At 42.9% G+C, this 72,089-nt stretch overlaps 1 protein-coding gene across 1 annotated transcript; it reads right to left on the bottom strand.

Moving 5' to 3' along the window:
* Positions 1–19,781: 19,781 nt before the first annotated feature.
* BEND4 (BEN domain containing 4) lies at positions 19,782–47,361 on the bottom strand. Its single transcript, XM_060147305.1, has 5 exons — positions 46,878–47,361; positions 39,117–39,683; positions 28,490–28,581; positions 23,822–24,062; positions 19,782–19,999 (listed from the first exon to the last, which is right to left on the bottom strand). Exons 1-5 carry the CDS (start codon positions 47,359–47,361, stop codon positions 19,782–19,784), a joined length of 1,602 nt encoding a protein of 533 aa, XP_060003288.1.
* Between the last annotated feature and the right edge of the window lie 24,728 nt (positions 47,362–72,089).

Here is a 72,089-nt window from a genome sequence, read left to right as displayed (position 1 = left end):
CTCGTGCCTCAAAACAGTTAAAACAGTAACCTCCAAGATCACTGATCACAGATCACCGTAACAAATATAATAATAATGAAAACGTCTGAGATACGCAAGAATTACCAAAATGACACAGACACAAAGCGAGTGGATGCTATTGGAACAATGGTGCTGATAGACTTGCTCGGTGCAGGGTTGCCACAAACCCTCAATCTGTAAGAAACGCAATATCTGTGAAGGCAATAAAGCAAAGCACAATAAAACAAGGTATGCCTGTTCTAACCCATTTAATCCTTACAAAGAGCCAGTGAAGAGGGAATTATTACTCATTTTTTTTGCAGATGAGGAAACTGAGATACAGTAGTTACATGTGTCTGAGGACACTCAGCTGATAAGGGGCAGAGTCGGGATTTGAACTCACATAGTCTGGTTCTCTACAAGTCACTGCTAAGCAGAAGAGCCCAAGAAAGCTAACGCTGTATAGAAAGTGGAGACAAAATTTTCATTTTGGTATAAAATGAGAAAATGAATTAATATTCAGTAGACAGAATAACTAGCTGGATCTAACTTGAACTGCCTGGAACGAGGGAGTTGGTGGGGTCGGGTGGCGGGTGGGACACTGACATTGTGTGGAAGCTGAGGAATTGTGTGTCACCTCGAGATTTATTTTCAAGCATTACTTAAAGGCCACCTTAGAGACATATCCAGAAAACGGTATTTAGTTCACTTGCCAGTCATTGATTTGAACCATGCAGGAAAGAAATTTAGGGAAAGTTACAGAAATTAGCATTAACCAAAAATTTTTTAAAAATTTTAAACTTATATTTGAATAGACAAAACATATGACCCAAAATTAAGAATGTTCAAACAGATATATAGGGTGGCAGAAAAACAGAAACATAGGTCAATGGAACAAGATAGAAAGCCCAGAGATAAATCCACGCACCTACGGTCAACTAATCTATGACAAAGGAGGCAAGGATATACAATGGAGAAAAGACAGTCTCTTCAATAAGTGGTGCTGGGAAAACTGAACAGCTACATGTAAAAGAATGAAATTAGAACACTCCCTAACACCATACACAAAAATAAACTCAAAGTGGATTAGAGACCTAAATGTAAGACCAGACACCATAAAACTCTTAGAGGAAAACATAGGAAGAGCACTCTTTGACATAAATCACAGCAAGATCGTTTTTGATCCACCTCCTAGAGTAATGGAAATAAAAGCAAAAATAAACAAATGGGACCTAATGAAACTTAAAAGCTATTGCACAGCAAAGGAAACCATAAACAAGACGAAAAGACAACCCTCGAAATGGGAGAAAATATTTGCAAACGAATCAACGGACAAAGGATTAATCTCCAAAATACATAAACAGCTCATGCAGCTCAATATTAAAAAAAACAAACAACCCAATCCAAAAATGGGCAGAAGACCTAAATAGACATTTCTCCAAAGAAGACATACAGATGGCCAAGAAGCACATGAAATCTGCTCGACATCACTAATTATTAGAGAAATGCAAATCAAAACTACCATGAGGTATCACCTCACACCAGTTAGAATGGACATCATCAGAAAATCTACAAGCAACAAATGCTGGAGAGGGTGTGGAGAAAAGGGAACCCTCTTGTACTATTGGTGGGAATGTAAATTGACACAGCCACTCTGGAGAACAGTATGGAGGTTCCTTAAAAAACTAAAAATAGAATTACCATATGACCCAGCAATCCCACTACTGGGCATATACCCAGAGAAAACCATAATTCAAAAAGACACATGCACCCCAATGTTCATTGCAGCACTATTTACAATAGCCAGGTCATGGAAACAACCTAAATACCCATCAACAGACGAATGGATAAAGAAGAAGTGGTCCATATATACAATGGAATATTACTCAGCCATAAAAGGAAAGAAATTGGGTCATTTGTTGAGACGTGGATGGATCTAGAGACTGTCGTACAGAGTGAAGTAAGTCAGAAAGAGATAAACAAATATCGTAAATTAACGCATATATGTGGAACCTAGAAAAATGGTACAGATGAACCAGTTTGCAGGACAGAAATTGAGACACAGATGTAGAGAACAAATATATGGACACCAAGGTGGGAAAGAAGCAGGGAGTGGTGGTGGTGTGATGAATTGGGAGATTGGGATTGACATGTATACACTGATGTGTGTAAAATGGATGACTAATAAGAAACTGCTGTATAAAAAAATAAAATTAAAAAAAACCTGGGCTTCCCTGGTGGCTCAGTGGTTGAGAGTCCGCCTGCCGATGCAGGGGATGCGGGTTCGTGCCCCGGTCCGGGAAGATCCCACATGCCGCAGAGCGGCTAGGCCCGTGAGCCATGGCCGCTGAGGCTGCGCGTCCAGAGCCTGTGCTCCGCAGTGGGAGAGGCCACAGCAGTGAGAGGCCCGCGTACCGCAAAAAAAAACAAACAAAAAAAAAACAAAAAAACCCAAAACCCAAATATATAGGGAATATTCTCTTTCTCAACTCTGACCCCTAGCTACCCATTCTTTTCCCAGAGGCAGCTAGTGTTACAGTCTTGTGACGTATCCTTATTGATACTTGATGTATATATGCACACACACACATATATACAAGTTTATAGTATATATTTCCTCTTCTACACAGATGGTAAAATACTTACACGTTAATGAATCTTATAATTTAAAAAGTACACAGCCAATGGGACTTCCCTGGTGGTCCAGTGGTTAAGACTCTGCACTCCCAATGCAGGGGGCCTGGGTTCCATCCCTGGTCGGGGAACTAGATTCTGAGTGCCGAAACTAAGAGCCTGCATGTGGCAATGAAGATCCCAAGTGCCACAACTAAGACCCAGTGCAGCCAAATAAATAAATAAATATTTTTTTAAAAGTTAAAATCATGTGATAAAGAAAAAAAGTATGCAGCCAGGGGCTTCCCTGGTGGTGCAGTGGTTGAGAGTCCGCCTGCCGATGCAGGGGACACGGGTTCGTGCCCTGGCACGGGAAGGTCCCATATGCCACAGAGCGGCTGGGTCTGTAAGCCAGGGACGCTGAGCCTTCGCATAAGTTTAAAAAAAAGTATGCTGCCAATTTTCAAAGTTTTGTGTTCACTGAAAATTATTGTATCGAGGATGTAACACAATATAGTGCTGTGCTTTACCATATGGTGGCCATTTGTGACTATTTACGTTTAAATTAATTAAATAAAATAAAAAATTCAGTTCCCCAGTTGCATTAGCCACATTTTCATGTGTTCAATAGCTATGTGTGGTTACTGGCTACCATGTTGTACAATGCAGATATAGACCATTTCCATTATCACAGAAGGTTCTTTCAGACAGTACTAAAGATGTATTGATATATAATTAGTTATTGGGCTATAACTTAAGGCTACCAACTAGTTAGCATTACTCTGAACAAGTAAATTTCTCATCTTCAAAATAGTTTGAACTTCATCTCTCATTCAAATGCACAGTCAACATTCTGAACATGAGGGAAGAAAACCCTAAAAAAGTGTCCCTCACCACCCTCTATAAAATAGCAAACCCTATCCATTTCTCTCCATTTCCTATACAATATAGGAATAAAATATACAACCCCTTAGCAAGAACTACCGGCTCTACCTCCAGAATATATTTGGAATCCATTTCTCCTCATCTCAGTTATTATCTTAATGTTAGCCATCATCATATCGTGCTTGAATTTTCAAAATAGCCTCTTAAGTGATTTCCCCCTAATAGCTCACACATTCTATTTCAACACAGCAGCTTGTGATTTTTTTGAAAACATGTCAGATCATGTCCCTTCTCTTCTCAAAGCCCTCCCTGTGGTTTCTCATCTCACACAGAGTAACATCATCTGTTCTGAGGAAGCTTACAAGTTCTCCATGACGAGTTTCTCCACTATCTCTTGGACCCCATTTTCTACTATTCTCTTCCTCACTGTTCCAGCCAGACCGGCCTCCTTTCTGCTCTTCATACATCCTAAGCATGCTATCAACCCAGAGCCTCTGTACTGTCTGAAATACTCTTCCCGCCACCTACCTGCACAGCATGCTGCTTTGCTTCTTCAAATGTCTGTTGAAATGACACCGTATCAGTGAGCTCTTTCCTCACCACCCTTTATAAAATAGCAAACCCTCTCCATTTCTCTCCTTACCCCCTAATATTTCATTACTTTGTTTTTGACTATAGCATTTATTACCTGCATACTATAATTTTATTCTTGTTTATTATCTATCTCCACTAGAATGTAACATCCATTAGAGCTGGATCTCCAGAAACTAGAATGGCATCTGACACATAGTAGGCATTCAGTAAATATATGTTGATAAGTGAATATTTATGTATGATGCTGTCTCTAGAAGTATAAAGATAAAAAAGATTTAGACTTGGGATTTCCCTGGCGGTCCAGTGGTGAGGACTCCGTGCTTTCACTGCCAAGGGCGTGAGTTCGATCCCTGGCTGTGGAACTAAGATCCTGCACACCACATGGCAGGGTCAATAAAAAAAAGACATAGACACTCACAGTCTAGTTAATTGACAAAGAAGAAGCCCATACAAATAATTGCAATACAGTGTAATAATGTGCTTATCCAAAAACAGTTAAGTGGAGTAATATTAATCTTCATCAAAAGTAGGTTTGTGAGATAGGTCATGCTGATATGTTGCTCATGGGAGTGTGAAATGGGGCCTCCTCTCTGGAGGGTACTTTTCTAGCAGGTATCAAGAGTGGAAAATGTTCACACCTTTTGACCCAGTCATTTCACTTGTAGGAATGCAATCTAAGGAAATGGCATTGCTCTAGTATAAAAAAATTTGAAAAAAATTAGGTAAATAGTTAAACAAAGTATGGCGTATTTGTAAGATAGACAGACCATAATGCAGTCTTTGGAATCATTTTTGGCAGAATACTTAATAAGATGACAAAATGCTTATGATAGAGAAAAACCTAAGAATAAGCACCTATCACTTTAAGTTGTTACTGTTAAAGGTTGGGATTGGGATGGGAGACGTCCTTTACTTTTCATTATTAATACAAAAATATTTTATGATCAAGAATTAGTTTTGCCAACTTTAGAAATGCTTGACTAATTTTTTAGTGGAAAAATAAAAATAGGACCCTAGTATATTAAGAATAATTTCAATTTTATGTACATAGAAAGAGGCCTAAAAGGAAATACACACACTAAATAGTAACAATGCTCATACATGATTTTTTTTTTTTTTTGTCATTTAGAGATTTCCTATGATGAACTTGTCTTTTAAAATTTGTTTTTAATTTTTGGCTGTGTTGGGTCTTTGTTGCTGTGCGCAGGCTTTCTCTAGTTGCGGCGAGTGGGGGCTACTCTTCGTTGTGGTGCGCGGGCTTCTCATTGCGGTGGCTTCTCTTGTTGCGGAGCACGGGCTCTAAGGCGCGCGGGCTCAGTAGTTGTGGTGCACGGGCTTCATTACTCAGTGGCATGTGGAATCTTCCCGGACCAGGGTTCGAACCCGTGTCTCCTGCATTGGCAGGCGGATTCTTAACCACTGCGCCACCAGGGAAGCCCTGTAAGTTTGGGTTTTGTTTTTTAGATTCCACATATAAATGATATCATATATCATATTTGCCTTTCTCTTACTTATTTCGCTGTGCATAACACCCTCCAGGTCCATCCATGTTGCTGCAAATGGCAAGATTTCCTTCTTTATGACAGAATAACATTCCATTGTGTGTGTATATACATACATACATATATATTATATATACACATTTTTTTATTGAGGTAACATCATTATGTAAGTTTCATGTGTACATTATATTTCTACAACACGCTCACCACCAAAAATTTATTTTCCACCTCTCACCAAACAGTTGATCCCCTTTACCGATTTCACCCTCCACACCCTTCTTCTCTGGTGGCCACTATTGTGTTCTCTGCATCTATGTGTTTGTTTTTGTTTGGTTTGTATACCACATTTTCTTTATCCATTTATCCACTGATGAACGCTTAGGTTGTTTCCATATCTGGGCTATTGTAAATAATGATGCAATGAGCATCATTTGTGTTTTTGTTTTCTTCAAATAAATACCCAGAAGTGGAATTGCAGGATCATATGATAGGTCTACTTCTAATTTTTGAGGAACCTCCATACTGTTTTCCACAGTGGCTGCACCAATTTACATGCCCACCAGCAGTGCACAAGGGTTCCTTCTTCTCCACACCCTCACCAATGCCTATTATTTCTTACCTTTTTGACAATACCCATTCTAACAGGTGTGAGGTAGCATCTCATGGTTTTGAGTTGCATTTCCCTGATGATTAGTGATGTTGAGCACTTTTTCATGTTCCCTGTTGACCATTTGTATGTCTTCTTTGGAAAAATGTCTATTTAGATCCTCTGCTCATTTTTTATCAAGATTTTTTTCTTTTGCTACTGAATTGTATGTGTTCTTTATATATATTCTGGATATTAACCCCTCATCAGATACGTGATTTGCAAATATTTCTCCCATTTGGTAGGTTGCCTTGCCATTTTGTTCATGGTTTCCTTTGTTATGCAGAAGACTTTTAGTTCGATGTAGTCTCACTTGCTTATTTTTGCTTTTGTTGTCTTTGCTTTTGGTGTCAAATCCAAAACAATCATTCATTGCCAAGACTGAAGTCAAGGAGCTTACTGCCTATGTTTTCTTCTAGGAGATTTATGGTTTACTTACTTAATTTTTTGAAATTCGTCTGTGGTCCACTACATTCAGCTGAATTCCTCTTGGAGATTTACATTCCTAAAACTTAACTGTAGAATTAATTTTCTCCTTAATAAAGATAGTCATCACTGACTACTCTATCAGAAAAGAGTTTCCTTATCTTCATTAGTTATTTTCATTGGCATTGTAAATTCTGTTGCCTCTTCACAGGATCAGCTAGAGCTGTGTTTCTCAAATTTTAACCTGTATACAAATCATCTGGGAATCTTGTTAAAATGCAGATTTTTTGATTCCGTAGGTATCAATTAATTCTAAAGTAATTAATGCTAAAGCTGCTGGCCCACGGACCACACTTTGACTATCAAAGGCTAAGATTATTTTCAGATGTTGTATATTAAGCCTGCTGGTACAGTAATATCTCATCTTTTACAATAAACGTATCTCTAAAGACATTTGATAGTTACTGTGGTTGTAAAATTGAAACACTTTTTAAAGAGAGATCACTATGAATTCTCATAAAGAATGCATTCTTACATAATTAATTATTGGGAGTAAATCCTGAATTGTATCCAAAGTATGATCATAAAATAATGTCAACAGTATTTTTAATAAACATTAAAGCTCAACTATGTGTTCCTTTAAAAATAATCCCTTGTGTAAGCTATTGCCTTAGTCTAACAATGCTGCCATCTTTAGGATATGTTTGGAACACCTGCTTGGGAGCTAACTATAGTATTTGTAACTCATTTGTAAAAATAGGCCTGATGAAGTGATGGATATCTTCATCTTTTGAGGATAAATGGAATGTTTTGGGAAGCAGTCAAAGCTAGCTGGATCCAAGACTGATGAACGTGGTGGATGGGTTAAAAGTAAGGAACACTGTAATGAAATCTATTTTGTGTTTGCAGTTTATCATTTCATTCTGTAGGAGGAGCCCTAGAAACAACATGAATATTGTTTTAATGAGTTCATGTCCTTTCGAGGCAATTACTAATTTGAAGAATAATACTTACCTGAGCATATAAATTCTGGTTTCTTTGTTAAAGAAATCAGTCTCATTATCAGAGTTTCAAAATACGTGAGGCAAAACTGATAGAACTGAGAGAGAAATAGATAAATCCACACAACGCCCCTCTCACAATAAAAGTAGACTGGAAAATCAGTAAGCATACAGAAGATGTGAACGACACTATCAACTAACTTGACCTATTTGATATTTATAGTACATTCCATCCCAAAACAGAAATGAACATTCTTTTGAAGGTCACTTGGAATATTTACCAATAAAGACCATGTGCTTCGCCATAAAACATGTGTCAATAAAGTTAAAAGGATTTAAATCATACAAAGTATGTGCTTTGACCAAAATGGAATTGAGTTTAAAAACCCATAAAATGTAGAATTAAAATATATGACAGCAATAGCGCAAAGGAAGTGCATTGTTGTAAGTTTCTTACACTGTTAATGAAGTGGTATGTCTTTATTTCAAGGCGGCCCGCGATGTTAAAGATGTATATTGTTAAGTCATGGAGCAACCGCTAAAACACACGCGCGCGCATGGACACACACACACACACACACACACACACACACACACACACACACAGAGGTATAGCTAATAAGCCAACAGTGGAGATAAAATGGAAACATAATAAATAATAAATCCAAAACAAGTCAAGTAACAAAGAAAAGATGAGTCAAATAGAAAACAAATAGCAAGATGTTAGCTTCAATTCTTATGTTAACTCAAAGAGGTAGCTATTTTACAGATAAGGAAACTGAGACCCGGAGAGATTTAAGTAATGTATGTATTGGGGCTGGGATTTCAATTCAGGTCCCCTGTCTTCCAAGGTCTCTGTACTCTATCTAATGCCAAGGTACTGTAGTAGTGTGTGTGTGTATGCATTCTAGCTACCTGTGTGTAGAATAATTTTGAGAACTAAACCCCTATGTCTTCTAAGAGCTGTGAATATGATTGACATTTACATTTCCGCATGCCTGTATAACTAAAATAAATTCTTGCTTTTCAAATTACAGTGAAGCTATATAGAATTATTTCTTGAGGGTTTTCCCATCTGTCTTCACTCTCCATCACAGGTCAGGATGTGCATAGATTCTCTGCAGTTGAGGGAGTGGGATGAAATGGTGCCGGCGCTGCCACAGTGAGGACAACCTAAGTCATTTCCCACAAACCTCTTCAAATCTTTTAAAAGCTTCTTGCTGTGTTCATTATCTATGTATATACACATACATGAGCACAGTACACTAACATGTTAAAATATTTTGACACTCCATACAATATGCCAGGTTCTGTGGTAGGCAAAAGATATAAAAAGGTGAAAGAATTAATTATGTCCCCTGATATCATAGAGTTAAAAGTCTCATGAGGCATACAAACTTTATACAAAGAATCATACAAATATATATAATACTGTCATAAGTGCTATGAGAGCAGCAGGATACCATGATAGTTTAACAGGATGACCTATTTGCAGGTCCTCAATGGAAAAAGTCATTTTCTTTTTTTTTTTAAACATCTTTATTGGAGTATAATTGCTTTACAGTCATTTTCTTCTTATACAAACATATTAAAGACTTTGAAACTATTGCAAAGCCACCAAGCTAGAAGTTGACTATAAGTCAGGTAAGTTAGTAATAAAACAATTCTTTCAACTTTAGCATGCTTGGAGCCACGTGATATATTTCTAACAGAGTCTCTTCAGTATGAAGGGCTGTCACCGGCAATTATTTTGAAAGTTATTCATCCTTTTCTTTCCAATTTGCGAAAAGAATGATTTTTTAAAAAATATTTGGCTGTGCTGGGTCTTAGTTGCGGCATGCGAACTCCTAGTTGCAGCATGTGGGATCTTAGTTCCCCGACCAGGGATTGAACCCGGGCCCCCGAGAGTGAAAGCCTGGAATTCTAACCACTGTAGTCCATAACATTTTTGTTAGATGAGAATAAAGATACACATCTTAAAGCTGTATTTCAAAACCACGTTTTAACCTCATTTATTAAAATTTGACAATGCGTAAGTACAAGGTCCACAAGATATGCTATTTTGATGTAACTCATCCCACCTTATCTATCTATCATCTATCTATCTATCTATCTATCTCTCCATTCATTCATAGAAGCAAGCGTATTTCTTAAACATCAGGATCAATGAATACAGAGGACTACTGACAGGCATGGAGACTGTGTCTCTACGGATCTTTAGGACTGAATCAGAACCAAGACTCACCTGGGACCCAGAAACTGCACCAATATTAATCTGGGAATTTTTTCAGGATTTTGAGCATCAGTCTTCTCGGGCCACATTGAGAAATGAATTATAGTTGGATCAGCCAAAGCTGCGTAGACTTAAGAAGTAGTTACTGTTTTATCAGCCTCATTGTTGCAACTCTTTCCCTCAGCCTTGCAAATCTTCAAAGATCAGTTTTATTGGAGTCCGTGAAACACGGGCTTCTCACCTGGAATGGGCCGCCTGGATCAGCACCTGGCCTTTAGCGCTTCACCACCACTAGCTCTGTGACCTTGGGCACATGTCTCTAAGCATCAGTTTACTCATCTGCAGAGTGGGGATAATATTAGAGTTTACCTCGTAGGCTGTAAGAAGATTCACTGCGATAATGATAGTAAAGCATCCAACTACTGACTTAAAAAATGTTAACTATTCAAATTATTAAAAATTAAAAGGTCATTATGTAAAGATGTCGACTCTCAAGATTTCAGTGAAGGGGAACCAAAGAGATCTTTGAACTGTCTTAACTCATCCCCACGATCAATTGTGATTCACTTCTTCCCTTTCCTTTGCCTCCGCCTTGCTCTACGTCCCAGGGGGCTGACCTGTGTGGACATCAAGGTGCTCTCCTGCCCTCTGGTTTCCAGTTGCTCGCAGCTAGAGGGGAGCATCGTGAGGAGACAGAAGTGAGTTGAGAAGTAAGGGTACTGATTCTCCTGGCTCCCTCCCTGCAGGCTCTGCAGAGTCTAACCATGTTTCCTCACGGGGAGATCACATTTCCTAGCAGGGAGCCCTCATTCCAGTACACCCACAGGCTCACCTCACCTCTTCAGGCCGATGACAGTGCCCTGCCAGTGCAAGGTCTGGACACGACACTCCTCATTGTAGTTTCAGGCTACCCTGCTCACACCTTTGGACTAAGTGTTTTTATCCAGCTCTTCTCAAATCAACCGTGCCATCTGTTTCCTGACACACCGGTTGAAACATCACGTGTGTATCACTAGGATGGTGTCTATGTGAGGCCTGAGCAACGGCTTTAAGGGGAGAGGGGAAAAAGGAAAAGAGAAAATAGAATGATTCAACCAGGATTTGGGAGCACACCAAATTATGTATGAATAATTCTTTCCCTGAATTGGCATGTACTTTGGCTGATATGGTCAAATTGAACTATTTTGGTATGATAGAGACAGACTCAGTGACCTTTATTTTCTCTCATTCTATGCCTGATTCAGCTTTGTAAATACAGCTTTATTGGAGGAACAAGTTGCCTACTGGAACTTGGGATTTTCTCATAATTCATAATAGGTCTTGGTCATTTTTCTCCAACTATTCAGCCGCTGGCTGTATTTATTTGGTTCTTGGGACACGGTACCTGATACAGGGCCGAGCACATGAGGCTCTCAGTAAATATATTGCATGAATGTGTAATCAACTTTAAAGGGTTCAGCCATGTTGTAGTATGTATTAGTATTTCATTCCTTTTTTATGACTGAACAACTCTCCACTGTGTGGATATACCACGTTTTGTTTGTCCATTCATCAATTAACGGACATTTGGATTGATTCCACTTTTTGGTATCACAGGGCTCCTGTGAACATTTGTGTACAAGTTTTTGTGTAGACATGTCTCCAATTCTCTGGGGTATATACCCATGAGTGGAATTGCTGGGTCAAAGGATAACCTATATTTAACTTTTTAAGGAGTTGCCAAACTGTTTTTCAAAGTGACTGCACCATTTTACATTCCTTCCAGCAATGTATGAAGGTTTCAGTCTGTCCATATCCTAGCTAGTATTTGTTACTGTGTATCTTTTTCATTGGTATTTCACTGTGGTTTAATTTGCATCTCCCTAATAACTGGTGATGTTGAGCATCTTTTCATGTGCCTATTGGCCATTTGTATCTTCCTTGGAGAATGTATATTCAGAACCCTCGCCCACTTTTAATTAGGTTATTTGTGTTTATTGTTGAATTGTAAGAGATCTATATACTCTGGCTACAAGTTTCTTATCAGATATATAATCTGCAAATATTTTCTCCCATTCTGTGGGTTATCTTTTTGTTCTTCATGTTGTTCTTGGAAGCACAAAAGTTTTTCATTTTGAAGTACAATTTATCTTTTCTTTTTGCTGTCACTTATGCTTTCCGGTGTCATATTGAAAAAAACATGGCTTAAACCCAAGAAGATTCACTCCTGTGTTTTCTTCTAAGAGTTTTATAATTTTAGCTCTTCCATTTAGGTCTATGATCTATTTTCAATTATTTTTTGCACATGGTATAAAAGTAGGGGTCCAATTTCATTCTTTTGGATGTGGATATCCTGTTGTCTCAGGATCATTTGTTGAAATGACTATTCTTTCCCCAATGAATTATCTTGGCACCCTTGTTAAAAATCAACTGACTGCAAATGTAAGGATTTTTGTTGGCTATCTGGATTCCTTGCATTTCCATCAGAACTTTAGGATAAGCTTGTCAATTTCTGCAGAGAAGTCACCTGAGATTTGGATAGAAATTGCAATGGACCAGTAGATCAATTTGGGGAGTATTGCCATCTTAACAATATCGATTCTTCCACTCCATTATCATGGGATGTCTTCCCGCTATTTAGATCTTTTTTTTTTATTTTTATTTTTTTATTTAGATCTTTTAAAATTTCTTCCAATAATGTGTTGTAGTTTGCAGTGTACAAGTCTGGCATTTGTTTTTTAAAATTTATTCCTAAGTATTTTGTTCTTTCTGATGTTACTGAAAATAAAACTGTTTTCTAAGTTTCATTTTCAGAGTGTTTATTGTTAGTGTATAGAAATACAGTTGATTTTCCTATATCGATCTTGTATCCTGCAACCTTGCTGAATTTGTTCCTAATACTTTTTTGATCTGTAGCTTTTACTCTGTGTGACCTGCTACAAAATATTAAAAAACTGAAGTTACTTAATAATCCTCTTTTAATGCTTTAGAATAATAAAATAATTCAAATTTCATTTTAATTGATATCCCAATTCAAACTCAAATTTTTTTTTTTCAAACTCAAATTATTTGGACTAAATTATTATTTTTTCATCCAAAACTACTGTTCAGAACATTGCATCTTGTAGTGCAAAAATAAAACATCTCTTTTCCCTAAAATGAAAAATGTGTTTTGTCTTAGTTTTTACTTATGAATGACACTTATTCAGTTTCGCTGTTCAGTAATGGTTGATACATCAGATTTATATTTTACGTAATAACTAAAAGTGGGAAGCCACCACTATGCCACCTTATTTAGCCATAGCTACTTTGCTTTTGTAGTCAGGTCACTGTTCAAAAACCATAAACAAGCAGCGTCTGTTTACTGTTAAAGGTCAAGAGTAGCAGCTGTGGGGTTCCTCCTCTCCCTGATAGAATGGAACTATAGAAGCATGTATGTTTAAAATGTGAATGTACAAAGTACTGTACAGAAATCTTGGATTACATGTCCCTGGATCATCATTGGTTGTCCCATTCATTCACTAGATCAAGTGAATTTTTGGATGAGTTCTGGTTGGTTCCCTGACATAACCATCTTTTCTGTTTAAAAACAAACAAACAAACAAACCAGAAAAGCGTCTGGTTGAATTGGAGAAAGATGCAAAAAGCAAGTTAAAACACTTAACAGAGACTTGACATTTATTGTGCAATTTCATCTCCAACAGAACATGTGGCATTCTAGAGGTATATGAGGTAATAAAATCAATACTCCAGTTAGAACACCTGAAATAATTGGCTCTAGTAACAAATGTTTCTTATAATTAAAAATATTGAATGTTTAGAAAACTCTTATAACATTTTAAGTTCCTAAAAGAAAAGTGCCTAACACTTAAAAAACAACTTACTCTTCTATATAAATTGTTCACAAAAAATCTTGCTATTCTATATTACACTACGCATTTATAGTTTTATTAACATACCTCTGGTGGGTTTTAACTCTACACAGTACAATCAAATAGAAATTATTCATAGAGAATCAACAAGACTTCAACAATAAAAATATTAGGATCAATGGATTTGTCACAGTTTCTCCACAAGTGTTCATCATAGAAAATAGAGTAAAGGCAAGTTGGCCCCAGTGTTAGGCTGCTACATGAAGTTCCAGAGAGGAGAGACACACAGGGCAATGCTTAAATGGGGCAGGGTCGGACTAGACCAGTGACCTTGAAGGTTTCAGGACCCCTCTCATGGACTGGCATGCCCTATTCCTTAGAAGCCAGGCCCTGGTGGCCACGGCAAGCTCTTGAACTTAAACACAGCCAGAGATGTTAAAGCCACAACTACAGGAAAGAGCAGATTATTGTATTTTCCTACAAAAACTTCACGACAGTTCTCACAGTGACATCATAGATTGAAACCCTCCCTTCCAAACCAGACTCATCAATTCTAAGGCTATGAATACAACAAATGTGAAAAGTGAATGGACATTGGCTCTGATGTCCAGTGCCATTTCTACCATCTAGCCGTTCCCAAAGACCATCACGTCACCGAGTTCAAAGTTTTGCTTTTATATCCCTGCGTTTTTGTACTGGGAACCTATGACAGAAATGTGAACAAATTTTAATTTATTCACTACTTCAATTAAACAACAAATCCATTCCAAAGTGTTTAAGGGGTTTGAGAACCTTAACTACTAGGGAAAACTGAACTAGTCATTCTGCTTACTAAACCCAAAGATTTCCTCTTATTAGCTGAGTACCTTGGGCAGTGTCCTTATCAATAAAATGGGGTGGTAACAATAACACCCTAGAAGGTGGTTGTGAGGATTAAAATGAGAGGATGCATTAAAGTGCTTACCAAAGTACCTGGCGCACAAGGGCTCAATGTATATAAGCTATAGCTATTGTTATTGTTGGTGGTTTCGAATGGGCCTAAACAGTTTTCCAATGTGCACAAGACCCATCAGGCTACTTGTAGTGGGGCAATTATTCTGAGAATGAACAGGCTTTTGAATAAGTCATCTTAGCAGATGAATTTTCACTGTAATTTGGGGAACTGTGATTCAGTGAAAACCTAGCCTGTATATTAGCCAGCTATGGATGGTCACGAGGAAATTTAATCTGGTTATTTTTACCACAAAGATTTGGTAATTTAGTGCTTTCAAGAGCCAAGCTTACCGAGCTGGTCATTAGATGAGTGAAGTCCAGACCTCTCAATGTTTCTTGCAATTGAACACACTGTGGAGGGTAAAAGTGGTCTCTAACGTGTAAACATATCCGTTATAGTTTTGAATTTTAATTAGGAGGCAAGTTTTGGTGAGTTATTATTTTTGCACTCCATGCTGTCTGGTATCAATTCTTCACTCTCCTCTAAATAATAACACAAATAGAAGTGATGCCACTGGCTCATAAAATGTAAGTAACTGCGGAGGGCCATCAACTGGGTGACATTTTTCTACATTATTCAAGTGAAGTGGTTATTTTTATCCAGTACTTACACGACTGAAAGAAGCCATCACTATGTTTACAAAAATATATCATAATGATACATACTGCTGTTTAGACACATTTACACTAGAGTTCTGACTCAAGCATCCTATTTGACATGTTTTGCCAAGCAGTTTTGGCAAGTGTCACCACATTAAACACGCACCAGCAAGGCTTGCACCATATGTGCAAAATCACTTCCTATTACATTTCTAAAAACTGGTATATAAGAGCTGTCAAAAATTACAAACAGCTGTACTGTGAAATGAGAAAAGTTTAAATCTTTTTTAAAACGAAGTTATCCAAGAATGAGACTTTTTAAAATGATAGAAATCGAAGAAAAACTAAGGAGGTAGTCAGTGGGTATCAGGTTTAGGTTCTAGAGTACACACTGAATGACAGAATTCGCATGAGGGCAACGTACGTTTGCTTTCCGGAAAACAGTGCATGCTTCATCCTACTTCATGCTCCATCCGTTTTCTGATAGCAACAGGAGGTCAAGCCATTAAAGGTGGCGGGAAAATGTAGACATCACGAACTTGTAGATTCCCAAGTTTGTATTATTGTCTAGATTTTTGGAAAACATCTGATATTACAAGAATATACTGGACTTAACCATTCTTTCGATATCTGACACACGGAGGAGCTGGATCAAATAAGATATTGAGTAATTTATATCGCCTTATAATCCTGGTGAACAATTCTCTCGGGTCAATGTGTTTATGACTGATGAAGGGCTAAGGAAGATCCAGGATATAAAATGACCCACTTGCCCTACAGCTATGAAGTAGCCACATGTATAACATATCTTCCAATTCCCCTACCAAAGGAGATGATGTCTATTTCCAGCAAATGCTCTAATACTATCCTCTCCGTTCCTAGTGAAGCCTTATGAAACATAAATGGTGACAGTAGCCTCAGTGCTCTGGTGGAAATTCTCAACCAAGAGAGTGGAGCCTGGGTTCAGGGCTGAATATTTTCAATTGACAGTTTTTCTCCAAATCATTTAATACTGAGGTTAAACCATGAGATTGTGAATGGTGGACCTTCAAAAGAGACCGTGAGAAGTGGGAGCTTAGTAACTGCTCGCAGAATATGACGCAACCCCCCACCCCAACTCCCGGTTCCTGGCCTACATCCCCCAAACAGATCACTGAAGGGTTATGCTGGGCCAAGCGGAACTGCACTTGGCGTTCCATTCACTGGGAAAGCAGGCATGCTCTTTGTGATATGACTTTAATTTGGGAAATCTCAGGACACATCAAGACACTGTCACTGAGAGTAGGTATGGTTCCCTTGATAGATGGGATTATGAACCATGCCCAGTCACTGACAAAATACCAAATTTGGTCTGTGGTGTCAGGCCAGACCTATGACCTTTTCTCTCACCAATGAGGTGGAGCAAAGCTGCATCCTGAGCTGTTTTAATTCAATCTATGTTATTCCAATGCTAAAATGACTCAGGGAAGCTGCTAAAAGCTGACATGAGTATGAATGTCTCCTCAAGAGAGCAATTTGTCCAACTGCCAGACAAAGATGTAGAAGATCAAATCAAGAAAATATACAGGTCTCCAGGTCTCCAAAGAGATCAACGGAAAGGCTGACAGAGCAGTGACAGCATCCAATCTTCTCACTGGTGAGCTTTTAACCTTGCTACAGAGGCTGCGATGGCCTTACCAAAAAAATAAGTGAACGATCCTTGCAAACCCTGATGTGAAAATCAGGTGACCATGCAGGCAACCACCACAAGCCAGGTAATACACCAGCCTTAAAGGGGAAGTGCAAATAGCAGCATGTGACATGGACTAAGGAGAGGACAAAGCAGAACAGCTGAGCAGATACTGTGTCACAGCCCCAGGGCCACTGGTGCCCGGGTCAGGCGGTGGGTTCGGCTAAAGGAACACAGCAACGACATCAACGGTGAAGAGTGGAATGGAACGTCTGACTGGGGACAGGGGATCGTAGGTCCTAGGCCCAGGAGAGGCGTTAGAACTGGCCGTGTGATGCTAAGTCAGTCATCTTTCTGGGCCTGGATCGCTCATGTGCATAAGAGATGACCAGTGTGCAGCTCTGAACATTTTAGAATTTGTGAAGTATTGGAAAACAGCTGATAGAGAGATAATTCACCTGAAAATAGGGGTGGGAGGGAGAGACCAGGGGTACCTTCGAGCAAAGGCTGGTGCGACCACGGGCCTTGAGGGGCAGAGCCTCCTGACCCCAGGAGCCTTCTCAGGGGATGATAACAGGAGTGGAGCAAGCACTTGTCTTAAGGATGCCAACCTGTAAGGCTATGGAGACTGAATGCAGAAATGCTCCATCACCACCTTCCGTGAAGATCAGCCCAACACTCGGCTCCATGATGACGCGTAGATGTGAACATGTGTGGAATTCGCAAGCTTTCAGGGAAGCGATAAGAATTGGAAGTTCTTTTGTTTTTTTTTTTTAAGGCAGTGGTCAAATATTGCTGCTATAGAACAAAAAAGGACAGTGAACTCAGCAGTAAGGATAACTAAAGTCCAATGCAAAGAAAGGAAAAGTAAGATGGAAAGACAGGTGAGATTATGGTGGTATCTTTCTCCTGGCAAAGATTTCACGTCACCAAAGATTCTTATAAGATATTGACTTCTAGACCTTGAAAACGCCTCAGGGAGTATCTTTCTTCCTCGGATAGCCAAAGATACTAGTCTCATCGTTCCCAGAAGCACTGCATTTGCCCTTATCTTTTCCTTTACCTGCAAATTTTAGCTAAGTTGCTCCAAAACAGGATTGAAATATTAGTTCTCCCCATACCATTTAACAGATCTGACAAATGACCATCTCTATAAACAAACTTTTCAGTGGGCGAAACTAATAATCGTAACAAAAGCTAAACAAGGACCTATTGCTAGGGTCATGCACAGAGTTGATGCTAATTATAGAAGATAAAGGGTAATTTATTATTTTACTTTGTCAAAAGGTGGCAAAAAACTCTCTTTATGCATGGATGCTCATAAACTTGAAATGAATTTCCAACCCATTCTCAAAACCCTTAGTCATGTTTGTAGATGACATTAGCAGCCTTCACTAACAGCTGCCCATTTAGCCCTCGACTCTAGAAAGAATGCAGACATCTGCATTAGGCTGATAAAGGAAGCCTCCCCTCCCACCCAAACCCGAAGCACTCAGAAAGATTCTAGCATCTCTAGAGCATCTGCGGATAAGAAATGGTTCCAAAGACATTACTACTAACTTCGCAGATGATGCTCAACATATTAAACCGGGGAAAGTGGGTGGGAGTGGTCACCGCTAACTCAGCCAGAGCCAGTAGTTCAGGGGGATACTGGCGGGAAGGAGGCACACAGCAGTTGGGATGAAACATTTCCATCGGTGACAACAAGAAACAAGATTTATGCAAATTCTGAAGATCAACTCAGCACAAAAAGACCCTCAAATTTCTGAGAAATTACAGACAAGCCCATTGCATAGTTGTCAGAATGGCCTTGAAGCTGTGTGTATACAATTCCAGAACATCTGGTCAATTCAGTGAATCCCATCAGTCCCATCACTTTGTCTGGTCCTCAGTGCACCAAACAACTAGCTGACTGAGATGCTCATTGTTCAACCCAGCGCTTTGGCATCGTGTCAACAAAGCCCGATTTAAGGCTATGGAAACTGTGAACTTACAAAATCGAGCATCTGAAAATGGTTTTGAATCTTTGGATGTTTCTTGACTGATACGGTGAAAACTATTACTGTTTGTTAACTTCAGAGATCATATAGTGCCTTCCTGATCAACACAGGAGAAATTCTTTTGTGTGGTAAAAATAACAGCTGACTTCCAATTAATCACTGTCTATAGGTGGCTTCTGATCTCTGGTTTCTTTTTAGTAACAGGCTCTGTCAATGTTAGACACAGCATGCAATGTCACCTATCCTATGTCTTTGCCGAGAAGTATAAATTCAAGTCTTTGGAAAACATAAAGACAACTTATTTGAATTAAATAAAGAGAATGCTTGTTCCTTGTCCCTTAGGATAACGCCATGTCTCTACCTTCCCCCATGGGCAGGGACACTAACCCAATCTCTGTGGGGACCAGCTCTGCTCAGGAAACAGAGCTTACTTGAAGATTTCGGACAGGTGACCAGGAGCTCACCTCTCTTTTTTCACCCTCACCGTCTAACTAGTCATCATTTAAAATCAATTGTCATTTTTTCTTTGTATAATGTCATACTCTGGAAATCTCTGTAGGCTCCATAGACTTCCCAAACAACCCTAAAATGGGTTTGTACTAGGAACTGTGGCAGTTGGTCAAGAGTTAAGGTTTAGGATGTGTAAACCTTTAACTCCGTTAGGATGTGACAGAGTGACATGCTCTGGGTTCTAAAGTGATGGTAACAGAACATTCACAACTGGAACTCTTGAGAGGACCGGCTGCTAGTGTGGAAACATTCTGTCCGCTAATCACCAGACCCATCCTGGGAATTTTTACTGAAGACTTCATCCTGGGAAGCCTGGTGATCGATCCCTTCATAAAAGGAGCCTCCGTTGTGCAGGAAAGTCCCCACTGCCCGCCCCTGCCGAGCGTGACCCACAGCGTCACTGAACACTTTGTTTATCTGCTCCTCCGAGGGCATCCACCAGTCGGGGTTGGAGGTACAGTGCATCCTAATGAATTCTGTAGGAATACACACAACAGTAAAAAAAAAAGAGAGAGAGAAAAACAGCTGGTTTTTGCAGCGAATGATAGGAAGGCTGCTTAAACTTTAACAGAAGCTCTATAAGAAAAGCTTTATGGGACATCCGATGTAATGCCATGATGATGTCTCTTATTAGACCCAACTTACGCCATACACATTTTCTACTCAGGTGCAAAAGTAAAAATTACATAAGTGAGAGTGAATCCCTCTAAGGCACGATTGCTATGAAAGGTAAATTTGAGTTGCGAGGCGTGGTATGCACCATGCTTGGTAAAAAAAAAGTTAAGAGTACATTTCAAAACCCTGTTGTTAACATGCTCACATTTTTAGAACGTTAAGTATCTCCAGAAGCACAGCAAATATCATCAGATGGTATTCTTTAACCAGCTACTGATGTGTAGATTAAGTGCAAAAAAATAAAATCTCAATGAATAAGAAATTGCCTAAGTTTTGGTTCAGGTTTTCACATTCTTAAAATGTTACTACAGGCTATACTTTATTTCTCTAATTGTGATATCTATAAGTGTACTGACAAATATTTTTTAGATGACTTTTCCTCTAAATATTTAATATCACCAGAAAGCAATTAGCATGCCTGGAAGAAAGAATATACAAAAAGTAGCTCAGACTCCAATGAAACAAACTTGGCCTCCCTTGGGTTGAGCTCACATTAACCCTTCCTCTACTTTCTCAGGGAGTCAGGGGACATGTATAGTTCCTACACAGCTATTTTTTTTTTTTTTTTGCGGTACGCGGGCCCCTCACTGCTGTGGCCTCTCCCGTTGCGGAGGAGCACAGGCTCCGGACGCGCAGGCTCAGCGGCCATGGCTCACGGGCCCAGCCGCTCCGCGGCACGTGGGATCCTCCCGGACCGGGGCACGAACCCGTGTCCCCTGCATCCGCAGGCGGACTCCCAACCACTGCGCCACCAGGGAAGCCCCTACACAGCTATTTTAATATGGACATCTGTAAACTGAAATGGAAAAAGTTCGACTGAAATGAGCATTCTGGGAAAAGTTCTAAGTCAAACTGTGCTTTTTTTCACAGCTGACTGAAAGTTCAAGGTGACTGCCATTTACACACCATTTCTTCGCCAGCACTGCTCCCTCTACAAGACAATGGTTCTGGCTGTAGGACTGGATTTGTCTGAAATTTATTTGTAAAATCCCGACCCTATTTGCCCGTGGAAGCTGATGCTTTTAAGTACCTGGACCCGAAAAATCCCATGAACTGAACTGTGCCCATCTTGGCAGAGACGCAGGGGCATCCCCTTCAACTCCATGCCTGAGGTGAGAGACTCGTTCACCTCGCCTAAGTCCCAGCCCTAGCGGCCCTCCTGGGGGACACAACTGTGTTTATTCAGCTCCTCGCCCTGCAAAACTGTCAGGAACCAGATGGCCTATGCTGGGCTACAGGCTTAGGGAACACCGAAGGATGCTTTTCAAACCTAGGTCGTGGTCATTATAATGCTGAGCAGAGAGAAAGGAGGTGTTCTGGGACCATGAGTGCTCAAATATCTAGTCCTCTCCCTATTATTTTCCTTGCATTCACGGCTATTCATTATGTCCTCAAATCATCTCCAGCCAGGCTATCAACTCCAGAATCCAGGCATTCTGTTTTCTCTTCCTCTGTCTTCCTCAGGTTCCCTACCTCATGTGTTCAGGGAGTATGCAATAACTGTTTAAGCAGTTTCTCTCTCTCCAGATTCCCCACTCTCATATGAACACAGAGAAATGAAAGACTCCAAGTATCCACGAGAGGAAGTCAAGGCTAACTGCTGAGGATGCCGCAGCCCCGCCCCTCTAAGAACGTGCTGCTCTGTGACACCTCCCTCCCCCTCCCCCTCCTCAGTGCCCGCTGCTGCAACAGGACTTCCCCTAACGTTGTGTCAGACTACTACAGGCTAAAAGCAGAGCTCATTCTGTTACACGGATAGGAAGTGTCCTCACATCACTGACCCCCCCTTCCTTCCGGGGTCAAACCACCCTGGGGACAGGCCAGCCTAGAATTTGATTTCATTCCCCGAAGCACCCTGCTTTCCATCCCTGAAGTGTCCAACTGTCTGAGGCTTCCTTGGCCATTCTAATCTTGCTGACCACAAGGGTGTCCACCCTGGGAGTCAGCAAGCATAAACCTGCAGGAGGGGAATCCCATTTAGGTCACAGGAAGGCCCCAGGATTTCAGCCTTTGGGACAGACATAAATGCTCTAACCAGCCGCCCCGACACAATCAGCAGTTCCTATGCATTCTCCACCCATGGGCGGGTGGAAGCCTGTGCGTCCTGCCCAGCTCTCCCTGCTGGAGAGTGCACATTCTGGTCAGGCAGCCCGGGCTGCATCTGTGTCACAGTGGGTCCCGCAGCACTGACACTAGTGCTTTGAGACGTATATTAATCCCTCAGTTTCACTGACTTGCTTGTTAAAATATAAATTGTTTAACAAGGACTTCTGGAAAGGGATACCTTAGTGGGGCCCCTTATCCTGATTCCCTTGTAAGCCTCAGGGCAACTTCCAGAGTACTCGCGGAGCGGGCTCTCAGGACAGCCCCCAAGCTCACCACTGCCTCTGCTGCCTCCGTCTGCTCTGATGCTGGGGAATAAAGGAAACTATGGCTAGTTTGCTAAGACAGCCCCTGGAAATTTCCATTACCCAGTCACTCTGAGTAAGCAGAATTTTCAGACTGGCCAACAGGGGGTGCTCCAGCATACCTGTGCTGACTTAATGCTGGTGTTTTCATTCTAGGTGGTTTTCTCAAGTCTAGGCCACCAGCATCAATCACCTGGGGTGGTCGTGAGGTGCAGTAACGCGTGCCTCCCCTGTCTTCACGCCAGACCCGCTGAATCAGAAGTTCAGGGTGGGTCTGGGGATCTCCGCTACTAACAAATACTACACAGGCACCTTAGGCACGCTGACAGTCCCTGTGGGCAGGCCCAGAGGGGTGCAGGAGTGAGTGTCCCTTCTGATGACTAAGGCCTTATCAGTGATGAGGTTTTTCAGTGTGATTTCTTCACCAGGAAATATTTTGATCCCTGTCCAGAGTAAATCTTTATTGTCTTTCCAACCAATAAGATCACTCTTGAACTGTATAGGTGAACATCTGAGCTATTTGCAATGGATTTTTCAGGTGTGAATGCGCTTTTGTTGGCACTATAGTGTTTCCACTTGTCTGTGTTTATTTGCACCCACTGCATCAACCGTATACACCTCCTTACCCTCTGCCTGGCCTATCCGTAGTGTGGATCAGCTGCAAAGCAATCAGCTGTTAATGCTGAGGAAATGGTATTATCTGAGTAGTATTTTTTAAGACAGAAACTTTAAAAAAAACCGAACAGAATAAAATCTGAGTGGGCGAGAAATACTTTAAGCCTAAGGAAAATTGATTCTAAATAAATTTAAGGAGTTGGGCCAAGTATTCTTGAGAAGGTAGCTAGATTGGGGGAGGGCGTCATAGGCTGCAAATGAAATTGGGATAACTTTTGAGGTTCCTCGGCTTCCTTTCCTCTGTGCTTTCCCCAAGTGCTCCAGCTTTGCTGGAGGTCGACTTCCCGGGCGGCAAAGAAAATCTGAACTTAAAGCGTGAAACATGAAGTGCTATGCAGTGCTATGTGCCATTAAGTGCTAAAGCAAACGAAGAATTTTTAAAGGACTTCTTGATACCAAGGAGATGGGCCACATGAAGCCTATAACGTCTCAGCGGAAAGAAACCAAAATACAGTAAAGGCTGAACACTTGCACGGGGGAGCCACAGCCAATGCGGTGAAATGAGATCACAGATGGACACTGAGTGGAAGGATGCAGTACCTCGGAGGCATGTTACTTTAACTGGATCCAGAGGGCGTCTTTCAGGACCTGTCTCTCCTGACTGCACTGACCTTTTCCTTTTCCCAAGGCCGCATGAGTACTTAAGCTCATCGGTTGTGAAAACAAATCTGATGAGGTATCGAAGGAGCCGCCTCCCGTCTTTCTTTGAAGAATTTACAGCCTCGTCCCACTGTTTGCTCGTTATGTAGACAGGATAGTTGTTCAACAGCTGCTTGCTTCCCTGGAAAAGCGAAATATTTTCTCATTACCTACCTGGCCGGCCAGCCAGCCAGCAGCCCAGGCGATCTCCATTTCAAAGGCAAACATGCTTTTTAACCAAGTGGCTATACTGACAATGAACCAGGTACTGAAGAGCACAAGTAATTGCTCACACTCAGAACGGGGCACTTTTCAAATTACATTTGCATTTTCTATAACAAGAGCCAATGAGGTATAATGAACACCTTTGAAAGAGGAGCTATTTATAACTTGCATTTTAACAGGTAGGTTAAAATGTGTCAAGATCCAATGACAGGGAACACTATTTAAATATAACCTGTAACTTTCCTTTTCAATCTATTAAAATATGCAAAAATGACTTTGAAGAGTGTGATCAAACAGGTCTCTTCATCCTTTGGTTGGCGGTTAAGTACTTTTAGAAATGATGCTGGTGGGCTACTTCCATAAGGTATTTTTTTGTGTTTCATGCACCTAATATCTAATAGCCATTGTATTTCAGTGGAAACATTAAACAGTGAATTTTAAAGAGGGGGCATTGTGGAAACAAACAAAAATCACTAATAATAATGCAAAACAAGTTTTCTCAAATTATAGCTTCTGCAAATGCCACTATGTCAACTCAAAATTTTTCTTACTTTTCACCTTCATAATTTATGTCTGCTATAAAATTCCCAGGCTAAATAGTTGCACTGGGACTAATTACAGGAATTTCTGTAACATTTATAAGCCATGTTTAAGTCAATTGCACCTACACGACCATTATTTTAGCTCTGGTTGTCCATAAAATTCTACAGTCCAGGGCAAATTAATTAACCCATGATCTCAGCTTTAATGTACTTCTTCCCCAGTAATTAAGGTGTACAAAATAAAGAAGGGAAACTCACTCAGTTTTACAACTCTGCAAATTTACTACAGGTTATAAATTTGGCACTATTTGGAACTGATAGGTTTTAATTTAAAAAAGTGCTCTGTTCAGTTAAGCTCTGAGAAGGGCAAATGGTTTAGGAGCCAACAGGAAAGAAAGAGGCAGCAGGTATGGCCATGAAACTGTGACTGAATTATACCATGGAAACTCATCACCGCAGCATTCATACTCCCTTGAAATAGCAGGAGTGTGACTTTGTGTCCTTTTTAAGGGAAGCAGCTGAGGGAGGTGGTTTGTGGTTTGAATTTAGAGTCAGCCTGGGTTTGAACTAAATCTCGGTTCTGGGTTTTATTTGTTGTTTCTTGAGCAAATTACTTTAACTTGTTGGACCAAAGTTTCCCCATCTATAACACGGGAAGAACTAAATTATCATGGGTTTAAAATACGAGTACTTGGGAGCATAAACCAACCCTTGGCTCTGTGTACTACGTGTGATCAAAAGATGGGTAGGAGCCCAGAGGTTCTGAAGGGTCCTTCAGCCCAGGCTGCTGTTTCACAGCAGGAGGGGAGAGATGGAGGGACGACTGGAGCGATGGGCCGTGCCGATGGAGAAGTGAGGATGAGAGATGTAAAACCAAGGTGGTCAGGCAACCAATCCACTGAGCCAGGGTACGGGGGACTGAGGAGTGAAGATGATTCCCAGGTGCAACGGGGGTGTCCTCCACAAAGATAAGGAACAGAAGGTTATGGCTGGGGGGAGGAGGAGGCAGATAGCAAGGAAGAACAGTGCCTGACATATACTAGGTGCAGTGAACATCCATCGGGTGGGTGACTGATGCAGTAAATACTACCGCGGCTGGCATGGAGCAGACACTCAATACCAGTGGCTACAATGAAGAGTTCTTAATTTTCTTTTTTTTGCGGTATGCGGGCCTCCCACTGTTGTGGCCTCTCCCGTTGCAGAGCACAGGCTCCGGACGCGCAGCCTCAGCGGCCATGGCTCACAGGCCCAGCCGCTCTGCGGCATGTGGGATCTCCCCGGACCGGGGCACGAACCCGCGTCCCCTGAATCGGCAGGCGGACTCTCAACCACTGCGTCACCAGGGAAGCCCCGCTGTATGTTTTAAAAACAGCTTTCCCTCGGGTGTGTGAGCTCATCTGGCAAGCCAGAATGCCCGCGGCTGTTTGGCCAAGAAGGTTAAATCCTCTCCCAAAGTCTCACAAGTCAAAAGGCACAGCTGGGAACCCTGTCCCCAAATTCAGAGTTGCCCCTAAAACCAGAGCTGAGGCTATTTCAAGATGGGAGGTACTTGAGATGAGAGAGCTGGCAATCCAGGGAAGGTGCCCTCTCCAAGCTTGAAAGCATCCACTCCTGCAGAAGAACTCAACAGCCCTTTCAAAATGTAGAAATACCATTTGGAGGCCATTTTCAAGAAATAAAGAAAGGGAAGGAGGCAGAAAGGAAGGAAGGAAGGAGGAAGGAAGAAGGAGAAGGAGAGAAAGTCATTTATAGCCCCAAACAACTCACACTGCTCTGTGCTGTGGATGAGGTTACCCATGCTGTTTCAGCACAGCTAACAGAAATCAAATATGATTAAATAATACTACTGAGAAGATGCTCATTTGCCTGAAATGACAATAAAAATAATATAGTAATAACGATGATGATGGGTAATAAAGTTTTAAATAGTCCTATCTGGAGGAAATGTAGATATTTCCCTTATTTTTATATTTTTATAGAATTCTCTTCATATTAGCCACCAAAAGGGTATTGGTGACCTATACCAATTCTGACCTATTGTCAAGTCACTCTGAACAAACCAATTTGAATAGCACTTATTTAATGTCTACATAGAGTCATATCCAGATGGAAGATGGAGGTGTATATTAACTTTTAAGTAAGTTCTGATTTAGTCTCATGAACAATGTGCTCTCTGAGCACAGAGGAGTGTGGCAATCAGGAAGAGCTTCTGGAAGAAGTGGGCTTTTCAGATGTGCTTTTTGTATAATAGAAATGTCAAGTTAAAAAATGTGGACCCGGGACTTCCCTGGTGGCGCAGTGGGTAGGACTCCAAGCTCCCAATGCAGGGGGCCTGGGTTTGATCCCTGGTCAGGGAACTAGATCCCACATGCATGCTGCAGCTAAGGAGCCCAAAAGCTACAACTAAGGAGCCCACCTGCTGCAGCTAAGACCCGGCACAACCAAATAAAATAAATAAATTAAAAAAAAAAAAAAAGGAAAGAAAATGATTGGAAAGACTTCGGGTTTAAAAGAGGGGTCGGTTAAAAAAAAATAAAATGTGGACCCTATTTTAGGGAGCAAAGGATTTTAAGCATGTGACATTTATTTTGGATCTGTATTTTAGAAAAATAACTTTCCAGTGTGGAGCACGGAGAAGAAAGAATCTACCGCGACAGCCCAGGTGACATGTGACTGAGAATGAACTAGAGACAAGAGACTGTTCAACGTGACCGTCAGGAATGAGGAAGAGGAAGAGTCTGTGATGCCTCAAAAGTTTCTGCCCAGGGTTGGTGCTGCTTTTATTGAAGAGGAAACAGGAGTAACGATGGGTATTCAGAGGAGGCATGGTGAGTTCCACTGGTCAGGCAGTAGGACACAATGGTCTGGAGTCGAGTCCTGGGGATTGGGGTCTAGATCTAAATTTGGGACTCGTAAATCCACACATGGTTGATGTTCAGAGAGAGCGTAACTGAGCAGAGAAAGGTAGTGCAGAGATGAAAGGTCAAAGTCCAGAGAACGGTGGTTGGAAAACTCCTTAAAGCTTAATAAGAAACGGACGGGGAACCACAAGAGAGTCCTGACACAAAGGCCCAGAGAAAGGGAGCAGCTGGAGGAGGGGTGAGGCCCTGCGGATGACGAGGGCTGGAAAATGGGCCCCTGGACTGGACAACTGGGAGAGTAGCAGGCTGGGGGGGCTCTCGCAGACCATTCGCTGCGTCGTGGAGGTGGAGCCGGATTACGGAGGCAGGGGAGGGCAAAGGAGAACTGAGAGTGGAGCAATGAATATACACCAGTCTTTCAAGTGTTTAATCACGGAGAAGAATGAGGTCCCCATTCAGCAAATGCCTTCGATGACACGCACTGGGGATGCCAATGGGGACGAGACCTGGGCCCAACCTTCAAGGAGCGGGATGTGTCGTGGTGTAGGATGAAGGTGCCGATAGGATGCTTCGGGTGATGGAAGGAGAAAGAAAAGATAAGCACTGAGGGATGGAGGGAGAATCAAAGGAGGGCTGATTTTCAGGGTGGGAAGACTTGGAACAAACACTGGCTCCGCCTGAGGGAACGACAGGTGGGTTCTCTGTGCCAAAAGAATGGGGGGAGACTTGCCCGCAGGATTTAAACTATGTCTTTTTCTCCCCCTCAGAGTACAGAGTTGAATCTTCACGACGCATGATCTTTCTCCACAGGATATATACTCACCCATAAACCTCAGAGTCAAACATGTATTTTGCTAGCCAATCTGTTCTGGTATATATCTACATGGGTAAACTACCAGGGTGCTTCATCTTAAGGAAATTCCACACGGAATGAGACCTACCTCGGCCGGCTGGTCGGCTGGCTGTGGGATCACAAGCTGGTTGTAGTGCTGAAGCAACGTCTTCAGGTAGTCTAAAACCGTCTGGCAGGGCACTGGGTAGAAGAAATTGCAACAATTGCACATTAGCTATTTTGTGCTGGGAAAATAAAAAGCTTTAAGGTTTAAAAAGATTTTTGATGCAAACTTCTAAAAAAAAGACTCATTTTCTAAAGGAAATAGAATCTTCTCTCATTTGACATCTGTAGTTATTTCAGTTTGTAAATATAGAACAGATGCTATGGTTCGGGGAGAATTTTTAGGCTCCGCACAGCTCACTGAAAACTTTTAAGTCAAACCTACTCTAAGATGAATTTGGGTTAATAATAATGATATCACACTGAACAACTCACAGAAGAGACGTGTCTTCTTTGACTCAAGTTGGAACATTAGCACCCGACGGTACTTTTTAAAATTAAAGTACTGAAAACTAATGTTTCACTGGTTTTGGATCAATGATATAATGTTCATTTGTAGTGCCATTCGTTCCTAGTTCTTCAGTAAAGCAGTAAGCCATGCACTTTAGACCTGCTTCCTGACACAGACACATGTAGTTTTTCTGGTAAGTGTCTCACTCCTCCCCTCTCCAGAAACTCACCTGATCTGGTCCAATTCAGATTCGGTTATTATGTATTTCATTAACTGTTGCACTATATTTTGTGAGGCACAGTCTTACAGAATCACTGAATAATCACAATAAAACAGAACAGATGTTAACCCAACATAGAGTCTGACTTTTTTTTGTACCATTGCATAAATAATTCTTATATTTTAAGATTTATATTAGAGCCCTTTCCAGAGTATTAACTGATTGCTTTTAAAGGTCTTGGTAACTTAGTAAATAACCTAACGGATACGAATTATTGCCATCATCTGTCTTGGCTGTGTGTTTTCTTAAGATGTTTTTGTCACATTGAAGAAAATAATAAATATTTAACCTAAACCCTCATTTTAAAGTATCACCACTGAGCCTTCTTCACTTCATTTTTCTCAGCACTTTTTTGAGAGCAAACTGAAATTATCTTTATCTCCTGCTAACAGCTCTGGGTTTTTCAGGTGACATCACATTGCAACATAAATCAAAAACTACATCACCATCCTTCTGAAGAATTTGAATGATAAGAAGTAGAAGTAGGTTAGGAAATTTTTCTTCTTGCCAAAAAATATTTTCTTAAATAACATCCTTATAGACTTGTGTCTTACAGACCTGTGTCATAGGTCACTCTTGTATAGTCATTTGAATATATTCTTCAAATTAAAGAAGCAGTTTCAGGACAACCGCAAGATTGTGCCTTCAACAAAAAGAAGGCACGTGTGTATCAGTTTGAAGTAGGACTTTTATTAAACCAAAGTTGAATAAAACCTGTCAAGTACCTCTAATTTCATCATCCTATTAAATGATGAAATAGGATGATGAAATTAGAGGTACCTTTAGAGCCCACCCTGATGTAACTAAACCCTTTGTTTTATTTATAATTCTTCCAGACCTTGCCCAAGTTCCTTTTAAGGGGCGCACTTACTGGCCAACAATTCTATGTTCTGACAGACACTTTCACCCTGGGTATGGCTGAGTAGAGACTCTGAGTCACTGAGAGCTAGAAAATCCACTTTCTAAACCACACCATTTCTGCTAGGGTATGCAGTGTTCACCAAAAAGTCTGAGCAAGTTAACTGAATGACAAACAAGAATTTCCCACATTACTAGAGTTCCACAAACAAACAGTCTAACCCACTTTGCTCTCAGTGAGTGAGAATGTATCTTCTGGCAATGGGCACGGATTACAGGAAAAAAGCAGAAGCCGTGAGAAGCTAACGGAGACAGGAAACAAGTTTGCTGTTGAGTTCTGGCTTTTCATTAGCTGTGTGGCCTCTGGGACTCCATTTAACTCCTGTGCGTGAGTCCCTTCTACACATTGCTGAAAAGAAGGATCTCGGTAGCAGCAATGCAACTGTGTATACGTCACTGCTTTTCCAAGTGACATGTGAGAGGTATTACCCTGAATTTAGTTTGGAAGTTTTAGTAAAATTTGTAAATACTCACTGACTAAGATTTGAATGAAACTTCTTCTGATACTTTATCCATACTTTACATTTGTTTAGGGAAAAAGTGTTTAAGTGAAGCACAAAAACGCTTACAAAACTGAATATTCAGTATGACCTCAACCATGTTAAAAATAATTATGTGCACAGAGACTGGAAAGAAATAAACCGAAGTGTTAATAATTTAAAATGATTATATTTTGGTAACAGAATTAGGGCAGTTATTATTACCTTTATCCTTTATCATCCTTGTAAAAACCAGTTTAAAAAAAGTTCTACAGTGGGCATGGATTATAACTACTTAGAAGTTGTTTGAAGAATGTCTACATGACTGTCATCTCCCCTTCCTTTGCTATATATGACCTTCAGTGTTGCCTGTGTAGCCCTGGAAGGGCTTGGAGGACGACTCTCCCATCCCTACACCCCCAGTATTTAGGCAGCAGTGCTAAGCCCTGAGCGAGGCCGGCTGATGCACATGCGCTGGAAGAAAGTGGAATTTCATGTGACTTTACTGGCTGCAAGGCTCTCCTGAAGGCAAGTGGGTCCTGTGGGTGGTATCTGGGCACAAGGCCGAAGGCCAGGAAGACTTAGCTACTGAATTGACTCTGCACAGTTGGCGGCTGTACTGTCTGGGAGACTCTTAAGTAAGGGCCTTCCAAGGAGAACTGCTCTGATTCTGTTTTTGCCTATATTAAGGGTGCTTGGGTCTCGAGTACCTAATTTTCCTGGCAGATCATTGCATTAACATCTTGATCAGTTTCTCTTCTTGTTCCTCAAGCATTATTTAATCTACTTTGCTATGTAACTGTTTTTTTTTTTTTAAGAAGATGTTGGGGGTAGGAGTTTATTAATTAATTTATTTTTGCCGTGTTGGGTCTTCGTTTCTGTGTGAGGCCTTTCTCTAGTTGTGGCAAGCGGGGGCCACTCTTCATCGCGGTGCGCGGGCCTCTCACTATCGCGGCGTCTCTTGTTGCGGAGCACAGGCTCCAGACGCGCAGGCTCAGTAGTTGTGGCTCACAGGCCTAGCTGCTCCGCGGCATGTGGGATCTTCCCAGACCAGGGCTCGAACCCGTATCCCCTGCATTAGTAGGCAGATTCTCAACCACTGCGCCACCAGGGAAGCCCTATAATTGTTTTTTAAAGACTCAAAACATTTACCTCCAAGTATACCACATACAATTTTATAGGGAGATTGAAATTGTTTACTGTCCTCTGACGACCATGCCATCTGTGTGCTTATTTCAAGTGTCCTATTCATACCGTCTCCATAAAGTATAAGTTCCGCAATTGTAAATGTCTAGAAATAAACAATGAGCTTTAAGTGTTACTCAGCCTACAGACGCACGGTAATTCTCTTGATTATCACAATGTCCTGTCTCTGTTTAATTTAATTGACGTGTGTAGCTGCTACAACAGAACGTGCCTGACACTGGGCTGGGAATCGGGGTTATGAGGATGACTGTGACTTAGTCTCTATCCTCAAGGACCTTACACAGCCTGCCTCTCCTCGTATCAAGACCCCAGAAGAGACAGACACACAGAGAGTAAAAACTGGCCCTGATACAGACTTCAACAGAAGCAAGTATGATGTACGACAGCAAGTGGTTAATTCTGCCGGGAAACTGGGGGAGGGCTTGTTATGGACAGGTGTCGCCTGACCTGGGTACTGATGGCTGAAGAGGAGTTTCTCGAGTGGGGAAAAGGAGGATATGTTGGAAGGACAGCAGGAGTTAAGGGAAGACCAGAAGCAAGGGCACAGCGGCTCAGGAATCACAAATTGTCCAGAGGGGTTGGAACACTCGGTGTATGGTGGGAACTGAGGGGCGAGTCTCCAAAAATGAACAGGAAGACTCAGGCAGTGAAGGATGTCACGTGCCACACTGAGGGGGCTGGAGTTTACTCCATGGGCCAATAGAGGCTTTTCAGCAGTGGGTGACGTGGGCCTTTTCAGTTGGCAGAGCCTGGCGTCTGGGGGAGTTGAGTGGCTATCGCAAGAGTCCATATGGTGAAACAGGCCTGGATGAAAGCAATGGGGAGAGGGGGGAGGACCCCATACCGGTGGGTATGTACGAGGTGGAATCCAGAGGAGAGGAGGCTGACATCAAGGAGGGAGAGAGATGGTTATGGATGGAACTGCGGCTCCCAACCTGGGTAACTAACTGAATGCTGACCTTTTTACAAGGTAAGGCTACCATCAACAATCTGAGAAAACCACTTAAGATTTCTGTATGATCAGGCACAGGACCATGTCCCTGTTTCTTTTTTTTTTTTTTTTGCGGTACGCGGGCCTCTCACTGTTGTGGCCTCTCCCGTCGCGGAGCGCAGACTCCGGACACACAGGCTCAGTGGCCATGGCTCACGGGCCCAGCCGCTCCGTGGCATGTGGGATCTTCCTGGACTGGGGCACGAACCCGTGTCCCCTGCATCGGCAGGCGGACTCTCAACCACTGCGCCACCAGGGAAGCCCCCTGCCTCTCTGTTTCTTAAGGTTGCTCTTTGTTGAGTGCTTCCTGGAACACCTAGCAGGCACTCGGTTGCTACTTAATGAACTTAATACTTCCAGCATTCCAGTATTATTAACCTCACCTTACAGAAAGGGGAAACCGAGGCTCAGTATGGTTAAGTAAGTTGCCTAAAACCACAGATAGCACGTGGCAGGAGCAGAAATCCAAACCCAGGTTTGACTCCAGGGCCATTTTCTTCAGCCCACGCTGTTCTGTGTCCCTCGGTCTCACAGCTACCGCCAACAGTCGTGCTGACTTCTACCAAATTCTGAGTAAAAGAACTCAATCCTTTATTGCTCTCTGTTCCTATCACTCGCTCTAGTTTTTTACTCAGAACATTCCTTCTCCTTAGAACGCGCACGTTAAGCATGATCAATGTGCTTCTCGGGACCAGAAGTCGACCTGAGCCTTCTCCCACAGGCACTTCTGGGCACGTGGGCTGGAGGGTGGCACGAGCACGGGAGAGCACTGGCACTGCGACACCACTTACTCCAAGGGCTTTTTGTTCTTACAAAACTAGTTATCCAAAAACAGACACCGATTTATCTTTTTAAAATCTTCGTACGTAGAATATCCTTACCTAGGACCAGCACTTTGTACGTAATCCAAGGTTAATTCTCTAGTTTGTAGCCTCCTGAGTTAGTACAGTTGATCCTCATTATTTGCAGGTTCTGGACCTGCAAATTTGTCTACTCGCTAAAATGTATTTGTAACGGTCAAATCTGTATTTGGGGTGCTCTTGCGGTCACTGCGGACTTTGGCTGGTCACTGAGAATCTGAATTTCTGGAATCACGCACCCCCAGCTGAGGTTGAACAAGGTAACACTTGGCTTGCTCGTTTCAGCCCTCATACGATAACAAGGGTTCTTTTCATGTTCTGTTTAGTGCCATGGTTTTTGCATTTTTGTGCCTTTTCTGCTTGGTGATTTCGCTGTTTAAAAGGGGCCCCAAACGGAGAGTTGAAGTGGTGTCTAAGTGTTCCTGAGCGCAAGGCTGTGATGTGCTTCAAGGGGAAAATGCGTGTTAGATAAGCTTTGTTCAGGCTTGAGTCACAGCGTTGCTGGCTGTGAATTCAGTGTTAACCAACTAATACTATATATTAAATAAGGGCTCGTTAAACAAAAACATACTTAAAACGACGTTTTGTGATTGGCTGACGAAAATGTTGCAACCAGAGGCTCTCGGGAACCGAGGTCTGTATTTCCCCTCAGAGTAATGCCTTGCTGATTCAGTGCTCACAGCTTACAGAATAGAACGACTGTGAATAATGAGAATCGACTACATTTTGAGGGTGGAAGAGGGTAATAAACTAGCTCTGGAGTCAAGAGGCTTCGATTCTAATTTGAGGTCTGCCACAGACTTTACCTGTCCAGGTTGCAACCTCTTTGTCTGTAAAATGGGAATATTAATTTTTGTTTGGAGTTATGAAGATAAATTGAGATGATCATAAATGTACTTTTTAGAAAGTAGAAAGTTCTTTACTAATATCAACAATAAGTGTATCTTCTCTATATTTGGCACTTAGAAAGTTTCAAGGTTTTTTTTTTTTTTTTTTTGCGATACGCGGGCCTCTCACTGTTGTGGCCTCTCCCGTTGCGGAGCACAGGCTCCGGATGCGCAGGCTCAGCGGCCATGGCTCACGGGCCTAGCTGCTCTGTGGCATGTGGGATCTTCCTGGATCGGGGCACGAACCCGTGTCCCCTGCATCAGCAGGCGGACTCTCAACCACTGTGCCACCAGGGAAGCCCAAGGTATTTTTAATGTGTCATAATTATTTTACTTTGGAAGTTATTATTTTTTAAATTTTATTGAAGTATAGTTGATTTACAATGTTGTCTTAGTTTCAGGTGTACAGCACAGTGATTCAGTTTACATATATATATATATATATATATACACACACACATATATATTCTTTTTCAGATTCTTTTCCCTTATAGCTTATTACAAAATACTGAGTACAGTTCCCTGTGCTATACAGTAGGTCCTCGCTGATTATCTATTTTGTATATAGTAGTGTGGAAGTGATTTTTTTTTTTTTGCGGTACATGGGCCTCTCACTGTTGTGACCTCTCCCGTTGCGGAGCACAGGCTCCGGACACGCAGGCTTAGTGGCCATGGGCTCACGGGCCCAGCCGCTCTGCGGCATGTGCGATCTTCCCGGACCGGGGCACGAACCCGTGTTCCCTGCATCGGCAGGCGGACTCTCAACCACTGCGCCACCAGGGGAGCCCTGGAAGTGATTTTTTAATTACCATACAGTATTTTATATTTCTAACACCCACATTTTATCATATTTTTAAATCTCTGAACTTGGTGTTCAAAGATAATTATAATGTGCAATTACGATTTGCAGTGTTTTTTCTTCTTCCTTAGTGGAACATAAAGTATTGGTGTGTCTTACATTCAATGGGGGCTTAAATTAGATGAAATATGGTATTTTATACCCACCCTCCCTTATGAGTTCTCTTCACCCAGTGCTGACTGTAAGCTTTCTGAATAAATGTGACTACTCTAACCTGACATCTTCTCCATAGAGAAGTTTGCCCATCACCATTCTTCTTCTTCTTCTTCTTTTTTTTTTTTTAATGGTATGCAGGCCTCTCACTGTTGTGGCCTCTCCCATTGCGGAGCACAGGCTCCAGACGCGCAGGCTCAGCGGCCATGGCTCACGGGGCCCAGCCGCTCCGCGGCATGTGGGATCTTCCCGGACCGGGGCACGAACCCATGTCCCCTGCATCGGCAGGCGGACTCTCAACCACTGCGCCACCAGGGAAGCCCTACCATTCTTCTTTTAATAACCTCTCAGCTCTTTGTATTCCTGATCCAAATGTCTTCCTTTTGTGACTTTTTCTTCTTTTAACCTATTTTCACTTTCTTTTAAAAAATTTAAACTTTTAAACAGACTTTCTATTTTCTAGTGTGATAATCTAATGCAAAAGAAAATGTGCTAATGCTATTTCCTGGGATAAAATATTTAATTGCCTATATCTGCAGATAACTCTGGAAAGTAAGTTAGACAGCACTTTCTAGAAGCCCCTTGTTTGCCTGTAGTTGATAATCAGTAAGACTTTGTTGAATGTTTCACAAATAATACAATAAACAAAGGCCCTCTCGGGTGGTGCCAGAAAGAATACCCCTCCCCGGTCCCTCCTTTCAGTGAGGGCTGTCACCTTCCTTTCCCCCTTTTACAGCTACCCAAGTGAAAGCATTTTTTCCTGTAGACTAATAGGCTCATTTCTTTTGAACTCTCAGTTCAAGAACTGCTCCCAGATATAAATGCTTTATTTAAGGGGGGGGGAAAAAAAGAAAGAAACTGGAATCTCAGAGTTGCTCAACAGCCTGGCTCTGGAGAGAGAGGGAAGCGCCTGAGGAACACTGCCCCTGAACTGACCCACTGCAGGTGCTCCCATCATCTTGCTCACCTTATTTCCTCCGCTAACTGCTGCGCGCTCCTCTCCCCTTTGTACTCATCCACCCTGCTCGGCTGTAAGAAGAGTGATCGTACAACATACGGGCAGATTCTACAGGAAGAAAGCCCCAGGTCCTTCCATGGAAATGTACGGCCTCTAGGATAACAGAGGCCTACTGGGATCATTGGGAAGCACGGATACTGCTTAGGGAAAATCGATCCCAAATCTCACAGGAAAGTTACGGCTTGCAAAATAATCCTGTTACGTACAAAACCAGAGTATTATTGCTGTACTTTTCTTCATATGGATAAAAGTAACAGATTCCGCCTCGGCCCTGCCCACACCAAAGGCACAGCTCGTAGAATGCCAAAGTGGATTCCTGGGTGATCACCCACAGGCTGGTTTGCTGTTTAGCCAAAGATGGAGGTTGGGAGGTGAGGAGGGCAAGAGGGCAGTTATGTCTCTCTTTGATTCAAGTCTTTCATCTCGAGGGGCACTTTCAACCTGACGCCCAATACTAAGGTATCCCTAGGTAATGAATCCAAGAGTTAAGTAATCACAAATGGCTAATCTTTCCTGCATTTCACACTATTTTTTTTCTATTCATAATTGACAAACTGAGTTTCCTCTATATCGTTGAATTTCAGTATGGATTATTTAAAGCAATCATGGCTCTCCACATAGAACTGGTTCAAGTTCATGGAGGGAACTCTTTACAGTAACAGTGGTGGAATGTTCACAGTAACAGTGGTGATCATTAGCCTAATTTCAACAACTGTCATTCAATGTCTGACCATCAAGAGGACTCAAGAAATTGCAGCATTTTCGTCTTTCTGGGAAGCAGAGAAGGACAATGATTAGTGGCAGGCCAGCAATGAGTTACCCCTGACACAGACATTTCATCTGTACGGATTTAGGAAACAAGAGGTGGAGTGAACCCCAAATTTGCTTGGTAAGTTTACCAAGGACAGACGGCTCACCAAATATTTACGGTTAGGAATTAGGCAATAACACTCTGGACATTTGTGTCACCTGTCCTTGCACTCTGAAACTCTTCCCCACAGCTCTGAATGGCTGATGCAAGGATCTGCAGCTGGCTGATCTCCAGGACACTATCTTCTCCCCTAATGAAAGAGGAGTGGGGAGTAAGATGCAACATACCCTTTTGGCGGTAAAACCAATAGTTCACATAATTTATGAAACTGTGCAAGTTGTAAAATCCCAGTGTGTCCGCTGCACCCATATCTCTTTGACTCGGAGAAACCAGTAGCGCTCTGGTTCCACCGCATTCTTCTGGGTCCTGCCAGTCAGTCTCTCTGCTGCAGTCAGATCCGGCCTGGCAGGGACAACGCCAAGACTCTGCATCTAACCCCAGGGCTCAAATGTAACAACAGAGAATGGATTTCCTTCACCTCTTGCTTCTCTCCCACAACTGCACTCAATCTAATTCCAAAACGTTCTGAGCCAAACCTCAGCTCTATTTGGGCAATTCTCTTAAATGAAAGGACAGAAGGAAAATAAATTTCTGATTTGGCAATTCTAATAAGCAAACGGGTAACTTTCTTCAACACTTCCTTCTTTTTACCTCAGCTGCCAAACTGGGTGGTGCAAAGACACCGAGTTAGGAAAAGACCGTAATTTCTATTTCTATTTATGGATCAGCCTTAAAACTTTTAAATATGTTATGTATGCTTTATTTTGAACATATTAGTATGCAAGTATAGGTATGTAAATAACCAATGAATGTGTACATTGGTAGATACACGCTCAAAAATTTTTATCAATGGGCTGCATGATTAAAAAGGTCTTAATGTCTTTTATAAGCCACAGACATGCAGGAATGACCTCAAAGATATAGGCAAAATCAGGAGCTTTCCAAATAGGGAAAAAAAATGGCTTTGCAACCCAGAGAAGATCTTGCCATAAAGATGACTTTACTACTCTGCAGATCTAGTGTCTCTGCGAGGCGGTACAATGCCTCGCGTTTAGCCAGGAGCACAACTAGTTTGCGACCAGCTTAATAACTGGTCTGTCTTTGAGATATTCCTTTTAGTTTACAGTTGCATATTAACTTTAAGGGGGAGTTTGCACGCTAAAAAGAGACCATGCCTATTGAAACTTACCAAGAAAGGGGAGAAGTTAGTGGAATAGAAGAGACCATTTGTCCTCTGAGCCCTGCCTCTGTAGTTATCATTTCATTTTAATTTCTCTCATGGACTAATAAAACACATATATCAAAGTCTTTAAAAATACAAAAGCCATTTTAAAGGAACAGGGTCACTTTTTGAAGAAAATTCAAGCTCACAGAACCTGGCCCATTTCAATCTCATTGCACTACATCTGGGAATCACTTTTGTATCCGTGGAGACATCTTTTAATTGGACCATAGTTTTCAGGCCTACACCCCAGAAGACTGTGGCTTAAACACAGGACAAGGCTAGTGGCTCATCTTGAAATTTCCATTTGGCACTGGTAGGCTAAAACTGTGCATGCCTGTTTTTCTAACTCTTCTACATCGCCGGCCCAAACAACAACAAAAAGCCACACATACACGCACACGTGCATACATACATGCGGATGGGACACTGGAAAGGAATGAGTTGCAGGTGGCTTGCAAGGAACAGGGCAGGGTACCTGGGATGCTCTCTAACTTTCTTCTGAGCTCTTCATTTTCTTGTTGCAGTGACACCACCTCCTGCTCCAGCTCTTGGCACCGAGGACAGTAGCCCTCCTCTTCCTCCTCCTCTTCTTCCTCAGGCAGCGTAGAAGAGGATGGGTGACCGTGGGATTCGGATGTCGCTGGGGAGGTCCAGCCACCTAGTGTGTGCACGGGGGACGTTGCTAGAGGATCCACGTCCGCCAGGTGGCCATACTCACTGACCGAGGAGGTGTTTGCAGTCGGAAAGCTCCCGGAGAGCAGGTAATTTTGTAGGGAGTCAGTGAAAACCCTCAAGAAGGCAGAAGTCTGTTGTTTCCTTTGCATATATTGCATCTCTATGTCTACACTGTCTGAGGTCTGACTGTGGACCCCTTTGCCAACAGGGCACTGCTCCTGTCTTTCAGTGTAACTTGAGCCTTCCTGCTTTACGCAAGAAATCAGGGATTGAGAATGGCTGGAGTCCAGAAGCTTTCCTCCACAATTTAAGAGGCTAAGGACTCGGCTGCATTGTTGAGCAAAGGCGTCCAAGATCATACGACTCTCTGAAATACAAGAGAAGACACGTCAGAGACTGCCAGCCAAGACAAGGGACAAGTAAGGTCCTCGATCTAGAGTTTAACATTAAAAAATGTCAAAAACGTGGACTTCTCCTCCCCGCTACACACACAGGTGACATGGTGCATCCACTTCTAATAGGATGCATAGCTTCCGGCTGCTCTGTGACTGGTGGGGTGCCTGATGAGCCACCCCTAACTTGACTCTGGGAAATGGCTGGACTGCAAGACGGGGGCACCGGATAGAGACTCCCTCTCCGTGGTTATTAACCGGCCTGCACAGGTCTGAACTCACACCTTTGGCTTCATTAATATCCTTACTCTAATGAATCGAGCCAGCCCTGCAGACTCAACTCCTCATTGACAGGAGGGCTTACAGCAATCATTACGTCTATTTCTGGAGTGCCCTCATGCCCTTGCTATTAATCAGCTGATACAATCCCTGCTGAGAGTACGTTGCTCCCAGATGCAAAATGGAGAAGAACGATGAGTCTTTTTGAAGAGCTCACTAAACGTCTAAGGTAAAATAAAGAGTGGGCCTACAAGGCAAATGATGAGGAGCCCCGAAGCAAGCCTGTGTCATCCAACATCTGTGCTCACCATTCTTTTACTTCATCTGCTAACTTAGATTTCTTGTCAAGGCCAACGTTTAGCTTGATCTATAGCAGCAGCATCTGAAAAGCAATAGTGCCTCTTCTCAGGGCTTCTCCCACCAAATCTCTTAAATGGTATGTGCTGAGGGTGCCAGTTAGTTTCCACAAGTGTATTCTAAAGCATATTAACTGTCGATCAGTGGAAAGCAAAAAGCGAACAGAAAACAATCAGTTCACTTCAAAAAGAAAGAAAGAAAAACCCCATGTCCTGAAAATGTGATTTAATGTCGTCAGTCTAAGGGGCTTGAAAATTCACCCTAAATGTAACCGTCACAAGAACACTGTCTTCTTTCTGGACCACCACCCAGAACGCGTTATTTATATCAATAAATACCCACAGAGAGACAGATAACTTTTTTAGGGCTTATATAGAGCTATCAGGGTACCTCTCATTTCCTCTCCCACCCTACGCGGAATAATGGTAACAAACAAAATATTGTAGGTTCTAGATGCCGATATCCGTTGTTTATGACAGAAATGTAACGAGTCACTTGCTGTCTCTGGAAATGTTGACTAGCTGTATTTTTTTCTGAGGGGAAAAAAATAACCTTGAAAAGTGAAAAGTGGTGAGATGCTTGAGGGCTTCTATGGGGACAACAAACTAAACAGCTGTGATTAAGAAATTGATTTCTCTAGAAAACCCAGGACGATGACCAGCAAACCAACCTTCAGAAACCTCCAGGTGGTACTTCAGCCTCTACTTTGTTTCTTCTTACTATTCTTCCTGAAGTAACTAAGATATCAGGGGAAGGGGGTACAAGTCTCCTATTTCACTTATTTAATAAGAATATACATTAAGCCCAGAGCATATAGCAAGCACCTCTCATATCTCCCAAATCTATAAAATGCTCCCATTCCTAAATGTCTCAGGAAAAATGACAAGTCAGAACACAGAGGCCAGTTCTTCTCAGTTCAGGAGAGACTTATAGACTGTATATTCCATGAGTGGACTGGAGTTTGAGGGCCAGCACAGAATCTCTAGAAATATTTACTGAATACATGTGGGGACTCTTATAAATAAATAGAGTATCTTAGTTTACAGCATTGGTACCCTTACCCTGAATCCCACAAATATTAGGCACAGGCCTATTTTTTACACAATTATTTTGAGTACTAAAGAAAGAACGAGATGCCAGGTATAGTTTTAGGCTAGAGCTGATAGATGGGCTGGGAACTTGGCTGAAGTAGCGGCCAAGATAAAGTCGGCTTGCTGCCTTGGAGAAAAAGGGATGTGGATACGGGAAGGATATTTCGCACACCGAACACTGGAAGTGATGATGACTCTGCCCCCAGCCAGGTGGAAAGGAATAACTGAGCTCATGATTTGAACCAAAACTTAATGGAGAAAGACTTCAAAGAGTTGGGTGTTATATCTTACAATGACCAAAACCGAATAAACGAGAAAGTAAACAGTTGAGCCATACAAGTGGAGAGGTTTAAGATGCTGCATTCTCATTTCTTTACTCCTGGCTTTTTGTTCTTTTATTAGTAAAATCAAAGGACAATATTGATTGGCGATTCTCAATTCTCGCACACCAGCAGTTTTCACTCATTTAATCCTATAATCCCATTCTAGATCTAAAGTTGTATTTACTGTTTGCATTTTAATCAGAATAGTCCCAAGTGATTTACAGCCTATACACCTATAACATAACCTTGATGAAAGGAACAAAATATGAAAGGAAAGGCTAAAACAGAATTGCCTAGAAAGAACTGCTCGAATGTATCTGTCCAATGTCCTAAGGAGCTCAGTTGTTTTAATCATGTTGATAAAACACGTTAGGGTATAGAGTTTAAGGGAAAAAAAAAATCTGATGTAGAGACAAGCATGATTTGTTTTCTTGACTGAAGGATAAACTCGTAATATGCTGAGAAAAAAATCATTATGTAATATACTACATTATGAAGATAATGTATTAAAGTGCACTCAGAATATCAGAGAATAGTTACAATCATAAAACGGTTCTTGCCTGCAGTTTTTTCAAATGCTTCATTCTGAATTTGTTCTCAGAACTAATATATGTAAAAATGCCAACTGTAGCCCTAAAGCTGTATTCTCTTCTTTTCACTACCTTATATTTGAATAGTATTTTATGTCAATACATTGAAGAGTATGATGAAAAATATTACTATTATACTTGGTGGGAAATGGCAAATCTTTACACTTAACACACATTGCAGCCAGCAGTGCTTCAGCTTTCCATACAGAATATAATTAGAACACAAGTACTGTGCGATGCCCATTATTGCTAAGAAATGGAGAAAAGTTCTGTTTTCATATGAACACGATTGAATGGCCACTGATCCACGATTCTTAACTGAGCAAAGTGTGAACGTGTATTTTGAAATTTTTCAACTCTTTTCCCCCGCTAGGCACAGAATGTTCCAGTCAAGTGATGGCAAGGAAGTACAAAGTCAACAGTTTATAGAGAGGCTTTAAAACAACCTAGTTGATCCCTAACTTCTTTAAAATTAAACACCGTAAAATCTTAATAAATCACAATCACAAAGCACTCTAAAACGACCACATCTCTCTCATTTATTTTGCTTTATTGTGCAATCTGTCGGGATCTAATATCATGTTGCAAATTGTGCCCAGTCTGATTCCAGAATCCGAACCCGTGTTATTTTTGTAATTAAAAACTTCATTTCTAGAATTTCTTCAGAATTTAAGTGGTTCAATCCATCCTAAATCTGATAAGTGAAGAAGAGGGATGGGAATTCAGCAATGAAACACAGGCTCCCTACTTTAACATCCTTCTTTGTAAGTAAAGCCTTGAATGGAATTTGCCCATCACAGCAGATCCCCAAGAGTATTCTGTTTCTATGAAGGAGATCACAGTAGTCAAGATTAGTGGTAATCTTTTGATTTTAGCCCACAAAGGGTGAAATATATTAATACTAAAAATGCAGAGGCAGAAAAAACATTTTTGTGACCTATACGACCCTGTATCCATATATTACATCTATCAAAAGGATTTGCAACTAGTTCAAAATAGAGAATTTCCTTAAAACATTAATATAACTTCTTTTTATGAGAGGACTTCGTGGCACAGAAAACAGAAGTTAGAAAATGAAAGCATCTTTGGACGCATCACCCCTGTCTTAAATCAATGAACTACTGTATGTCTTTCAAAAAAAATGCCATCCAATTTTTTTTCCCTAATGGCAAATATCAACACAGCAAAACAGGATGCAATTTTTCTAAATAAATAAATCAATGATGTGTCAAAAATTAACAGATGAGTTAATATACTCAGTGCTATCAAAACCAGATGGTGCTTCCTAATATCCATCCTGCTCAGTCAATCCCTGAATATTTTCTGGACCATCAGTATATAAAATAGGATGCTGCTATTCGTGATGGCAAACAAAAGCAATCATGCCTGCCAAGCACATACTATAACAGGCAGCATTTCAGCTCTGCTAGACAGAAAGTAATTAGAATGCTTTTAATGTCCAAAAGAATGATGCTGATAGGCTGCCGCAGATGTGTAGATTTATGAATATTTATATGGTGGTTTATAGCTGACACTTTTATCAGTTGAAGAAGATAAAATATCTGCCTGCCTCAAAAGCTTGACAGTCAGGTTAATAAAATCTCATTAAAGAGAATGACCTATGCAATTATATAGGATTTATTGTAATTCATTTTTGATTGTACTCTGCTTAAAGATGCAATTTCCCATTTCCTGATGCCAAATTTAGGCTGCATATCAAGATCTACGTGGGTTTTAACTCTAAGCCTCCCACAGAGGAAAAATAGGCTTTTAGAACCACGGCATATTACCGCTTTTAAGGAAAATTATACTCTTCAGCAGATTTTACAAGAATGTTGAAAAATCTATTTTAATCATGTATTTCTCCTCTCAATGGTTTATGGCCCTTAATGGCAAATAAGGTTCACTTCAACCCTTTCATCTTTTCACTGCATTTTCTCTGGACACTCGGTTATCTCTCTTCCATCCTTGACTCATTTCATCTCATCGACATTTTGACTATTTTCAGTTTACGAGGTAGCCTGAGACCCTGCAGTACCACTGTTGTGAGGGTGCCACAAGCAAATCACCACCCCTACCCCTACCCCACCCAGTGTGCTAGGATGGCTGTCTGTACACACATGCTTATTGGTTCAAAGTGGAACCACTAGTTCCTCAAAGAGCCAATCAGCTCTTCAGGTGACTGTCCCTCTGATGGCCACTCACATCACTGTGCCTGTTAAGAGATGGCTTTGTCCCCCAATGATTAATAGTATGACCACAATTCATGATGTCTAGTACTATGGTCTTTTTTTTTTTTTTTTGGCCCCTGACCATTTTCCTCAGTGCATGGCAGAAAACTACCATTCAATTCCCATCTTTCCAACAAGTACATGGCATCCTGTCTTGGGGCTATCTAGTCTACCTCTCTATGACCTCTCTTAAAAAAAAAAAAAAGGCAGCAGCACTGAAAATAAAAGGAAATAAGAAACACAGGGAGTTGGAGGGACATCAAAAAGCCCCTTTCCACTCCTTTAGATTCAGTGATATGATTTCCACCTGCGGACAGAGACAAACTAAACAGGACGTTAGAAGAAACACTGAAAAAGAGGACATTCAGAACAAGGTAAGAAGGAAACAACAACAGCAAAAACTCCTTATGGATAAAAGAGTGGGGCAACTGCCAGAGTAGAAGGCACCATGGAAAGGACAGCAAGTGACTGGTGCAGAAAAAAGAAATATAGGAAAAATAGCAGGGAAAGGCAAGGTTAAAACTATGGATGAAAATGGAAATGAGAAGGGGCAGATTTATACTGTATGAAAAACAGTAGAAGACAGAAAGAAAGACAGTCCGCAAAGACTGAAAGGAGAAAGCAGGATGAGATTAAAGACTGAACTGGGCAGATAAAGAGGGGGGAAAACCCCAATGAACGTGGTGGCACTGAGGCTGTGCAAAGGAGTAAGCAAAATATAGAATGTGGAAAAAGGACCCAAACTTCTGAACAATGTAAAGATAAAGGAAGATAAAGCAGAGCCGGGAAATAAACAAGGAGTGAACAAGAAGTAGTATATAAGAAAACCAGACCCCAAGCCCAGAGAGCACACAAACCTCACTAAGAAGGGGGGAAAACAGAAGAAAAATGAGGAAAGTGAAAGTAGGCTAGCCTCACAGTGAACATAGAAGCACAGCGGAATTAAAATACAGGGAAAAAACCACACCTCACAAACAATAAGGACATCCACATAAAAACCTCGCCAACATCTCCCAGCCAGTGAGGGATGTGACAGAGCAAGTCTTCACTATAACCTGTAATTAGGTTTTCTTTCTCAAAACCAATCCTTCCTGTGTCAAAATACTGACAAACAACAGAACATGAGCTTAGGCATCTATAACGCATTTCAAGACAATGCTCCTATTTTCATTAGGAAAAAAGGAAGCCGTGGATTCACTGATATGCAGGATTTGGGGGGCTCCAAAGTGCCATAAAGGGCCTGAACAGGAACTTTTCGTTCTGAGCGGCGGGATACACGGGGCTGCGAGTCCAAGGGGAGCAGAGAGCACACTTGGGCACAGGCCCCAGGCTGTGACCTCTCCACCAGCCCGTCGCCCTCCCCGCCGCTGGGCTGGAGAGCCGGCTTTTCTCAGGAGTCGCGTACCCTGGGGTGGATGCTCCCCGAAAGGCAGTCATTTCTAAGGGGCCTGGGACCCCGCGGTGCAGCAGCGCCCACCCGGCGGGGCCCAGAGCGCCCGGGGTTCCCGGGGCTGGGGGGGAGGGGCGGGAGGTCTCCGTCCCTTAAGTCGCGGCCGCCGGGGCGAGCGCCAGTTCCAACCGTGCGGCTGCTGCAGAGGAGCCTCGCGTCCTGCACACACCGGCGGGGACTCTGGGGTGGCCGGGTAAAGGGGGCCAGGGAGAGGCAGAGACAGCGCGCGCTCGCCAGGAAAAAGCAGGAAAGCAGCCCTAGGGCCAGCCGCGTGACCGCGACAGAGTGAGCGAGAAAAAGAGAACCAGAGGGCAAATGAGAAGGGGAAAAGAGAAGGAAGAACAAATGGAGGAGAGAGGCAGATAAAGGGAAGAAGCAGAAGGAGAAAGTGAAGCAGCGGAGGGGAAAGGGAGGGCGTCCCCGAGAACGGCCAGAGTAGCGCCCGCTTCTCCCCGCGCCGCCGCCACTGTCACCCCACGGTGTCCCGCCCCCACTCCCCGCCTGCGCGCCGCCCCCGCCCCGCCGATCGCCCCTGCCCGGGCGCCGAGCGGGACGCTAGCGGCGGAGCCACCTGTTAAGAGGCGCGCGCGCCATCGGAAGCCCCGGACGCGGCGGCGGCGAACCTCCAGAAGTTGCTGCCGGCGCGTAGAGGCCTTGGGGGTGCGCTCGGACGCCCCGACGCTCCCTCAGCCGGCTCTGGGAGCCTCCCGCTCTCCCCTCCCACCCCCCACCCACCCCGCTGGGCAAGGCGCGCGGGAGGCTGTCCTCGGTCCCCGCTTTCTCTTTCCCGGGTCCCACCCCTCCCCCAACCCGTGGCGGGACGGAAAGTTGCTCCCGAGAGTTGGTACCTGCGCTGAGCTCCAGGCTGGCGCCGTTGCCGCCCGCGCTGCTGCTGCCCGCGGCGGCTGCCGCCGGGCCCGAGCCGTACCTGACGACGGCGGCGAAAGATGAGGACGACGACGCGGCGGGGGCCGCGGGCGGCGGCGCTGGGGTCCTCAGGTGGCCCTGGGACGTGGCGGGCGTGCAGGACGGAGACGACGACGAGGCGGCGGCGGCGGCCCGGCCGGGCCCGGGTGGGTAAGAGCTCTGCGCCTGGAACTGCTGCGGTGGCGGCGGCGGCTCGCTGCTGCTGATGGAGACCGCGGCTTGCGGCGCGAAGGCCGGCGGGGGCGGCCGCACGTGCGGCAGCTCCACCAGGGTGGGTCGCTCGTACCGCTTGGCCAGCGTCGGTCTCTTGCTGGGGAATGTCTTGAGGACGCTGTAGGGGCTGCGCTGCTTGTAGATTTTGGGGACGCTGGGCCCCTCTTCCGCCGGCTGCATCTCCTCCTCCATTCTGCGCCTCTGGGCAGGTCCCGGGTCGCACGCCCCCTCCGCGCCCGGCGCCTGGCTCCGAGGGTGCCTCTGCCGCCCGCCCAACGGCTCTGCCCGAGTGCGCGCGCGTGGAAGGGTGGCTGTCTGTGCCGTGGCCGCCGTCGTCGCCGCCGCCGCCACCACTGCCGCCTGTCGCGAAGGCTGGCATCGCCGAGCCCCTGCGCGGGGGGCTGCCGCCCGAGCGCTGATTGACAGGCTGCCTCACCAATGCCTGGAGGGAGAAAGGAGGTAAAGAGCAAGTGTTTAGGGTTATATCTGCTAATGATAATGGGGGCGGGGGCGGGGCCTGGCGCCGCCTCTGCCGCCCGCGTGGTCGCTCAGCCGGGTGTGCGCCTCCGACGGGGGAAGGGAAGGAATGAGCCGGGACCAGGAGGGTCCCCTGGTAACAGCGCGAGGTTCCGGCCGGGACGAGACTTCGGAGCCCCAGACTTGCACTTGAGGCTCCTGCTGCTGTGGGCGGGGTTCAGTTTTAGGAAAGAGCTCTTGGCGCCGCCTGCTTGACCCCGAACTCTCGGGGTTGCCCTGAGGGGCTGGTAGTAGTAGGGGTGGGGCGGTAGCTAGAGTGCGTGTGCGCCTTGGGAAGATATTACAACCCGTTCTTCTGCTGATGGGGAATTGCTCCCCCAGCCTTCTGAAAGGAACATCTTCAGAAGGTCTTGACCTAGGTCGCTGCGAGTTGTTTGCGCGCCCGGGGGTTTCTGCCTATACCCAGCTCCTGGCCTTCGAGCTTATGTTGTCCTAAGAGCATACAAAGCATCGGGCTTTCACGTTATTTCAGTTAGTTCCCTACAGGGCCCCTGAGAGGGCGTAACAGAATCGGTGTCCCCATTCCACAGATGAGAAAACCGAGGCTCTTGGAGGAAATTACCCAAAGTCAGACACTCAAGAGTGTGTGGCTGAGTTGCACAGATGTACTCAGATATTCAAATTCACATTTCTCGTATTACGTAGACTCTGTGCAATTGAGGGAAAAAAAATGACCTGATACCTCCTTTTGGGACGGTGACTAGATACTCTCAACAATGTCATTTGGTATATATTTATTTGTAAGTGCTTGTAGCATCAAGATGTGCCGAAAGCTCTTGCTCCCTGCGTTGCCCAGGCAGCTCCTCACTGCACCTGGGGTCACACGGCCAGGGTTTCTGGAGGACACACAATTTCAGTAGTTGTTTGAATGAGGGAAGAGCCTCTGTGGTTTGGAGGAGGATCCCATGAGCTAGAGATGTCTTCAGATCTAGAGGACTGTCGTCGCTTCTCCCAGGCACTTTTGGGAGCAAATCACCCCTCCCCTAGGTCAGCTCCAATACCAGCATACTCCCTTCCCTGGTTTGCTTTTCAGCCTTCAATCTTCGCTCTCCAGGTTAGAATTCTGGGTACATCTCCTCCTGGATGTGTGACCGTCATCTCTCCACTCTGAAGTTAGGTTCCTTTTCAGAGCTTTCCTTTTAGACTTGGGAAGGTGACCTATTTTCTTCTTCTGAGGGTTCAGGACCTTGGCCTCTCATTTGCCAGACCTCCCTTCCTTTGGAAGCCATCTCTCTCTTTGCAGGATCAGCTTCTGTGTTTCTCCACCCTAGTCTCCCTCTCTGCAGCCTCCTCAGATCATGCTGTGGTTTCTGCCCCCCCTCCATTTATTAGAGATGAAATAAATAATGCCATAAATAAAAGTATTTGGGAGTCCAGGAACTGTCAGGGCTGATTAGGGCATAGAGGACATTTTCTTTCTCATTATGCAAAAACATTTCATGGGGAAATAAAAGAGGTTTCATTGTAACTCATGCATGTCATATTTCAAGGAATTCAAGATATTAATCATATTTAACATTATTTGCAACGTTTCTCCCTGGCTTCTGAAAACTGCTAAATGAGGACACGTGGATCACTAAGAAAAAGGGAGACAAGCATGAGAGGGACAGTTAAGAAATAATGAAATGCTGGTGAGAGACAGGGAGAAAGAATGAGATGCCAGGGAGATGTTTCTTAGGCACATGAGTGAGAAATGGGGAAGCTTCTTCTGAGACGTGAGACAGCTGAAATTGAATGATATACTGGAGGAAACAAATGATAACAAACCTCCCCAAGCTTTTCTTTCTATAAAGCAGTTCTGAATTTTGCATTGAAATGTTTCCCTCCCACTTTACTCCCAGATAATTTGTCAATAAGTCCTGGCTTTTGAAAAGAAATTGGGTGGTGGCAGTGTGTGTGTGGTGAGGGGGAAGGGGTTAGAGGGAAGAAATTCTTCAGTCCTTCTACTGAAGAAGTAATTTCCTATACCTGGGAGCTTTCTCTTCTGCTTATGTATTTTTCATTTGTATCATCCTCACCACTTAAGCACCTTAAGAGACTGGGAACAGTGCTTCTGTTGTTATATTTTACCAATGAAAAGGACCTGGCCATCCTGTATGCCAAAAATGGATGTTTCTATAAAACAGAATGGTAAAATTAGTGATTTGGCTAAAAAAATAAAAAGAGGTCCTAGAGGAAAAATATTAGAATTTTTAAAATGACCAGCTTTTAGATCCTCACGCTAGCAGTCACCTATGTCTGGGTCCATAGCAAAATGAAGTGCTTAATATTCACTCTTTAGAAAATAAAATGGGCATTTACTCCAAGTGTGGAATTGGACTCAATTTTAAAATTGTAACTGACCACTATACCCTGGCTGGGGTTGTACTTAGTTGAGTATCGTGCATGAATGTAATGTATTGAAGTGTTTATAAAATCATTGGCAGCACTTTGTAAGCATCTTGCTGTAAATAATACTCCAAATTACCAGATGATATCTCCTCTTTAGGGTCTCATAGGGGCTGACAGGATCGTAATTACACCCGTGCTTTAAATCTTTTTAGGTATTTACTCTTATTTCAAAAAAAAAAGATAGTGAACTTTTAAAAACCAAGTGGCTATTTATGGATAGGGTGATTTTTTGATTGGCAGCATGTCAATTCCTCGAAGCCATCCAGAATATAGCTTTTAAATAATAAGTCAGCCATGGGAAATGCTTTTTATTGCACCAATTTCAATGATATTTAATGAGCTTCTGATTGACTGTTTGATCTCCCAATGTTTTGTGCTACTTTTAATTCATTTCATATAATAGAAAAAAAAAGTAATTGGAATAAAATTTTGTGACAAGATAATGACCTTCCACTTTGAAATTAAATGTCTGATTAGCTTCAACATTTTAATGCTGAGATGATATTGCAGCAGGAACAGGGGTGTGCATACTATCATTCGGTGGAAAATGACTGAGGAATACTCCTTTGCTTTTTCCATTTGCATAGCAGAAAGGGCATGGTGGCCACGGAATCATAAGCTCAGAGTCCTAGAAAGGACCAAAATGGTCTTTTATTCTTATGACTGAGCGTGTGCCCATGGCTTTTCTATGACCCTGTCAAGTGGTTGTACAAACCATGCTTAAATACCTCCAGTGGTGGGAACTTCACTACTTCTGCGAGCAGCATTCACCCAGGGATTTCCTCAACAAATATATATTGAGTGCCTACCATGTCTGCTAGGGACCTTTCTAAGCACTGAGGATACAGCAGAGCCGAATTTCAAGATCCTACTATTATAGAATTGGGGTGGGCAGATAAATAAACTAGTAGCTAACTGAACAGTATTAATATATTTATATAATAAATATATTGGGAGATTGGGATTGACATATACACACTACTATATATAAAATAGGTAACTAATAAGGACCTACTGTATAGCACAGGGTATTCTACTCAATACTCTCTAATGGCCTATATGGGAAAAGAATCTAAAAAAAGAGTGGATATATGTATATGTATAACTGATTCACTTTGCTCTACACCTGAAACTAACACAACATTGTAAATGAACTATACTCCCATGAACATTAAAAATAAAAAAAAAAAGGGCTTCCCTGTTGGCGCAGTGGTTGAGAGTCCGCCTGCTGATGCAGGGGACACAGGTTCGTGCCCCGGTCTGGGAAGATCCCACATGCTGCAGAGCGGCTGGGCCCGTGAGCCATGGCCACTGAGCCTGCGCGTCCGGAGCCTGTGCTCTGCAACGGGAGAGGCCACAACAGTGAGAGGCCCGCGTACCGCAAAAAAAAAATATATATATAATAAATACGTTATGCTTATGTAATAATATTTTAAATATGTTAAATAATATATAATGCATAATAACACTGTTATTATTATATCAGATAGAAATAATTATGATGAAAAAAATAGGATGGGTATGTTACTTTTGAGAGAGTGCTTGAGAAGATCTCTCTGAGGGTGGAACAACTGAGCTGACAGTTTACTCTTAAAAAGAGCCATCCATGAGAAGAGCAGTCCAGGCCGAGGGACAACGGGTGTATGAGCCATAAGGTGGGAACAGACTTGATGTTCTCAGAGAGCTGAAAGAAGGGCCAGTAGTCGGAGTGTCCTGGCAAGGGGCAGAGTGAGGAGATGAGGCCTGAGAGGCAGGCTGGGTCCTGGCTGGGCAGGGCCTTGTCCATCTGGGGAAATGTTTGGGATTCATTCTAAATGCAGTGGGAAGCTAGGAAGCAGTTAAGCTGGGGAGTGACGTCACCAGATTTATGTTCTTGAGAGAGAGTTTTCAGAAAAGGTAACATCACGACTCCCATACATAAAAATGAACAGATGTTAAAGATTTTATTTAACTTGCTCAATGCCCTCATAGTATTCAAAGGACAATTTGACGTGGAATAAAGGAAGGTTGAATTGAATGTGTAAATGGTTTTTTCGTGTGTAAGCTGGTTTTCCCATGAGGAATGTGGGTGAGGGCTGCAAGGGAACCTCTACCAGGCAGGATGGTTTGCACATCTCTCAGTTATCTAACCTTTCAAAGTTGTAAAAATAGTTCAAAGACAATGAAAGAGTAGAATCAGGTAACTGGGGACGGTGTGCTGTATGTAGACAATGCAGTTTTCCGATGAAACACAATTTCTTTACTACAGCGCTTTAAAAAATAAAACCTTTTAATTTTGACATAATTACAGATTCTAAACTTATTATTTTGAAATAATTACAGACTCACAGGAAGTTGCAAAGATAGTGCAGAGAGGTGCCAGGTACCCTTCATCCATTTCCCCCAATGGGTACATTTTATGTCCCTTTAGTCATGTAAGTGGAATAAGGCAATGCATGATCTTTTGAGAGTTTCCACCTACTTTAGTGCCCTTGAGATCCATCCACATTGTTTTATCAATAGCTTGATCCTTTTCATTGCTGAGTGGTATTCTACAGTGGTTATCCCACACTTTGCTTAACCATTCACCTGTTGTAGGATATTTTCGTTGCTTTCAGTTCAGTTTATTGCAAATAAAGCTGCTCTGAATAATCAGGTACAGGTTTTTGTGTGGATGTAAGTTTTATTTCTCTGGGAGTAAATGTCCAGGAGTGGATTGCTGGTCTTTCTACAGTATTTTAAAAGGTTCATTCTGCTTTGTGGACAATGGACTGTAGAGGATCAGACTGGCAGCTGGGTAACTATTTATTTTCTAAAAAGTGACTGAGTAAACTTTTCAAAATATAATCATGTTTCTCCACTGCCCTCCATTATCTTCCTCCTCTGTAGAGTAAAATCCAAAGACATGCAATTGCCTACTGAAGGCCCCTCAGCATCTACAACCATCCCTTGCCTCTCAGGCCCCATTCCTTCAGTCACCTCCCTCACTCGCTCCATTCCAGCCTTGATGGTCTTGAACAGGCTCCAAATGTCTTGTGTCAGGATTCTTACAATTTTTTTTTTTTTTTTTTTTGCAGTACACGGGCCTCTCACTGTTGTGGCCTCTCCCGTTGCGGAGCACAGGCTCCGGACGTGCAGGCTCAGCGGCCACAGCTCACGGGCCCAGCCGCTCCGCGGCATGTGGGATCCTCCCGGACCAGGGCATGAACCCGTGTCCCCTGCATCGGCAGGCGGACTCTCAACCACTGCGCCACCAGGGAAGCCCAGGATTCTTACTCTTAATGTTCCTTCTGCTTAAAATGTTCTTTCCCCAGATGTCTGTGTAACTTCCTACCTTATCTCCTTCCAGTCTTTGCTGTAGTGTCTTTCTCAGTGAGCCCTTCACTAATCACTGTATTCACAATTGCAACCCAGCTTCCCCTCCCCTACTCCCCATCTCCCTATCCAGCACCTATCACCATCTGTCATGCTATACAGACTACATGCTATACAATGTCTTGTACATTGTACAGTCAGCCCTGCATATCCTTGGGTTGTGCATCTGTGGTTTCAACCAACCATGGATTGAATTTCAAAATTCGACCTGCTGATACCTAGGGCTGACTGTACCACTGCCATTTTATGTAGGGGACTTGAGCATTCATTTTATGTAAGGACTTGAGCAGCCATTTTATGTAGGGTCTTGCGCAGCCATTTTGTGTAGGGGACTTGAGCAGCCATTTTGTGTAGGGGACTTGAGCAGCCATTTTGTATAGGGACTTGAGCAGCCATTTTACATAGGGTCTTTAATAGCCATTTTATGTGAGGACTTGAACAGCCATTTTGTGTAGGGACTTGAGCAGCCATTTTGTGTAGGGACCTGAGCAGCCATTTTATGTAGGGACTTGAGCAGCCATTTTGCATAAGGGACTAAAAGTCCGAGGAGCTTGGTCTCTGCAGGGCGTCCTGGAACCAATGCTGAGAAATGACTCCCTTATTTACTGTTTGCTTCTGGGGAGTAGAATGCAAACTCCTTGAGGGCAGGGATTTTTTTGTCTGTTCTGTTCCTTGAGTCTGCAGCTTCTAGAATAGCACCTAGCACAGAGTAGAGGCTCAGGAAACATTTGGTGGATGAATGGGTGACTTTAGGAGGCTCTGGCAGTAGTCCAGATCAGAGCTAAGACTGCTTGGACCAGTGCAGTGGTAGTTCCAATGGAAGGAAGTAGATAAATGCAGAATATATTCAAGAGGCAGTCTGCTCCATTTTATACAGCTTCGAACAGCAGAAAGTTTATCCTTATGTCAAGCCCAAATTTGCTTCTTCCAACTGTTGGCCCTTGGGGCTATTCAGAAGAAGTGAATCCTCTCCTTAACCTGGCTTTAGAGTGAAATCTACAACATTTTTTCTTTCCTTCCTATGACGGTTTCTAGGACCTTTTTGAAATGGCTCTATCCTTTTAAACAGCAGAATAGGACAGTCATCTTTGCTCTAATTACTGTTTTTCTCACTAATAAGATTCTGTGTTCGTTAGAACTCTTTCAGTAGCGAGTGACAGAAACCCAACACAAATGGATTAAGCAGATAGAGCTTATAGCTGACATATCCCTGAAGACTAGAGGTAGGGCTGGTGTAGGGCAGGCATGGATGCTTATATGGTATTATTAGGAATCTACCTCCCTCCATTTCTCACCTGCAGTTTTCCTTCTGTTGATCCATTTTCTGGCAGGTTCTTCCTTTGTGGTGTTCATCTGGCCACCAGCAGTTGTCACTTGTGTGAAAAGAGGACACCTCTTTCCCATCAGCACCAGGAAAATAACAGAATTAACTATCATTGTTTAATTGTGTCTTGATAATGGATTAGTTTGTTTGTTTGTTGACCCTTCCAATATTGTGATGTTGAGGCTGTTTCTCTTAAGGTGAAGAGAACTAGAGAACAAGGAATTGAAGGAATTTCCCCAAAGTCACAAAGCAAGTCATTGAAGAATTTAACACAAGTCAAGATTCTTCTGTTTAATCAAAGTAGCACATATAACTTGTCAAGCTTAGTAAATTTAATCTTTTATTCTCTATTCCTCACTTCCCTCCAATTTCTGAAAGAACATTCCTCCCAAAGAGCTAAAATCACCCTGGACAGAAGTATGAACTTGAGAAATATAGGAGAATCAAGCTGGATATTAAAGCTGGGAGGGAAAAAGGAGGAGCAAGTCATTAAGAGAAAGTTGAGGAGATGTAGTAACAGCAAGTTGAACTGTGAGTGATTCATTTTCTAAAAAGAGTTTGCAGTCTCCACCAGCAACATCAATTTCCTTTCTACCCTCTCTTCATTTCTTTATATGAGTATGGTATTGCAACAGGACACGATCAGTTCCTAATGTTAATTAGTATTTAAGCCAGAATTTTACTCCATAGTACCACAGGAGGACCAACTTCCACGGAGAAGGTTCTGAAATGAGCCAGTGAAATACAATCTTAAGAACTGGCAGTTAAATGTTGAGGTTTTGTAACATCACACATTATACGCTTTATTGGAATTTTTACAAATTAATCCATACCATATGTCCCCAACCAAGAGAGCAACTGGATTTGTCTGCTGTCCTGGTTGCTTGGAGTATTTCATGGTTTGCTAACAGAGCTTCTTTATTTATTCTTAAAATTTTATTGAAGTACAGCTGATTTACAAAGTTGTGTTCGTTTCTGGTGTACAGCAAAGTGATTCAGTTGTACATATATATAAGAGTTTGCATTTGCTAATCCCAAACTTCTAATCCATCCCTCCCTCACCCTCCTCCCCCTTGGCAGCCACAGGTCTGTTCTCTATGTCTGTGAGTCTGTTTCTGTTTTGTAGATAAGTTCATTTGTGTCATATTTTAGATTCCACACATAAGTGATATCATAGGGTATTTGTCTTTCTCTTTCTGACTTAATTCACTTAATATGATAATCTCTAGGTCCATCCATGTTGCTGCAAGTGGCATTATTTCATTCTTTTTTATGGCTGAGTAGTACTCCATTGTATATATGTACCACATCTTCTTTATCCATTCATGTGTTGATGGACAATTTAGGTTACTTCCATGTCTTGGCTATTGTAAATAGTGCTGCTGTGAACATAGGGGTGCATGTGTCTTTTTTGAATTAGAGTTTTGTGTGGATATATGCCCAGGAGTGGGACTGCTGGATCATATAGTAATTCTATTTTTAGTTTTTTTGAGGAAACTCCATACTGTTTTTCATAGTGGCTGCACCAGTTCACATTCCTACCAACAGCGTAGGAGGGTTCCCTTTTCTCCACACCCTCTCCAGCATTTGTTATTTGTAGACTTTTTGATGATGGCCATTCTGACCATTGTGAGTTGGTACCTCATTGTAGTTTTGATTTGCATTTCTCTAATAATTAGCGATGTTGAGCATCTTTTCATGTGCCTATTTGTCATCTGTATGTCTTCTTTGGAGAAATGCATACTTAAGTCTTCTGCCCATTTTTTGATTGAGTTGTTTGTTTTTTTCTCTTATTGAGTTGTATGAGCTGTTTGTATATTTTGGAAATTAAGCCCTTAGCAAAGCTTATTTAAGCACTCATTTTTGAAAACCAGTAGAAATATGTTTTTGCTGCAGAAACTGTGATAATTTTCTAGCTGACTTCTGTAATGTGCAGGCACCTGGGCTTTTTGTGGTACGCGGGCCTCTCACTGTCGTGGCCTCTCCTGTTGCGGAGCACAGGCTCTGGACGCGCAGGCTCAGCGGCCATGGCTCACGGGCCCAGCCGCTCCGTGGCATGTGGGATCTTCCCGGACTGGGGCACGAACCCGTGTACCCTGCATCGGCAGGCGGACTCTCAACCACTGCGCCACCAGGGAAGCCTGGGCTTTTTGTATCTGTTTTCTAGGCTAGGAAACAGGAAAGTTTAATTTTTTCCCCCCTCTTCTTTTGTCTTCAAAAAGCAGCTGGTAATAAACATTATGTGTTGTATAAAGATCAACAATAACCCTTTAACTTATTGTTTTCAGGTTAGTCAGACTTCTAGGTCTCCCCTCTCCCCAGCAGCTTCAAAGGTGAATGATTACAGAACCATAGACTTTGCTTTTCTGTAAGGGACTATTTTAGTTTCCTAGGGCTGTCGTAACAAAGTAGCACAAATTAAGTGGCTTTAACCACAGAAATTCATTGTCTCACAATTTTGGAAGTCTGAGATCAAGCCAGATTGGTTTCCTTCTGAGGGCAGTGAGGAAGAATCTGGTCCATACTCTCACCTAACTTCTGGTGGTTGGCTTGCTGGCAATCTCTGGTGTTCCTTGGCTTGTAGAAACATCACCTCCATCTCTGCCTCCATCTTCCCATGGCATTCTCCCTGTGTGCCTGTCTCTGTGTTCAAATTTCTGTTTGTGGTACTTTCTTACCTCAACCCTAGCAAACTAATACATATACCACATAGGTAGATTATACGATAGCCTCTAGTAACAGAAATGAATTATGGCAGAAAGGTCAAATGTTTGATTTTTTTAAAAACAAGTCTACCAGAACTTGTATGATTTAATATACATTGATAGAAGACTGATTTGCACACAATAGATATGCACACTTGGGCACAAACAGTGGCTTCCCATGAGGTTACAAATCACAGGGCCAATGTGTAAGTGACGTTCAGAGCAGGGACCTTTGATCATTCCTATCATGCTCTTTGAATTTAATGAATTCAAGCACAACCCTGGAAATGCTGAAGGAGAGTTACACAGGGCTAATGCCTCCATGCCTTCTCCAACCCAACCCCCAAAAGTATGGTCAGAAAACAAGTTTAATTAAACATAAAAATTATTAAAAGCATGTATAAATATATTTTTAGTCAGCCGGTCTTAACGTTGGCTGACTAAACTTTGCTGGGAGAATTTTCAGATATACTGTTGCCCAGATCCTTCCCCAGACCAAATAAAACAGAACCTTGCTGGTTTAAGAATCTCTTTGGATGATTTGAATATACAGCTATACTGAGACCAACTGACTGAAGCAATGGCAGTGTCCCTAGAATAAACACATCATGGTATCAAGCCATGTGGAAGACCAGTATACATTGGGATGCTTGAGCATTTTGCTGTTAATGAGAAAACAGGGTATCTCCCTGTCTCCCCCAGCATAGATAAATGGCTACAGTTAGAGAGCAATCCCATTGGCCTGGAGTTCGGGCTAAGCAGGGATTAAAAAAGGGAAGAGGGCTTCCCTGGTGGCTTGGTGGTTGGGAGTCCGCCTACCAGTGCAGGGGACACGGGTTTGAGCCCTGGTTCGGGAGGATCCCACGTGCCGCGGAGCGGCTGAGCCCGTGCACCACAACTACTGAGCCTGTACTCTAGAGCCCGCGAGCCACAACTGCCGAGCCCATGTGCCACAGCTGCTGGGGCCCGCGCGCCTGGAGCCCGTGCTCCGCAGCGGGGGAGGCTGCAGAGGTGAGAGGCCTGCGCACGGCGGCGAAGGGTGGCCCCCCCCTCGCTGCAACTGGAGAGGGCCCGCGCAGCGGCGGGGACCCAATGCAGCCAAAAGTAAATAAAATAAATTTTTTAAAAAGGGAAGAAATGGATTGAATGCAGAAGAGGATTGAGATTAGCAAGACAACAGGTTTATTGGGTATGAAAGAAACTCAGCCCTTTGTAAGAGGGGAAAATACATTCAGCTCAGACAGGCACCTTCTGTGAGAGGTCAAGGCGGCGATTTAAACTTTTAGTCTTTTATATTATGACTCTTTTGGTTGCAAGAGACAGAAATCCAACTCAAATCAGATTAAGCACAAAGGGAAGTTTGCTGGCTCATTCAACTCAAAAGCATGCTAAAATATCTTACAGGAAAGGTGAAAAGGACTGCAGGAATTAGAGTCTTTGAGATTAGAAAAAGGGGCTCACTGATTCTTGAATTTTCTCTCTCCATCTAACTCTTATCTCTCCATGTTGCATGATAGGTGGCCTCCAGCAGACACAAAGTGTCGTCATCTTCTCAGCTTAAAATCCACAACAGAAAGACAGCTGGTACATGCCGTCCTTGGACCCGTCTTCATTGTTTGAGAGAGAGGGTTCCAGTATGGGCTAGGCCTGGGTACTGCACGTGGGGAAGTGGTTCCCTGAGGAAGGGATGCAGGTAGACAAAAGCAACTGCTCTCTACTGCATCTTTGAGAGTGAATTAATAGCTCCTCTTTCAACCTTTCATAAAAGCCATTTCTGTGGGATAAGAATGCTCCCTAAATCAAGGAAAGTGCCTTCTTTGGAAATCCAAGGGAAAAATGAAATGACAAGGGAAGAAAATCATGAATGTCAAAAGGGAGCGTCAAATGGTTTTATGCCTAGCTGTCTCTCTTTTCTAGTTCGTGAAATTTAGGAGGATTGATCTGGACTTGTTTGTTCACGGACAGATACACCTGTGCAAACAATGACTTGGCTGGCTGTCCGCACACTCTGCTCTGTAAAGGAGGTAATGCATTTTCTGTAACATGCATGACAACAGCTGTTACTTAGGTTACTTTCTCTTTAAAGGAAGAACCTAGTGGTTTTGTTTTGCTTTTCTCTCCCATTGGGACCCCAGGCTTCCCAAGAAAGGTCATCCATGAATTTGGAAGCTAAGAAACAGACCCATGGGTGTGACCCCCATCTCCATCTTGAACCTGGGGGGCATGTGTTTCAGCCTATTGAAACTATCATAGGTGTTTCAGATTTCCAAGAACACCGATATGGTTTCAAGTATATAGATTTGTTTTCCTATGGAGTAACATTGAAAGAGATCCTGATTTTTTTCTAGAAACTTGTAAGCTTCTCCATGCCCCAGGTGTCTCATTTTTGCTAGTAGAAGGGTAGCATGAGTGTTGTTCTGAGTAAAAGTTTGGGTGGTACAATGCAGAATTTCAAAGTTGTGGGCTGTGCTAACCATCTATCATCTGTGTGTCTGAGAAGTAGAGAGCATAGAATAGAAGTTAGGGGTATGATGAGCTCTGGAGCCAGTGCCTTGGGTTTTATGTTGGCTCTTCCACTTACCAGCTGTGAGTTCTTGCACCAGTTACTTAACCCTCAGTGCCTTGGTTTGTCCATCTATAAAATGGGGATAATAATAGTGCCCACTTGACAGCATTGTTCTGAGGATGAAAGGAATTAATATGTGGCACATAAACAGAGCCTGGCACACAGAAAACACTCGGTAAAGATTAGCTCTTACCGTTGTCTGTATCATCACTGGATATAGTCAAGTGAAGTCTTTTGGGTGTATCTTAATCCCAAAGGAACAACTGCCCCGGAGAGGGAGATGTGAAGCTTGCGCTCCTCTGCTGGCCTCTCCCCAAGCCCCGTGAAGAGCACAGACCTTGGAACCAGCAGCCCTGAACCCAAACTTAGGCTCCACCACTTACTGGCTCTGAGACATGGGTAAGTTGTGTGACTGTGGGCAGATTTGGCATGCCTGTGGGTCCCATTGTCCTGGGTGGTGAAACCAGGACGGTCACACTACACTCACTGCTCTGCCGGGTGGGCAGGTCAGGGAGATGGTGTTTGCCAGCTGCCCCAGGCCTGAGGTCAGCAGTGGTGAGTGCCCAGCGGCTCAGATGCATCCGTTCTCTCCTCTTCTCCCCACCGGTAATGTTTCAGTAAACGGAAGCCACCTACAATGCACTGTGACTTGTTTTTAACAGTCTCCCGTTTTGTCTCTGTCTTGCTCTCAAGATTTTGCTATTCCGGATTTCAGAAAATAGTTCAGTTGCCAAAATTGGTTGAATGAGCTACTTTTAAAATTAGTCAAGTGATACGAAGTATCGCTTTGCAGAGTGGTTCTAGCAGTTTCCCTTCACAGAACCATCCTATTAGAGAGTGTTTTGACAAAAGGGGAGGCTTTACAAAATTCACTTTATGAGCACGCCTCTGACCGTCCACACCCGGGAAAGTCCGTGTTGTAGAAATGTCTTCCCTTCCCTAACCAGAGCATCACAGGAAATCAAGACATGGGTCATCGTCAAGTAATCTTAGTGGAGGCATCCAAAGATAGACACGTTAAATCTATTATCATTATTCACTTCAACGGTGAGGTCCTGCTTGGACTACTCGTTTGGTCCTATCTAGACAGCCTCAGGTTTCAACCTCAGCTATTTAATTTCAACTCAGTTCAGGAGCTCATGTTTATGGATAAATGAGCAAAACAGTAAAGATCAAAAGCAAAAAATAAAATTACTGTGGAATTCAATATTTCAGAAGCTAGAGCCGGGTAAATGTTAGTGAAGTGTGGCGTTCAGAACGAGAGGCCTGCACTTAGGATAATATGCCTAACAAGGAAATGAGATTGACACAGCAATTCTCTGTTTTTGTCGTCCCCTGAGGTTAGAGATTATGCAGTGCATGTTTCTGTTTTTAGCTTCTTTGGTAATTCCTATGGTGAGAGGCAACTCTCTGCGTATTTGTCAAGGTTGCACTCCTGCAAGGTGATGGGTCTTTGAGGTAGTGCAGGAAACACTGTTCTTATCTGAGCCTTGAATTCTATCCCTCCCCACCCTGGGTCCCCCGTGATCCAGAGCCCCCTTCGCATGGCTGGTTTCTTTATTTATGCTCAGTTGCCAGGGAATTCCACAGAGGAAACATAAGTCTATCTTAACCACATTGTTGCTGTGAGAAATGTTGAAATGGGTGTCCGGAAGACAACATGTTTATGTTCTTTATTTGATATCTCATTGTAATCCTGAGGCCTTTTAATACCAATTGAAGGTAGCCTAAGAACAGGAAGCTATGGAACATCAGCATGGATTTGAATGAAAAATAAACTAGTTAGGTTTCTTTCATGACAAAGAAACGTGGGTTTGGATCCAGTGCCTCTATTTTTTTTTTTTTTTTTGCTGTATGCGGGCCTCTCACCGTTGTGGCCTCTCCCGCTGCAGAGCACAGGCTCCGGACGCGCAGGCTCAGTGGCCATGGCTCACGGGCCCAGCCGCTCCGCGGCATGTGGGATCCTCCCGGACCGGGGCATGAACCCATGTCCCCTGCATCGGCAGGCGGACCCCCAACCACTGAGCCACCAGGGAAGCCCCCAGTGCCTCTTTGATATAGTTATTGTAGCTGAGTCCTTGGGTTGAAGTGGCATCAATAAATTCAACTCAGGCCAGCTGAAGGAGCGAAGGGCTGTATCAACTGACATAGCTGGTAAGGTTGCGGGGGTAACAGGTTCAATGCAGCAGTCAGGGCTGTAGTCACTGGCACCAAAGTGTCGGTGCTGGCAGAACTCCCTCCTCATCCACTCCTCAGCCCTGCTTGTCTTGGCTTCTTTGTGAGTCGCCCTTACTCTCTCCTATTGAAGATCTCTCCTGTCCACATGTCAGAGCACACAGCCACCCTCAGCCTCAGCTTAGTACCCAGGCAAAGGGAGCTCCTTTCATCCAGTGCTTGTATGTAAATCCCAGGCAAGGAAGCAGAGTCCCTCTACTTTGAGACATAGGCCCAGCCCTAGACCAGCCAATCTCTGTGGATGGATATTATGATTGGTTGACCTGGGTCTGTTGCTTACTACTGTAGCCAGGGCAGAGGGTGAGTTCCCAGGAGAAGAGGGATGCAGTAGTTGTTGTTGGAGTCCAGGACAGTCCATCCCTTGGCTGTCTGACATGCATTTCTTACGATCACGAGAATGTATTCATTTATCATAACTGTACCCATGTTCAACCAAAGCACAATCACATACTCTCCTGAGAGAAACAACCTCTTGTCACACCCAGTTATTACATCTACCTCCAAGGGTAGCATTTCTGGGCAATGCCTTTTCCTCTAGGTCAAGTTCAAGCGTGGCTCTTTATGGTCTGGCTGCCTGTGACTAACCGTCTCCAAATATCCAGCAGATAACCGTGGAGGTAAAAGAAGATAAATGCAGTTAAAACTCCTGGTTAGCAAAAAGGGGAAAATGGAGAGCAAAATGCAGCAATCACTGGTCCTTAGCCTTTTCCATATCCTGCTAGATTGACAAGGATAGCAAGCAGTCCTTTCCCTAGCAGCGAAGCCTCTCCAGAGATCCGGTCACTTGAACTGAAGTGGTTTTACTGGCAAGCTTGTAGTCAAACAATAGGATGGGTATGGTACATTAGCTCAGGGCGATGCCGAAAACATACTCTGATTCCCAACATCCATGCCATCCTCAAACCGCTCTGTCTGTGGGTTGGGTGATGGGCTGGTCACATATTCCAAAACCCGAACCGAGCTTCCTGGCCTGCGATTCAGGATTTGGATGACAAAACATTAGCTTTTCAGGTACTTTCTTTTTCACGTGAACCATCTGTATTGGAACCTTTCTACAATATAAAACATACTTCTCTGCCTCTTAAAAAAAAATACGAGCAATCTGTATTCATTGTGAAAAAGGAAAAAATACAGATGAACAACAGAAGTATCACCTGTAATCCCACTATCCGGAGAGCGACTGTAAACACTTGACTTACATTCTCCCAGATGGTCTTTGTTGGTACGTGCGTGGTGCTTGTGTGTATGCTTAGCAAAAATGGAAGCACGTCAGACAACTTGGCTAAAAGCCTGCTTTTCTCCTCCTGCTTTGCTAAAAGGTGATAGGATGACTCAGGAGAGAGGGAAGAGAATTAGTTTTTTTAAGTGCCTGGGTATATGCACATTATCTCATTTAATCAGGACTGTGAACCCAGGAACATAGGAATGTATAGTGGTCCCAGCCCAGGACTCAACCACTGTGCCCTGCCTGGACCTCCCTCTGTCCCCTTTTCCTCATCACTCCTGAGGGTTAGTTCCCCTTGGAAGAATCTCTCTTCCTCCAGCCTTCCCTTCTCTTTCTTCTCTCTGTGACAGAGACCCTTGATATTTTCTGTTTGCAGCTTTGTGGGAAGCTCTTCAGGAACATTTTAATGATTTGTGGAGCCAGTGGGATACAATATGTGGAACCATGACTGTCCCGGAATTTCTAGGACCAAAGGTAACGCTCAAACATCAGAATAAGTGCTTAGGTCCTGGTAGATAGGGCATACTTCAGTCTGGGGCCGTAATCCCTGGTTCTTTCATCAAGACTGAATTTTAGGATTTGGGTCAGGTGCAGTCTTTTTGTTTTTTTTCCTTTCTTCTCCCCTCAGGTTCCCCTGGGTCACTGTACCCCCAAACACTTGCCTGGACCAAAACTGAGTTCTGAGTATAGGCCAGAGGCTGTAGACTCAGACCCATGTAGAACCTGACTTCCTGTGGAGACGCAACTCTATACTCCTTCCGGTACTACCCTGTGCTTCTCTGTAGTATGTTTAAAAAGACAGAATGGCTGTTTTCTGCATCTTTGCAAAATGGCCTCTCAACCCAGTTTCGAACATCTCAGTGGGAATGTTGAAGTTGAATTGGTGGACAGGTCGGACCTCTGGAAGTTTATCTTCATCTTTTTTGGGGAACTTCAGGTCAAACATACCCAGTGCCTGTACTGCTGCCGCCAGAGGGATGTTTTCTAAAGGGAAGTCGGGTCACATCACCGCTCTGCTCAGATCCAGAGCGGTTTCCTCTCTCACTCAGGCCAAAGCCCACACCATGCCTGCCAAGGCCCTTAGTATCTACCCCTCTTGTGCCTCTTGTTCCCCCTCTCTGTCCCCACCCTCCTGTGCTCACCGCACTCCATCCACACCAGCCTTGCTGTTTCTGGGGCACTTGAGGAGCTGCCCCAGTCCAGCGCTGGCTGTTCCCTCTGCCAGCATTCTCTTCCCCGCACATCCACACGGCTTGCTTCTTCAGCTTTTTAAAGTCTTTGATCAAATTCTCCATGTGATGCCGCGGAGCGGCTGGGCCCGTGAGCCATGGCTGCTGAGCCTGCGCATCCGGAGCCTGTGCTCCACAACGGGAGAGGCCACAACAGTGAGAGGCCCGCATACCGCAAAAAAAAAAAAAAATTCTCCATGTGAGTAAGCGGGCCCCGAGTGAGAGCAAAACCTCACTTCTCACTGAGACCATCCCCACCCTGCCCGCGCACTCGCTGACCTTCTGCCTGCTTCCTCTCCAGACTTTATAACTACTTTTTTCTGTTTGCTACCTTCGTTTGTGGTGTACCTCCCCTCACTAGAAAGGAAACTCTCTGGAGACAGAGAGTGTTGTTCATTGCGGTATCTCCAGCACCTAGAACACTGCCTGGCTCGATAAATATTGGTTTGAATGAATGAATTGAAGGCAGTTTCCTCAGAGCCTAAATGATCATCACCTAGAAACCCTTCCCCCACTTTTAAAACTAAATACAGATGTCCACTCATTAATGGAATAGATATCTTTTTGTAAGTTGGCTATAAAATCAAATCTGCTTGCCTCTTGATTTTCGTTATGAAATTAAAGATGCACTTCTCTGAAAAAAAAATCTCCCTGGAGATTAAACAAGGATTAGGAAAGCTTCCAAGCCTATGACATTCTGGGCATCATTGTCATTCTGTGTTTACTTGCTGCCTTGGCATTCACCAATCCGTTCCTTCCACTTGCAGCCCATAGTGGCAATTCTAATTAATGCTGCCTCTCTCTCTCCAACGAGGTTTTTTTTTTTTTTTTTTTTTTTTAATGCTAGGCTCTCCTCACTCCATGTCAGACAATGTTCTGAGCCTTCCTTTCGTTTCCTTCTCCTAAAGCCTAATGTATAACGGTATTGTCCAAGGTTATCAAGCATTCCATCTTACAGTTAGAAATGAACAGTAGCACCAGCTTAGATTCCCTGTTCTTACCTTCACTTGCGCTGCAGAGACCACCTCACCTAACCGATATTTCTTGGAGTCCCCAAAGGGGAGCCCTACAACTTGAATGTCAGCTATAGACACCATTTGGTGCCCACCATATTCTTTTTCTCTTGCTTTGGCTCTTCTGATCTGATATGCAATGCCAAAGACATCTCTTGGAGGACTCTCAGCATTACCATCAGTGCAGGTGGTGTCCACTGGGGGCTGCTGCTTCCTGATGCTCCCAAAGCTGCCAGGCCTCTAGAGTTCTCACCACTGAGAAGTGGAGGAACGACCTGGTACCAAAGGTATTGCTGCATTTGGTCCTCTGGGCATTGAAAAGCACTGCTTGGGTTTTTCTTTTTGGTTGCTGTTTGTTTATTGTCTGCTTGAAGCTTTGGAGTGATGATTGACTTGACTTCTACCATTCCTACAAATGTTTCAGAAATCTTAAGGTCAACTTTTAATCAGAACTCAAGCCCAAGATTCCACGGGCTTCCTGATGCTGTGGATGCTTGGAAGGATTTGAACTATCCCACTGGGGAGGTTTTGGGAATGAGAGCCTTGAGAAAATGATGCCCATCTTGCTCTAAGGATTGCTACTCTTTTCTTGTGCAGCAGAACATGTTACCCCAATGAAGCTGACTGTTGCAAATATCCATGGTAGTGTCAGCACATAGCTCACATTGTGTTCCATTCATTCCTTTATTCACCAGATCCACTGAGCACTTACTCCATGCTAGATGTTGGGGAGACAACAGTGAGTGATACAAACATGGCTCCTGCCCACCTGGAGCTCACCTGTGGTCCAGTGAGGGAGGCAGATAGATAGTACACAGGTAAGTACACATTGATTACAGATGAGTTAAGACCATTAAAGGAAAAGCCCAGGTTAACTGAGATTGTATGGGGAGGAGTTAGTGGGACAGCCTCCTGGGTTGTGGGAAAGGGGTTCTGGGACAGCCCCCGGAGGACTGACAGAGAGGGAATCTGAGACCTGAAACATGGGTCAGAGTTACAAAGGAGTAAAGAGGAGAACAATTTTCCAGGCTGAGAAAACAAACAAACAAACAAAAAATTTCTTAAGATCAAGTTTTCAGGAATCTATAAAATATGTAAAACATTAAATCATCACTAGCAAAGTGGCTGACTGCAGCATATTAGCTTTAATTTAAACATGGGTTGTAGCAATGTCCAAAATAACCCATCTTATTCCCAGTGACTCGGGACACATTTTCTTTGCACCTGCTTCCTGCTCTGGCAAAACCTGTGTTAAGTAAATATTAATGAGAATTCCAGGACTCTTTGGTTGAGCAATTTTTTGGTCTAGTTTTGTTTATTTAAATCATTTCCAGGGAATTCCCTGGCAGTCCAGTGGTTAGGACTCTCACTGCCGAGGGCCCGAGTTCAATCCCTGGTCGGGGAACTAAAATCCCACAAGCTGTGCTGCACGCATTCCCCAACCCCCCAGAGAAAATCATTTCCAGAATCTAGTCCTTTGCTTAAGCCATGGAATTCTGTGGTATGTTTCTTAAAGTGGTCATCAGCTTTGTGCTTTGGTTGGCTGGATCAGCCCATGGAAAGTCCCTAAATGTACATATAAGGGAATCTCTGGATCTGACACACAAATGAAGAAAAAAAAGATGTTGCATAAGGAAGGTGCAGCAAGAATTTCAGTATGGACACCTTGGATATCAGACCACGGTGATGCGGCTCGATGATAAGCACATTTAGTGCTCTGTACACGGGTATAAACTGTTTCTGGGAACTGACATGGCCTTTTTGGAAGAGGGTGAGGTAGAAGCAAGAAGCCAGGGATCCCCCTTTGTGTGGAGCCTTTGGACCTTTCATGAATCATGGACCACAACCTTGGTGGATGCCAGGAAGAAACATTCAGCAGTAGCCTTTGCTTTTTAAAATTTATTTTGCTTTTTTTTAAATTTTTGGCTGCACTGGGTCTTCGCTGCTGCGCGCAGCTTTCTCTAGTTGCGGCGAGGGGGAGCTACTCTTCATTGTGGTGCGCGGGCTTCTCATTGTGGTGGCTTCTCTTGTTGCAGAGCACGGGCTCTAGGTACGCGGGCTTCAGTAGTTGTGGCACATGGGCTCTAGAGCGCAGGTTCAGTAGTTGTGGCACACGGGCTTACTTGGTCCGTGGCATGTGGGATCTTCCCAGACCAGGGCTCGAACCCTTGTCCCCTGCATTGGCAGGCGGATTCTTAACCACTGCGTCACCAGGGAAGTCCCAGCCTTTGCTTTTTGATAGTTTCTGAGGCTTGTGAGTAAAAAACAATAATCTGCATTCGTGAGATTCATTTCCACCATTCACAAACCCACCTCTGTTTCTTCGGAATCTAAGCCTAAGACACAAAATATGGATGTCTAAGCAACTTGTACTCTTGGGTGTTATGTAAGTGATACCTTCAGTGTCGCTTTTTTATGCCAGTTTTGACAAAGTTCCCATATTTGTCTATAGAATAGTATTGACTTACACATCCCAGTTTAAAACTACCTCATGAACCATGCATAGGTGTCTCATTCATTCATTTAATCAGCACATGTTTATTGAGCACCTCCTATGTGTCAGGTGCTGTTTTATATGCTGGTGGTGAACAAAACAAATTTTTTATCCTGATGAGCTCACATTTAATTGAGAGGTGCAGTCATTGAATAAATATATACATAAATAGAGAAATATGTCAATCATATAAGTGCTAAGAAGAAAAAATGATAGGGGATAGAGAGTGACGGGGGCAGAGGTGTACTGCTTGGTACAGGGCAGCCAAGGAGATCTCTCTGAGACGATAACGTTTTAGCAGAGGCCTGAAAGAAATAAGGGAAGAAACCACGTGGTTTTGTGGGGGAAGAGCATTTTGCACAGAGGGAACAGCAAATGCAAAGGAGCTGAGGAACGAGTATGTTTCACCTGTTCAAGGAATAGTAAGCACAGTAGTGGGAGTGGAATGGGACACCAAGGCGGTGGTGGGTGGGAGGGAAGATGTGTTAGGACATAAAAGTCTGAGAGGTAGTCAGAGGCCAGAACAAATTGGGTGAGGTAAGGACTTCAGGTTTTAACCTCTGTGTGATGGGCGGCCGTTGGAGGGTCTTGAGCAAGGTCTGACATGATCCCACTTAGGTTCCATTCAAGGAATCCTGGGGGTGGCAGGCTGTCGGGCTGGGAGTGGTTGTTCCTAGAAGTGCTCCAGGTCACCCACCTCTCTCTAACCAGGGCAACCTCACTTTGATCTATTTCACGTATTTGGCTTCTGGGTAGATTTTTTTTTTTTTTAAAGGTTCTCATTGTTTCAAAAACTTCCAAAAATTACTGTTTTATATTGCCGGTGATATTTATAAAAATGGGTGGCAAGTAGAAAAATTAAAGTAGTAGGAAATGAGTGTCTCATAAATTTTACTCTATTGAGAAGACAAAGATGGAACCTACTATGAAGACAGGGGTGGTCAATCTGAACCTCAGCTGGACCATCTACATTTAAAGCAGTTGAATTGTTCCTTTGTGTTAACTACAAAGGAAGAGAGCAAAATTAAAAGTGAGGATTATATAGGGTATTTATAATACTTTTTAGTAGGGTGGGAATAGAAGTCTGTTCAAAACGAGTGGCTTCTTCACATCCATCTTTAAGAACACATGTGTAGTCAAGACAGGTATCCCCTGTGCAGTGCAAAACTGAAGTTTAAAAACACGTGCTGTCGGGCTTCCCTGGTGGCGCAGTGGTTGAGAGTCCGCCTGCCGATGCAGGGGACATGGGTTCGTGCCCCAGTCCGGGAAGATCCCACATGCCGCGGAGCGGCTGGGCCGGTGAGCCATGGCCGCTGAGCCTGCGCGTCTGGAGCCTGTGCTCCGCAGCAGGAGAGGCCACAACAGTGAGAGGCCCGCGTACCACAACAAACAAACAAACCAACAACAAAAAACACATGCTGTATATTTACAACATTTTAAATAGAACTTGTCATTTTTGCTTCTTTCCCTTTGTATTACACTGATGAATGGAAAAAATCTAATGTTTGAATTTTTAAGAATTGATATTTTAAATTGATATTTATTTTCATGAATTTTAAAATTCATTATCTCAGAGAGGTGTTATTAAGTTGTTGCCTGACATTTATTGAGTGACAACAGTATGATAGGGTCAGTGTTTTTAACGTGATTGATTTAAAAAGACATAAATTCTTTAAAACTCAAAACCTCAGTAAAAGTACATCATTATTTAAAGGAAGCCTGCTCTCTGCTAGCCTCTGTGTTGAACATTTTGCATGCATTAAATGTTTTAATCCCGATAACCACCCAGAACCGGGCATTGTTTTACCCACTCCACAGATAAGGAAACTGAATCACAGAAAGTAAAGCGATTGACCCCGAGTCACGAAGCAAAGGGGTGGTAGAGCTGAGCTTGGGAGGTGGATCTGTCAGCCTCATGGCCGGCCCTTCTGCTGCTGCAGGGAACCATTCTCCCAGGAAGGGAAAGGTGGTTTGTCTGGAATACTCTAGATGGGATCTAGATCTAGGTTTGCGAAAACGTATCTTTACTTGAGCCCATGGTCCAGTGACCACATAAATGCTGTTTCTAATGCTCTGGGTTATGGAACCTTAACATATCAGCATTTTGGGGTTCTTTTGGGGATGGAAAATGAAATTGGAAATAGATTTTTTTTAAGTACATAATAAAACCTCAGAACTTTGATATCCATAAAATAATGCTAATGGTTCTTGCCAGCAAAGTGTGTCGCTGGATGTGAATCCCTGATATTGAGATACGTTTGACAAAATCTTTCTCCTCAAGGAATCAAGACATGTAGGAATATCAGTCCTTAGGATGTTCATTGCTCTAATAAAGTTATTCCATGGTCCTGCAAACATAAATGCCTAGTCTATAATCTTTGGATTTTAATGTGTAATAAAAATGGAAATAGATTAAAAGTTAGATATTAACACTAAAGGGGAAGGAACAGACATAATTGTATGAATGCACTTAGGTCACAATGTGTTCATTAAATGTTGATGGAAGCTGATGTTCTTCAGATGGAGGAATCAGTCTGAGAAGGGACTAACATAGCCCCAGGGTCAGTTGTCTTCAGTGTCCGCTCTCTGCCTTCTCTTGTCTCTGCTGTCTCTCTGTCTCTTTCTCTCTCTCTTTGTGGCTTTCCCTTCATCTTAAAGAAAAAGAGTACTAGGGTAACCAACAAAATTACAAGAAGTAGGATAAAAAGTGGGGACTTAGCCCAGTAATTTGAAAACATATTATAAGGTTACAAATAATAAAACAGTGCTTGGCCAGGAATTAGGCAGCAGATAACACATCAAACTAGAAGGTCAAGAATCAGATTTACTTCCAGGTGGGTAAAGGGAATCAGAATGAATCAGGAAGTGACTGGATGGATTTTTCAAAAAATAATTTTTTCTATCATTTTCTAATTCCTTAGGGAAAAAAAGTGACAAAGTATTTTCTCATTGCTTACATCAAAATAAATTCCATTTGGAGGAGATTTTAATGTAAAAACAAAACTCCATAAAATATTAGAAAGAAAATAAATATCCTAAGCTGGTAAAGGGCTTTTAAAGCATAACTCTAAAGTAGAAACAGGAACAGGTTGATCGATTTTATTAAATTTTAATTAAGAACTTGTATATGATTAAAAATATAATACCCAATTGAAAGACATGTAGACTTGGACCAAAATATGCAATTGTATAAAAGTTAGTATCTTTATTATATAGGGAGGCCTTATAAGTAGAAAAGATCATTACCCCAATATCATAGTTTAACAGAATGATGAACATAATGAACAGAAATTACTCTGAAAAAACAACTGTTTAGTAAGTGCTTAAGAAAATACTTTTAATGTCACAAGCAATCAAATAGATGCATGTTGAAGATTTTTTTTTTTTTTTTTTTTTTTTTTTTGCTTATCAGACTCTCAGAGATTACAAAGCATAATATTTAGTCTTTTCTGGGGTATAGGAAAATTGACACCATGGATAAGAGCATTATATAATATTTCTGGTGAAAAATTTGGCAGTGTGCATCAAAAACTTTTAAAATGTTTATAGCTTTCAACCCATTAATTTCACTCAAAGTATTTATCCTAAAGAAATAATTAGAAATGTGGACAAAAATTTGTACAAAATATTTATTATGGCATTAAAGATCATAAATATTGAATGCTATAAGAAATTGCTCATGACAAAATTATATGTAAAAAAAGATGATCTCAATTTGATTAATTTTCTCCACAGGGATACTGGAAGAAAATATATCAAATTGTTAATAGTGATTATCTCTGGCATTTTAGGTGACTTTTGTTTCTATCTTTAAACTTTTGTGAGTTCTCTGACATGTCTACAATAC

This window comes from Lagenorhynchus albirostris, chromosome 4 (genome assembly GCF_949774975.1).
Source record: "Lagenorhynchus albirostris chromosome 4, mLagAlb1.1, whole genome shotgun sequence".
Taxonomy (NCBI): Eukaryota; Metazoa; Chordata; class Mammalia; order Artiodactyla; family Delphinidae; genus Lagenorhynchus; species Lagenorhynchus albirostris.
This window is presented reverse-complemented; position numbering and strand designations above follow the sequence as displayed.

Excerpts from the sequence above, each read along its gene's own strand:
- BEND4 (XM_060147305.1), bottom strand. The coding sequence starts at position 47,361 with ATGGAGGAGGAGATGCAGCCGGCGGAAGAGGGGCCCAGCGTCCCCAAA. Across the intron at positions 39,684-46,877 it reads CAGCCTGGAGCTCAGCGCAG|AGAGTCGTATGATCTTGGAC; the intron begins GTACCAACTCTC and ends CTTGTATTTCAG. Across the intron at positions 28,582-39,116 it reads AAAGTTAGAGAGCATCCCAG|TGCCCTGCCAGACGGTTTTA; the intron begins GTACCCTGCCCT and ends TCTTCTACCCAG.